The 50,858-nt window shown below is 44.0% G+C and overlaps 1 protein-coding gene across 1 annotated transcript; it reads right to left on the bottom strand.

Annotated features, from left to right (window-relative positions):
• Positions 1 to 1,124: 1,124 nt before the first annotated feature.
• On the bottom strand, positions 1,125 to 29,276 carry PKD2L1 (polycystin 2 like 1, transient receptor potential cation channel). Its single transcript, XM_020994547.2, has 15 exons — positions 28,913 to 29,276; positions 28,256 to 28,369; positions 16,847 to 16,974; positions 16,133 to 16,386; positions 14,451 to 14,675; positions 14,041 to 14,269; positions 9,978 to 10,148; positions 9,440 to 9,621; positions 8,927 to 9,047; positions 7,624 to 7,722; positions 7,302 to 7,423; positions 6,658 to 6,784; positions 6,403 to 6,521; positions 2,166 to 2,289; positions 1,125 to 1,900 (listed from the first exon to the last, which is right to left on the bottom strand). The coding sequence occupies exons 1-15, from the start codon at positions 29,166 to 29,168 to the stop codon at positions 1,733 to 1,735; spliced, it is 2,439 nt and encodes an 812-aa protein (XP_020850206.1). The 5' UTR covers positions 29,169 to 29,276; the 3' UTR covers positions 1,125 to 1,732.
• Positions 29,277 to 50,858: the final 21,582 nt, after the last annotated feature.

Genomic DNA, 50,858 nt, shown 5'->3' with positions numbered 1-50,858 from the left:
ACACACACACCCCTTGTGTTATTGAAACAGACATACGAATCCATCGAGAATGACTACCCATGTATAACCTCTATCAAATTGCTTGCCTTCTCAGTGAGGAGGGAGAATTTGGAACTCCATTTTAAAAATGAATGAAGATCATTTTTACATGTAATTTGGGAAAATAAGATATTTTAAAAAAAGAACGGTGTCTACAAATGGATAACAGGTTCATTTCTTTCTGCCTCGTTTGGTCCATCAGATTCTCAGATTTTCTCATCTGGGGACTCCAATACCCTAAGTCTGGAATCTCATGATGTGAGAATTCTCTCTATGCAGATTGCAGCACATCTCTGCTTGTTCCTGTCATGTCACTCTTGTATATGTTCTCCCATAAACCCACCACAGAGGGACTTCCCAACCTACTGGAGAGCCTTCCTCCCTTCCTTTGAGAGGACACCATTACCAGACTGTCATCTCTTACTTGTATACTTCTATTATGATATTCTTTATACCCTTCTCAATTTTGGAGGGTAACCTATTACAACCTGCTCATACCCACCATGTGTCTCTCCATTTCCCATTGGGCGATCCTCAGTTTCTATTTTTCAAAGACCAGAATGTTCCATGGATCACAGCCATACAGTGACGCTGGGTTGATTGTTAGCGCTAAAACGATGTGCCTTTGTTTCAGAGATAATTGGGGTCACTAAAAGAACTTTGGAATTTTCCAAAGGAAATCCAGCCAGCTCTCCTCCGTTTGTTCAGTTCTGGGCCCAACTCATTGTCAAATGAGTTAGCATATGAGAGCACTTTGCAAACTTTAAAGCACTATAGGAATGCTGGGTATTATTTTTATCTAAGGTGTATAAACTGATAAGGGTCAGCTAGGTGGTACAGTGGATAGAGTGCCAGGCCTAGAGTCAGGAAGACTCATCTTCCTGAGTTCAAATCTGGCCTCAGACACTTACTAGCTGTGTGACCCTGGGCAAGTCACTTACCCCTGTTTGCCTCAGTTTCCTCATTTGTAAAATGAGCTGGAGAAGGAAATGGCAAACTACTCCAGTATCTTGGCCAAGAAAACCCCAACTGAGGTCATGAAGAGTCAGATACAACGGAAACAAGTGAACAACAATAATCCCTATTGTATTATTCTGCCATTGGTGGTGACTGTTGTAGGCCTTTTCTGACAGCCCTCCAACCCTTTCTCTGCTTTCCCCTTCCTCATATCTACCTTGAACCACATCAAAAGACAACATTGAGTGTGAAAATATGTTTAATAGGAATGTATATGTATAGCCTATATCAGATTGTGTGCCATCTTGGGGAGGGAGGGGGAGAAAAATTTGGAAACATGGAAGTGATTGTTGATAAATCAAAATAAATTAATTTAAAAAGAGAGAGAGACAACATTAAGGAAGGAGATTTGTCTTCACTTTATCACATAATTTATTGATTCTTTTCCACTAAACACAATAGAAGACCTTTCCCCAGACATGAACCATGCAGTCAGCTCAGGCCCAGGACCACAGCACAGTCATAAGCTTACATGGGATGGGAAATTATAGTGGGGTGGCACCCACCACATGGTCATACATGGAAACATAGAGACAAGAGTCAGAGCTACACTCAACACAGCTATCCATAGACACAGGAGACTACACACACACAGAGACACAGGCCCAGGGAGAGCTCACGATGGGAAAATTACACTAGAAACAGATAGTGTCTTGAGAGAGGTCTTCTGAGAGGGCTATTTGCAGCGGGTCTGGGGTGGAGACAATTGCTGTGATGGCCCTGTCTCTCCAGCTTTCTCACTATCCTGGGTTCCCCAGGGGCTCAGCCCTGGGGTCAAAGTCAAGGTTGGGGTTAGGGTCAGCACTGGAGGTGACCGTAGCTGCTCCCAGACAGACTGTTCTCCCTGGGGGGGGGGGTGAGGAGAAAAGGTCGTTGTGAGGGTTACCTGGGACAAGAAATTCTGTCCCCACCCATTCCAGAAGCAAGAAACTGCCCTTAGATTAGGAAAATCTAAGCCCCAAGTAACCCCTCTTTGAGATGTGATAAGGGGAGGAAAAGGTTGTGTGGACATACTGACATTGCTGAATGCTATAACCTGGATCCCGGAAGCCCTAGGAAGCAGGTGGTAAAGGGGTATTTTCAGTAAGCTAAAGGGAAAGTTTCCTTACTGTGCCAGAAGGGGAGAGGCGTGGCTCTTTCCTTTCTGGGGCTTTCACCTTTGAACCACCAGCATCCACCTGGGATATGATGTTCTCCAATACGTGTTCAATCTGTTCGACCCGGTTCTTGAGCCTGAGGGTTGGAGAAGATGAACAGACTTATGTGAGTCAGAAGAGACTCAACCATATGCATCAGAATCAGGGGAAAACACTGTGTGCCTGGGAGTGGGGGGAGCAGGAGCTCAGATGTTCATCTGAGGAGTCCTATGAGCCTGTTTAGGGAATGGGGCTGTGTGTTTCTGGTGGGGAGGCAAAGCCTTGCCTGTCAAGGAAAGACAGAAGCTTGTGTGTGTTGAGGGTAGAGGGGGAGATGAAGAGTCATCAGTGTCAGGTTGTGGGGGGAGAGCACTGTGTCTGGGGGTGGAGACTAAGCCCTGACTATCTTTAGGGGAAAAGCTGTTTAGGTGTCTTAGAGAATGAGGAAGGTTGAGGGTGGTTGAGAAGTAGGAACAGAGTTATCTGTGTCTAGGGGTAAGAAAAGCATAGGGGCTGGGAGAGAGGACAGAGTTCTGTTAATGACTTGGAGGGAACAGAGCTATGTATTTGAGATGGGGAAGAGATTTGAGAATGACGGGGGGTATCCCATATCCCTGTGTGTCTGGGGAGGGAGAATAGAGCTGTATCAGGAAAAGATAGTCATTTATGTCGGAGAGACGACAAAGCTGTGCATTTACAGGTAGGATAGTTTTTTGGGGGGACATATTCTTGTGTTGAGGAGGGTATGGATTCTTGTATGTCTGCGGTTGAGGACTTTGGGATTGAAGACAGAGTCCTTTGTGGAATATAGCTGTTTGTGCCTAGGGAGAGAGTGGACAGAGACATATACTTCTAGGAAGGACAGGGCCCTGAGTGTCTGGGGCTAGTGACAGAGCCCTGTGTCTGTGCCATCCCTCTGTACTCTGCCTCGGTCATACTTTATATTGACTATTCTGCGGTCAGTGCTGGGCATCACGCTTAGGAAGGGCATTGAGAGCAGGCCAACTAGAATGGTGAGGAGCCTCAGACACATGCCATGTTGAAGAAGAGATGGCTCCGAGAAGACGTGACAACTAGGTCCAAGCTTTGAAATATGGAAGAAGAATCAGTCACATTCTGGGTGGCCCTGGAGGCCAGAATTTAGAGCCATGTGTAGAAGCTGTGAACAGTTCAGCTGGATGTAAGGGGAAGCCATTTCTTCTCACTCTTAGGGCTATCCAAAAGCGAAACAGGCTGTCTAAAGAGACAGTGGACTCCCCCTTCGTGCAGGTGTTCAAGCCACTCTGAATGGCCATGGGCAGATAGGTCAGGAAGGACCCCGTAAGTGTAGAAGGGAAGAAATTGGGGGGGGGGCACAGAGAAGTGAAAGCGAATCCTGCGCATTTGGGATTTGGATTCCTGTATATTGGATTAATGGTCGTGGGGTGCTTTCTGCACAGGGGCAGAAACCTGCTTATGTCTTGGGGTGTCAGAAGGTCAACAAAGCTGGTTATTTCTGCAGGGAACAGAGTTCAAGAGCTATTGTTTATCCCTATTTTACAGCTGAGGAGACTGAGGCAAATAGAGTTTAAGTGACTCGCTCAGTCACATAGCTAGTAAACATCTGAGGCCAGTCTTCCTGACTCCAGGCTCACCGCTCCATCCACTGAACCACCAGATGCCTCTGAAGATGTGAGGTCTAGAGTTTTGACCAGAGATATAGCACCACCTCACCCCAACCCCCACCCCTGAGCATTTGGTAGAGAGCAGTCACAGGGGGCTGGGGCGGGACTGAACCATTTGTGTTTAGGGAGGACATTCCTGTGTATTGAGGTGAGGGGAAGGGGACAGACTCTAAGTCCTGGGGTGGAAGATGGATCCTGGTGTCTGAGAAGGGGAGAGATCCCGGTATATGTGGGATTTGTACTCCCGGGGATTTACAGATCCCTGAAATCTCATTAGGTTGATTGGAGAACTCATCAAATTGGCCAAGGTGTTCTCTGGTTGCTCTGCTTGCTTACAGTGGGAAAGCAGTAAGGGGAAGGGGACAGAATCTTGGGTAGCTAGAATGAGGAGATGGGGGTGGTTATAGAGTACCCTGTATTCCTAGGGTAGGTTTCTGGATGAATGGGCGAGCAGAAGAGGCAGCAAAGCCTTGCGTAGGCCAGGGAAGGGGGTTAGGCGCAGAACTTTGTGTGTCTGTGGGAGGAGGGGCGTTTGGTGGTCTCTGTGCTTGCTTCAGAGGCCTCTGCGTATGTGACAGGTGGCAAATCCCTTTGTGTCAGGGATGGGACGGGGGTGACAACATAGCCGTGAGGAGGGAGGTTGGGGAGAAGGCAAGGGATAGGGTGGGACAAGTCTGGTGTACCCGGGCTTTATGGAGTAGTGGTTATCTAGAGATGGACCTGTGTTTCTTCAGGGGATGGAGACCTATGGGTCTGGGGGAAAGGAGAGAATCATGGGGCTCTGGGGGCCCAGAGACCTGTGTGTGGTGGATGGGTCAGACCAATGCACGCCAATGGAGGACAGAAATCTTTGTTCTTTCTATTCGGTGTGTCTGGGAAGGGGGTGAGGAGGGCAGGCAGGATGTCTTGGGGCAGGTACAAGGCCTATGTGTAGGTAAGCCAGAGCTGTCTCTGTTTTGGGGTGAAACAAAGGCTGACTGTCAGGAGATGGAGAGCCTGGGTATTTCTGCAGGAGATGGAGCTTTGCATGCTGGACGAAGGGTCTCTAGAGGGAGAATGGCATGTGTGTCTGGAGAGGACAAAACCCCGTTTGTCAGGTTGCAGGGGGAAGGGAGAAGACAAGTCTTCTGGGTCTGGCAATGGTAGAGGGCTGTGTCTGGGAAAAGGAAAAGAGCCCTTGTGTGGTGTGGGGAGCAGGGCTCAGAGTATTTGTGTCTGGAAGGGGCCATAGGACCCTGTAAGTGTAGAAGGGAAGGAACTGGGTGCGGGGGAGGCCCAGAGAAGGAAAACTGAATCCTGTGCATTTGGGAATAGGACCAGAGTAATGTGAGTATGAGAGGGAGGACAACAAAGTTCTGTTTGTTTGGGGTAGAGGGCCATTGGGGGAGGGGCATGGGGGAAGGGGGAGAGAGATGCTGGGGGAGGGAAGGAAAGCAGGGGCCCATCTCTCAGAGAAAGAGGTTGAGTCCAGGGGGCCTGGGAGTGGGTGGGTGGGGGTGGAGCAAAGTCCTGTGTGCTGAGACAGAACTGTGCATGCCCGGAGTGGGAGACAAAGCCCTGCATGTATCTGTGGAGAAACACATGTGAGCAGTGCAGCTGTATGGGTCAGGGCCAAGTGGGGTCATGTATGGGGGATGAGGAAGGATAGCAGGGAGCAGAACAGAGTGGTTAGGAAAAGACCTAAGTCTGAATAACTGGAGGAGAGCCCTGTATGTGGCTATTTTTTTGGGTGGGGGGGGAGGTGGCAGAGGGAATCCTGGCTTTCCCTAGGATGGGTGGAGGAGGGGCAGGAACAGAGACTTGTGTGTTTGGTGGGGGGGGGGACAGGAGGCCACATGTGCCTTATGGGAGAGTTATTTAGAGCCTTGAGTATCTGTGGAGCTGTGTGTGTGCGTGTGTGTGCATACGTGCGTGTGAGTGTGTGAACAAAGCCTTGTGTGTTGGGGGGTAAGAACTGGGGAACAGAGCTCCATCTGTCTTAAAGGAGATGTCCGCAGAATGTGGTGTGCCTATAGAGTAGACAGAACCTTATATATCATCCTCTGTGTGTCTATGTGTGTGTGTTTGGACAAAGCCTTAGGTGTCTGGGGGTAAAAACCCTGTATCTTGGGAACAGAGCTGTATCTGTCTTGAAGGAGACATAGAATGCTGTATGCCTATAGTGTAGAGAACTTTCTATATCATCCTGTATGTGTGTGTGTGTTTTAGGGGGCAGAAAAGGAAGGATGGTGGAGAACAGAAGAAAGCCCAGGAAAGAGGCAGATGGGGGCAGGTACGGTATGTCGGGGGGGGGCAGAGAGGGGAGATAGTGAGGGGGCCATGGTCCCCTGTGTGTCTACAGGCAGGGGGACAATGTCCCGTGTTTTGTGATAAGACCCAGCTGTATGTGACCTGAGGGACAGGGCCCTAAATTTGCCGGAGCAGAGAAATTGACATAACCACCTTGGCCTGAACAGTGACAAGGTTAGGGAAGGTGGCTGAGAACAGGGTTAGGGCTTATCCTTGTGTAGACACATACTTACCCTTGTGCCCCTGGGAGCACATACCTGTGGAATTCCTCTCCAGAGACCCACAGGCTTCCCCTGGCTCTCTCTGAATGCCCTTCATTCTTCGGGCTTCCTCTAAGGGACTGGCCCAAGGTCTGGATCTCAGCACTGAGAGCCACCTGGTAGAGACCACCATGCTTATTGAGTGGTGCCGGGCCGCTGCTTCATTCGCTGTCACTGCTGATCCAAAGAGGCCCCCAGGGACAGCCTCCTAAGGCCCCTCCTTCCTCCCCAGCCCCATCTGCAGGCTCTCACCCGCTTCTCCTCTAGGTCCTGGCGCATTCTATCCTGCTCCTCCTCATCCAGCACACAATTGCCATCTCTGTCAAACCTGGTGAAAGCTGCTGTGACTTCAGTGATTTCATGCTCAGCATGTCCCAGTCTGGGCAGGGAGGGGAGGGGAAGAGAGGGGGAGGGGAGGGGACAGGGGGAGGGGAGGGGAAGGGAGGGGAGATGGAACTGTGAAATCTCTTTGTAATCTATAATCATCTACATAGAGTATCACAGATTTCAAGGACATCCAATCAAACTCTCTCTGGACCAGAGAAGGCCTCAGCAGCTGGCTGGCTTAACATCACACAGCCTGTAAGTGGAAGACTTGGGATTCCCATTCAGGTTGTCCGGTTCCAAATCCAGTGTACTTTCTACTTCTACTGCGCTCCCTCTCTTCACCCCCAGAGAGCCTAATCCAGCCTGAAATGATAGCTGGACTACACTTTCCATGAAGGAGAAGGGAACATGAGCAGTTTAACATAGGAAGAAGAGGGCTACGGGAGTAAAGCCAGGTTTGCATGCATGTATGTGTGCAGGTGTGTGCACGCGTGTGCACGGGGGCAGGGGGCACATTAGAGAAGTGGGTGGTAGACTGGAGGATGGGAATCTGGCTGTTTCTCACTCACTCCCTCAAGGTGTTGGTGAAATCCTCGAACTGCAGCTGCCGCTCCCCGCCCCCGAGAACCCTCTGCACGTCTGAGACCCGCTCCTTCTTCAGGCGCAGCCTCAGCAGAGTCTTGTTGTACCCCTGGTGGGGCAGGAATAGGGCAGGGGGAGAAATAGTGGACCCGCCTTGCTGCCTCCCCGCTGTGGGCCAGAGAGTCTGTGCCGCCCAAGGCAGGGGGATGCTGGGACACTGAGCCTGGAGGTTTGGGGGGCAGGAGGTGGGGGTGACACCCTGGATGGGGTTACCGGGGCCTGACTTGGGCTGGGGTTAGGGTTGGTCACCTGTTTCAGGAGGTCTGAGAGCTGCAACTCATCCTTCTGTCCAGCCAGCTCCTCCTTCACCTCAGAGTATGTGTCATTGATGATGGCCAGGAACATGTTCTGGGAGATGGGAACCAGGAACCTGTGTCCATGCTCTTTGACCTACTGTCTAAAGAGACTTACTGACCCCTGCCTGCTACTTGCACCGGCCCTAACGCAGTGTGGACTCAGCACTGTATTTGAAGCCATAAGACCTGGGTTCAAATCCTGACTCTCCTCCTTCCTACCAGGCTCCAGTTATCTCATTGGTAAAACCAGGGGGTTGGACTAGATGACCTCTCAGAAAGAACAGGAACCAGCCTACACAGAATACTTCATCACAATCACCTGGTGAGGTCAGTCCTACAGATGAGATGATGCCCAATTAATTGAAGAGGAAACTGAGTCTCAGAGAACTTGGGTGACTTGCCCCAAATCATAGAACCATAGAACTAGGGCTGGGAGGGACCTTAGGAGTCATCTTGTCCAACCCCCTCTTTTTACAGGTGAGGAAACAGCCTGAAGTATCATGGCCAAGGTCATGTGGACAGAACTAGCAGATGTGGGATTTGAACTCAGGACCTGAGACTCTAAGTTCAAAATTTCACATTCCTTCCCCTGCCTTCTCCTAACTAATCAGTAGAGGAGACAGCATTTAAACCCAGGTCTCTCCTGATCCAGCGCTCTTTCCATTTTGCCTCCTAACTTTCCAGCTAACAACAATAACAGCTAACATTTACATAGCACTTACTATGTTTCAGGCACTGTGCTAATGCTCTACAAATATTACCTTTTTTGATGCTTACAACAACTCTGGGAGGTAGGGGCTATTATTATCCCCATGCTAGAGATGAGGAAACTGAGGCAAATAGAGGTTAGATGACTTGCCCAGGGCCACACAGCTAATAAGTGTCTGAGGTCAAATTTAAACTCAGGTCTTCCTGACTCCAGGCCCACTGCACCACCAGCTACTCTTTCTAGCTAGCTAGATAAATCCTGTGATCTCACTGGCCTTACTAAGTGCATCGACCCTGTGGATCCTAATGAGTCCTCATACTTCACTGACCCACTAACACCCTGACTGTGCTGACCCATCAATGCCCATCTAAGCCCTGGTCATAGGCTGGTCTGGAGCCCCTCTACCACAATTCTGGAAATAGCCCAGTGGGAGGCTCCCCCACCCCCAAATCCAACTCTGTAGGTACCTTAACCCTAGCCGACGTTTAGCTCCCTCCTCCTCCTTCACCCCCTCCCACTCCTGGCCCAAGTCTCTCCTCAGCCTCACCAGGAGCACAAAGAACACAAAGAAGACGTAGGTGACAAAGTATGCAGGGCCCAGGATTCGGTTGGCCTTGTCAATGGCATTATAGTCAAAGTCTCCAAGGATGATCCGGAACTGAGTGAAGCTGAGAGAGCAGGGCTCAGCCTCACCCAAAGGCCTGAGCTCCCGCCTCCAACCCCCAACCCTCGACCCCAGTTCCCTGCTTCTCACTCAAGAGCTGGGATGCCCCGCTGCATCCCAGCTAGAGGAGGCCAGGACAGGGGAGGGGTGTTAGGGACATGAGCAGACTCTGAAGCACACACGTGTATACTCTCACACACGCACGTACTGCCACGTATGTGCACACCCACTCACTCACAGTGACACATAATGTACCTGCAGAGAGAGCTTCCTAGGAAGCACACATGCCCACACACTCACACACAGGTGCATGCATAGACACACGTGTGCTCAGACATGTCTCCCTGGAGACCCCAGGTGCCCATGAGGCTCAGGGCAGGAGGACAAGCCACTCACATGCACTTGACAAAAGTGCTAAAGTTTTCCACTTGGGTCCCAAAGAGCAGGAAACCCAGCTGGGCATAAGCGAAGAAGACGATGAAGAACATGACTGCAAAGCCTAGAATGTCCTTGGCACAGCGTGCGAGGGTGGACGAGAGCTGAGTCATTGTCTTATTGAAACTGATGTACTTGAATATCTGGGGAAGAAGCCCATGGGGCTTAGATGGAGCAGAGAGGCATGGGGAGATTCTGGGGGTGCTGTGTGAGGGGACTCAGGAGGAGCCTGCATGGTGAGGCCTTGGATAACCTTGCATGAAGGCAGCTGGGCTTCTAATAGGAGCAAGAAGCTAAAGGGGAAATGCATTGGTGGGAGGACCTCTGAGAGGGTGATACTGAGGGAGTGTCTATGGAAAGGGTCTCAAGCACAGGCTTGTGCAGAGGATGATTGGGGGTATCCTGCATGAAGGGCTCCGAAGGGAATGATTTGGGGATAATCATGGCAGGGGGGAGGGGTGTCCCAGGGAACAATTATGGGGTTGGGAGGAGCTCGTACCTTGATCCAAGCAAAGAAAAGGTTGACAGCATTCATATTGTTGTACTGTGTCTGCCAGAAAGCCAGGAACTCAAAGTCGGCATAGTCACTTGGCCGCTGTAGGAGGTGCCCCATAAGGCGATTCACTTCTAGGGTCCGGAACACATGGAAGCCCGCAGCCATAATGGAGAGCTGGGGAAAGAGGAAGGGGGTGGTCAGAAGGTCATAGGAGCAGGAGGGGGCTTGAGAGTCGAATATGAGGGCCCAGTCTCTTTAGATCCTGCTACCACACAAATGGAAACTCACAACCACTCTCTCCCTTCCTAGGCAATGTATAGTCACTGTCAGTGGCCACTAAGCCCTTTTGTAGTCCCTGGTTACTTTGTGTTCTCTAGGTTGTGTATGTCTGTACAGAAGTCTCATGTGCTCAATCATGCTGCAAACTGCCCAAGGCAGATGATGTAAGTGGATTTGGTACTGATGGATATTTGTCACAAGATCAGCAATGGCCACGTCCTTAAAAGCAGCTTCTGAACCCTCTCCTGTGCTCTCAAGTGTGCCTGTGTCAGAGGTCAGGGAACCCTGGCAGTCAGACATCAGGGGACCCTGGCAGTCAGACATCAGGGAACCCTGTCAGTCAGAGGTCAGAGGACCATGGCTGTCAGAGATCAGGGGACTCTTACATCAGTAATGCCAATACCATGAAGTCAATTCTCCGCCTTCTCCTATACCCTGAATAGGATGGAGGGGATAGAAGCCCAAGCTCTGAATGAAAGGGCAGTATAGCTCAGTAGATGCAGCTCTAGTGTTGCTTTGACACCATCTGCCCTGCCTTCCGTGTGGCTCCACCAACACAGGAATCCATGACTGTATCCCTGCTCGTCTCCTGGGGACAGCAGTAAGAAATGTTCACTTTCCTTGAGCAGTATCCACTGGGCTTTGAGATTCAACACAGCACTGGTTCATTGTTGGAAGATGGGCAGCAGCTACACTTGATGGGACCGTGCCCTTGGTGAAGAAAAGAAGCCCTTTGTGGGAAGATTAACAATCTCAAAGCTGAACTCCTGTCCTGGTCGTTTGAGGGGCTACTGCTATGTCAATGTTATACAAACAGCAAGGAAAGGGATCATTTCTTAATTATATGAATGAACTACCAAAGAAAGCCTTTGGGTTAGGAAGAGGCCAAAATAAGAGGTTAAGTTAGGAGCTCTGGGACCGATTGGCAGATAAGCTGGTGGTTCGGGGGGGACATACTTATCTTGGTTGAATGTCTGGAAGACAGGAAGAGAACATGGGCTCAGTACCAAGAGAAAGGAAAGGGAAAAGCTACAGATAGGAAGAGAGCTTCAGCCTGTGCTGACAAGGTCAGCAGGTTTGGGTATATCACAGCCTGGACTTCCAAGTGTAGCACTCTGGATAGCTGTCCTGGCCCAGCCCTGCTGGTAGGCACAGGGCTGGGATCATAAAAGGAAGCCCTTAGAAAGACTGGCGAGAAACTGTTTACATCCCTACATGGGAAGATCATACTTGTAACTCTTGAGAGCTGCATCTTTATTACAACATTTAGAAGAAATATATATAGACAGAGGGTGTGGGTATAAGTTGATTTGATGTGATGATAAAAAAAAAACCTAAGTAAGTGGTCAAAATGGATTATAATGAGAGAAGAGGAAAGGAGGAGGCAGAAAAGGGTAAATTACATCATATGAAGAGGCACAAAAAGCTATTACAGTAGAGGGAGAGTAGGGAGGGAGATGAGCGTTGTTTGAACCTTGCTCTCATCAGATTTGGCTCAAGGAGGGAACAACATAATCAGTTGGGTATAGCAATGTAACTTGGCATGTAGGCAGTAGGAGGGGAAAAGAGAAAAAAAACACGGGGGACATAGAAGGCAAGGAAGAAGTAGTAGGGGAAAAGGGAAAGAAAAGGGAGGCAGCTGATAGAAGGGAGGGCAGACTGAGGGAGGTAGTGGTCAAAAGACTTGCGAGAGTATGAACAAATGGGGAAGGGCCAGCGGCCTTCATTTCCTTGGGTCCGATGCACCAAATTTATCAGAACCTAGGGTTTTGGTGCAGAATCCCTGGCACATGCATGTGGGCAGCACTACCCCTGCCAGGAGTAAAGACCAGGACTTCCCCTAGACTGGACTGGCAGTGGTGAGTTTTCTACCTTGTTCAAAAACTTAACCAGATGGAGACCAATTTCAAGGCCTCTGGGGGGGGGATGGGGTACAGGGAACCTAGGCCTAGAGAAGGTAGGTCCCAAGGTGATTCAGTAGCAATAGCCAACATTTATGGAGCACTTTAAAGGTTATAAAGTACTTTACATACATCATTCCATCTGCCCTATTTGGGCTGCCCTAAATTCCACATTCCACTGGCTGTGAGTAGATGAAACCTGGAGGCCCCAAGTGCAGAGGAGAGAGAAAGTCAGTCAGTAAGCATTTATTAAGCATTTACTATGTGCCAGGCACTGTATTAAGCTCTGGGGAAACAAAGAGAGACAACAGTAGAGTCCTTACCCTCAAGGAGCTCACATCCTGATAAGGGGGAGAAGAAACTATTTGCAGAAAATTACACATACTAAAGATATAGAGACAGATACATAGCAATAGACAGAGATAAAAAAGGTAGAGATAGATAAGAGAGATAGGATAGATAGATAGATAGATAGATAGATAGATAGATAGATAGATAGATAGATAAATAGATAGATAGACAGAGAGATAGACAGACAGGAGAAGGTAGTTTGGGGGACAGCAGTTTCTCCCTGTTGGCAGAACACAGGAGGTACTATAGATAACATTCCATCATCTACTTCTATTCCCTCAATGCCTGGAATGCTCTCCCCCCTCACCTTTACCTCCTGGAAACTCCAGCCCCCTTAAGCACCACCTCCTACAAGAAGTCTTTCCTGATTTACCCACCTATTCCCCACCCACTCAATTGTCTTGGTCATATTTTATACTGGCTTATCTGTAAATACAAACCCCACCTTCTGCAGGAGGGAGGACTTTCCCAGCCCCAGCTACCACTGCATTCCCTCTGAGGTTACCTTCAGATTACACAATATACATCTTGTATATGCCTAATGATTTTCATGTTGTCTCTTCCCCCTTCCCCCCCAATTCCAGTTAGACTGTAAGCTCTCTGAGGGCAGGGAACAGTATTTTTGCCTTTCTTTGTTCTCATAGTGCTTAACACAGTGCTGGTGTGCATTCAGTGTGTATTGACTGACATGTGCTTTTATCCCCAGTAAAATGTAAAGTACTTGAAGGCAGGTCACTTTTTCTTTCTTTCTTTCTTTCTTTCTTTCTTTCTTTCTTTCTTTCTTTCTTTCTTTCTTTCTTTCTTCTTTCTTTCTTTCTTCTTTCTTTCTTTCTTTCTTCTTTCTTTCTTTCTTTCTTTCTTTCTTTCTTTCTTTCTTTCTTTCTTTCTTTCTTTCTTTCTTTCTTTCTTCCTTTCCTTCTTTCCTACTTTCTTTCTTTCTTTCCTTCTTCCTGTATTTGTATCACCAGTGCCTAGCACTGTTCTTGGCACACAATAGGTGATTGGTAAAAATTTGTTAAATTGCTAAATTGAAGAGATTTTTTTTTTAATAGAGCAAAGAGAATGTTGAGTGGCACTCTGAGAGGACAGGAAAAAAAATCTACAGAATGTTCAGAGGATTCTGGACAAGGGAAGCAATGAGGGGGGTCACAGGTTGTATGGAAATGCGGGCCCACAAGAAAAATGCTGACCAGCAAAAATGACTGCCATGTCCAGGATGTCCATAAGGGCAATAGCTGGGAAGTCAGAGGATCTGGGGGAGTGAAAAAAAAGTCCTACTCTGGGCCTCTGGAAAGGCCTCCAAGCACAATCCCACTTCCTACACTATCTGATATGCAATCTTGGCCAAGTCCCTTAGACTTCTTGGGCCTTCATTTCCTCATTTGTAAAGCAAAGGGGTTGGACCAGATGATGGGGAGTCCTCTCCTGCTCTCCACCTGTGGCCTATGACCCTTTTCCATTACCCCCTGCCAGCAGGATGCCCACACTTCTCTCCCCACCCCACCACCAGCATGACACACATGCCCCCTCCTCACCAGGATGACCACCATATCCAGGATGTTCCAAACACTGTTCAGATAATGGAACTTGTGAATCCTCAGCTCCAATGCCTCCTCCACCACATAGTAAAAGATGAAGACGCAGAAGAGAATCTCACATCCCACAATGAAAAAGTCCCAGGAGCTCACATAGCGGATCAGCTTTACTGTGCGGATTTGCCAGGACGGAACAGCCCCTCCTGTGGCTGGGAATTCTACCACCAGCCTAGGGGATGAGATGGGTGAGAAATGGCCCTTTATGACTGGCAGCCCCCAAGAGTAGTGTCAAAGCACAGGGAGAGGGAAAGGCTTCAAGAAGGAGACAGCCTCTGGTAGATAGACAGGCCAAGTTGGGGGAAAGGGCTTCAGGGAGATATAGAATCTCAGGGATGGGGATCTGGGCCCACCTTAGCACACAGAAAAGGTTGATGTTGGCATTATAGACAGAGAAGTCAATGAAGACAACACGGGTGCCCCGGTCCAGCCACAGCCCATCTTTCAGGCCACGTAAGACGTTGGCACTAGCCTCCCGGGGCCCTGGTAGGTCCATGTAATAGCCACCACCGCTGTAGCTCGTAAGCTGGCCCCAGTGAGAGGAGCCCCCCAGTTCATCCTCTGAATGGTATGTCCACCTGTCATGGGTGATAGTAGGTGGGAAAGCCAGTCCTTCCTCATAACAGTGGTTACACCTCCTATTAGTAAATCTCTCCCATCCCCCATTCTTGCATGCACTTCTGCTATTGCTACTTCATCACCCTTCTCAAAGTGAAGAACTTTAGAGGTTATCTAGGCAACCTTCTACCTGGGGTGTAACATCCCTGCCAAGATCCCCCCATTAAATTGATGCTTGAAAACACTCTAGTGATGGGGAAGTAACTACCTATCAAAGCAGCCCATTCCACTTTGGGATAGCTCTAATTGTTAGAAAGCCTTTCAATATGGTGCTTCAACCTACCTTTCGGGAACATCTACCTACATCTCTGTATTGCTCTTTGAAGCCAAGCAAAATAAATCTAATCCCTCTTTCCACTTAGACCTTCAAATATTTAAAGAGAGCTACCATGTTCCTCTCTCCCCACCACCCCATAATCTCCTCTTCTTCAGGCTAAATATCCTCAGTTCCTTCAACCAGTTTTTGTATGGTATAATCTCTGGTCTCATCACTATCTAGGATACCATCCAGTGGATCTGCCCTAGGTTTTTAATGTCCTTCCTAAAATGTGCTGTCCAGAACTTAACATAATACTCAAGATGTGTTCTGACTAAAACAAGAGAGCAAGAAGATAGCAATTTCCCTAGTCCTGGACACTAAGCAGATTAAGGATTTTTAACTGTCATGTCACATTCTTGAACCATATTGAGCTTCAGTCCATTGCAAAAAGGGATTTTTTTTTCACATGAATCCTTGTCAAGAAACACTTCCACCATGCTGGAATTTTGCAGTTGATTTTTTTGATTTTCTAACTTCTTGAGATCTTTTTGAATATGAACTTCTTCATGCATATTAATATGCATCCTGGTTTTGTGTCCCCTGAAAATTATATAAGCATGCCATCTATACCTTTCATCCATTGGCAAAGCTGGTTGGATTTAACAGGACTGAGAAATCTCTATGACGCTCCAGTAGAAACTTTCTTCCAAGTGGATATTGATCCATTAATCATTTTTCTTTAGATCTAATCATTCAACCACTTCCAAATCCATTTAATGCTTTGCTTAAATCTGACATCCCCCAGAGCTCCTGGTCTACTTTGTAAAATGATGATGATGATGATGAAGAAATGACCTATTCTTGATGAAGTAACACCAACCCCATCCCCCCACCTCTATCCCTCTATCCTTTATCTTGTCCCCACTCCCCATGATTTCATCCCCATAACTCCATCCTCTTCCCCCCATCCCCTATTTTCTTCCCCCAAATCAAGGGTCCCCTCATTACTTCTGCTTCTCTAGCTCCATTCCTCTTAAAACTCTCCAAAGCTCAAAAAAAGCAACTTTCTCTTGCCCAGTTCCCATTTCATCTTTCAGTATGCCTGGATTGGATGAAAATCCCCTTTCTATTTGCTCAGGACAAAGGGGTCTCACTCACGCAGTGCCATTGAGGGGTCCAAAAGGGAGCCTCTCTTCCTTGTCTGGGGAGTAGACATCATAACAGCCCAATATGTCCTCTTGGAAATCTTCATGCACAGCACATGAATCATTCCTCACTCTGAGCTGCCGCAGCCTTGGAACACCCAGGAGTAGGTTCTCGTAGTAGATGAATGAGTGCGTGCTCTGGCCCAGGCTCTGGTTGTTATACCACTTGTTCCAATAGAGGCTGTCAAGCAATGGGCCCTGGGCAAACTGAATCAAGGGCAGGCCCAAGATTGGGGGGAATGCCTTGGCCTTGTACTTCCCAATCAAACACCCATTCCCCAGTCTGATGCCCAGAGCAACCTAGAGTAACCCATAGCAGTTAACACCTAAGTATTACAGAATCACAAAATTTCAGAACTGGAAAACCCATCGAATTCAACCCACGCCTGCAAAAAATACCTATTACAATATACCTGACAAGTAGTCACTGAGCCTTTATTTCAAGAACTCCAGTAGGGAAGAGGATGACCACCCAAGCTCATCCCCAGTCTTACCCCTGCCCCCATCAGTCTGACTACTGTGACCCATGGCTATCAAATGATTGAGGAACAGACTTGTCCCTGGCCTGATCCTTCAAACCAACCCCACATGGTTCTTGACCCAATGCCTTGCCTCACCTCCCTCCCCTACTATGGTCTTGGGCCCTTGGGGAAAGGCCCAAACTCACGCTCCAGAAGTCTTTCATGCTGGTGATGGTCTGGAAGGAGACTCCAGTAGCAGATGGGGTTTGTAAGAAGAGTTCTGACATCACTTTGGTGTAGTAATAAGCACTGGAGCTGGTCATTCCATACGTCACTGGAAAGCAACAGGGAAGTTGGTTTCCTGGTCCCAGCCTGGACATTTCCATCTATCCATAAGTGGTGGAAGGGACCAGTGGATAGATTCGGGAGGTCAGGCCTTTCCTTTCAAGGATCCCCTCAAACATCCATCAATAAGTCCTTATGATTTGGTTGTCTTGGAATTTCTTTCTACTCATCCTGGAGCTGTCTCTTTTTTCTAGGCTTTTACCATCTCTTGAGATAATGGTTCTATAAGTTTGCTCCCTTTGGGTAAGAAAGGAGGCTGCCTTATACTTTTCTCAAAATTACTTCTTTTGGGGTCTGGAATTACCCCCTTGTCCTTGGCCAAAATTGGGAGCCTGGGCCAGGGAGCTATGGGGCATTCCAACCCATTCTCCTTCTCTACTACTCAAATCCTCAGGCCAATAAATTTCAGTGACCTTCATCCCCTATGCTGGGCAATCACTGAGAACTTGGAGTCAGGGAGCTACAGTAAACTATAAAGAGTTCAGCTGTAAACTTTGAGAATGACCTGTTTATTGGGTTAAATTATTCTGATTTTTTTATGTGATAGGAAAAAACTTTCTTAGTTTTTTCTATCTCCTTCCTAAGTTTAAGGCGTAGAAGGGGAGACATGTAATTAGATGGGTAGAGCCCCACAAAAGAGCCATGCCAACAAAATGCTTCCTGATTGGCTGAGAATACGCCTGGGATTAGAAGAATTGACCAATGAACTCAATCCAGGGAGCCCAAACGAATGGCACCCCAAAACTGCTTGGAATAGTTTTGAGGAAAAGACATCATTCTTATGGGAGGTCTTGAGGAAGCAAGGTGATAGGGTGAGGAGGAAGAGCCCAGAGAAATTCACAATTCATGCTAAGCCTGGAGAACCTTAGGATCCTGTACACCCCAATAAATTGGGCTAGCATAAAAATCACAGAATCTCAGACTTGTGAGGGACCTCTGATATCTAAGCCAATGAGTTCTTGATCAGGAGTCTTCTCTACAACATCCCTAGCAATATCCCCCATCCAACTTTTGTTCAAAGATAACCAGTTACAAATGGGGAATTCGCTACTTCCTAAGGCAGCTCATTCAACTTCTGGATAGCTCTACTTAGGAGGACATTTTTCCTTATTTGGAGCTGAAGTCTATTTCTCATTACTTCTAGTTCTGCCTTCTGGGGCCAAGCAGAACAAGTAATGTATGGTGGAAAGAACAATGGATTTGGAGTCAACTGGATCTGGGTTCAAATCCTGGCTCTTCTATGTGCTATTTATGTGAACCTGGGCAAATCATTTAACTTCTCTGGATATCAGTTTCCTTATCTATAAAGTAAGGGGTTTGGATGCTATGGCTTCTGTAGGTCACTTTCAGCCTAAATTTATGATCCTATATCTAATTCCTCATACATGTGACAATTCTTCAAACACTTTGGCAACTCTCTTCCCACCCCATCTTCTTTCTTCTAAAAGAAATTCCCAATTCCTTCAACTGATATACACAAGCATCCTTTCCAGAATCCTTTTCATCCTGCCTTCTCTCTTCTGGACATGTTCTAAGCCATCCTAAAATGTCATGTTCCACATTGAACACAATACTCCAGATGTGGCCTGATGAAGGCATAGCGCAATAGGACTAGCTTCTTACTCTGAATATGATATTTCAGGGCCTTACTCAGAGCAATGACTTCAGAAATTTTTGTTGAATCGCATATTAGATTGTTGTAGTTGTCCTGTCATACTGATGGCTCATTTTTTGCTTCTAGTACAATAAAGCCCCTGGATCTTTTCTTTCTTTTTCTTTTTTTGCATGAATCATCATCTAGCTATGCCTCAGTCTTCTATTTCTATAGCTGATTTTTCAAGTAAGACTTTCTATTAGTCCTAATAAAATTTCATCTTAAGATTAATCCCAATGTTCTATCTAGCCTGCTAAGATATTTTTGGAACCCTATTCTGTTGTATGATGTGTGAGTTTGTTCCTTGTTGACCTGTGTCATCCACAGATTTAATAAGCATGCCTACCTTTATATAGTCATTTTTCATAAAATCACAATTTTGACTAGACAAGGATAAGGATAGATTCCTGGGATACTCCACCAGAGATCTCTCTCAAGATTGAAACTGATCATTAATTACTCTTTCGACCAGTCATCCAGCCAGTTCTGAATCCCAACTTAACTGGGATTTAGCCCACAATCTCTCCATCTTGTCCATAAGAACAGTGTGAAAAATTTTGTCAACTGACTATCTGAAATCCAAGCATAATTTATCTACAGATTCTCTAAATGAATCAATCTGGGAACCCTACTCAATAAGAAAGAAAAGAAGGAAGGAAGAAAGGAAGGAAGGAAGGAAGGAAGGAAGGAAAGGAGAGAAGGAAGGAATGAAGGAAAGAAGGAAAGAAAGAAGGAAAGAAGGGAAGGAAAGAATTGCCTTAGTCTACCATCATCTATTCCTGGCCCAAGAGAAAACTACAGTGACGTAAGCGTACCTCCTGCCTCCCCACCCCCACCCCAACACAAACACATGCTGTCTCTAAGTGACATCAGCTTTTCTTTCTAAATGTTTGTCCTGTTAACAATATATTTTAAAATGCATCCAAGGATCAATACCAAGCTCAGTGGCCTGTAGTCGAAAGAATCCACTCGCTTCCTCTTTTTGAAAATCGAGATAACATTTTCCCATATCCTGCTGTGTTGCATGACAGCTCATGGTCTGCAGGATTTTTTTTCAAAGATCCTTGCCAATGTTGCATTAATTATATCAAGTTTTTTTCATTGCTCTGGTATATAGTTTATCAGAGCCTAATGACTTGAATTCATTAAGGGTAGCTAAGTGTTCTCTGACCGGCTTCTCACTTATCTGAGGTTTCAGTTTCCTGTTAATTATTTTTATTCCATCCATTACATTCCCAGAATGGTTCTCCTTGGCAAATAAAAGCAAAATAAAAGTGGGGTAATTTTGTCCTCTTGACATCATCCATTATCATCTGCCTTAATCACTTCTCTGACCTTTTTCTTGTCCCAACATAGCTTATATAAGGAAGATACATCAAGTTTGATTAGGGACTACCTTATCTATATTTTAAAATAATCCCTCTCTTTTTTATAGTCTTTAATGTTTATTACTGATTTTGGTGCCTTCTGAACTTTAGCAGTTCTGACACTATACTAGACTGCTCACTCTTTAAGTATTTATCCTCCATCGACTGCCCTTAATTCCAAATCCTGTACACATTTTTATTAAATAAAAGATGAATTTCTTCTGCATCCACATCCCTCTCTTTAGACAACTCCCCTTCCTCATCAGAATTATTTGTATCATCAGAATTTAATTCTTAAAAGATTCCCAGGCTTCTTATGCCAATTTCTCCCATAGAATTGGAGATCATGGGACCCTACCCATCCTTTCTCTGAATACTTTAAAAATTGTTCCCCCTAAATCCAAGGTTGGAGTGGACTTTTCCCTTCTCAACAATTATGGACTCAAAAACATGGTCACTTCTTCCAAAGATTCTCATCAGCTTTATTTCAGTATCTTATTACTTCTTATTGATAATCATTGATAGCCAGGGAGGCATGATGACCCCAAAACCCCTGTCCTGACATATGAGGAGATCCTAAAAGAAGCCTTCCTTTGTGAACATCAACTAGCCAATGAGTCTGAGTTTTCTGAGATGTAGGTGAATCTTCCTAGAGTCCTTAGCATCCCCATAACCCCACAACAGCATTTGATTGAGTCTGTTTCCCTGACAAGGTCTATATACAAAGGAGAAAAAGAAGGGGAGGGGGCATGCAGGAGTTAATCTTTGAGACAAGACTAAGACCCCAAGCCCTAGGATTGTGAATACAGATGTGAAGTCATGTTGGGAAGAGCTGACTTGCTCCCATGATAAGAATGAAAAACAGAGATGTTATAGATGAACGAGAAACCTAAGAGAGATCAAACCCGTCTGCATTTATATGCCAGTGTGCCAGGGAGAACTTTAGCTGTAAGACTTTGTTGTAGCTCTGAAATGCTTTGGGATCCTTTTTTCTCTTTCTACTCTCCCACTCACACGGTTTATGTGTGTAATCCAAGGTTCAATCATGGGTATTTGCATAAGGCTGTCCCCATCAGTGGGGAGAATGATTACTTGTGATTCCAGGCTCTTTCCCACTCTCCCCTCATACAGGCTAGGAGCAGCTAGTTCACAAGTAATCATTCTCTCCACCAGTGAGGACAGTCTTATGAAAATGACCAGGCTTGAACCTCAAGCTACATATAGTTCTTCTTTGGTACTTAAAACAGGACATCTCTTGAGAACTACTAAGGACCAATAAACTTTTGTTAGGAATAGGAGAGGAGGAGAGGGGAGGGGAGGAGAGGAGGGGAGGGGAGGAGAAGAGAGACTATATTTCTATCCCATAGGTAAATGGGAGGAGACAAACTCTGGTCAGAACCAAGGGTGGTGGCAACTGAGAAAGGAGCAGAGGGGCAAATCCCTGGAGTCCCAGGGAGAGAAGACAATGGATGAGGAGTCTGGTCAAAGTTTGACCTGACTCTGGGAATTTATGCCAGAAGGATGCCAGAAGGGGCATCATTGGGGTAGAGGCTCAGTTTGAATTAATTTTCCTTCATACTCTCCAAAATGAAGACTACTCATCTGCCACTTTCCTGCCCCCTCAAACAGTATAGGATGTGATGTGTATCCACTCACATTCTAACAATCCAGGTCTAGGTCTATTTGAACCCCCCAACATACCTCCACACCTTTTACCATATGGCCATTGTGCCACTCAGAGACCTAAATGCTCACTGTCGAGGCTTGTCATCACTGTCCCCCTGGTCCTAGAATCCCATCATGGAGATCAGCACTAGGAATCACCATAAACTCAATTTTGTTGGCTGGATGAACTATCTGGCCTCTATGACATCATTTTCATTCGTGTCTCTCTCCCCAAATTAAGGTTTGGTAAAGGGAGCCTGAGAAGCATGGCCATGACCACACTGAAAAACCAGGACCCCTGATAAAGGGTGATGACACTCCTCTTGAGCAAGAGAGGAGGTACTGTCAGAATGGTGAGCACCTGAGCCAGCAGAAGTGACCAAAAAGAAGCAATCAGAGAGACAGGAAAAGAACCAGAGGATGTGAAGGGAGCAGTGAGTACCCAGAAGAAGGGGTTGCCAAAGCTTGAGAAAAGGCCCTTAGATTTGTCAATAAAGAAGTCATTGGTAACCTTGGAGTGATGCATTTCAGTTGACTGGTAAAGATGGCAGCAGGGGTGTGCTGGAGCAGGCTCTCAGGCACATCAATTGTTACATTTTCAGTGTGAGCATTTCCACTGCAAATCCAGGCTTCATTTATTATTTTATTGATTCATCTATATTTAAGAGACTGATAGAGGAAATGTTAATGGTGCAAATTAAACTTTTAAATGTGCCCTTCGTACAATTTTTTTCCTCCAGAGCCAATTCTTAAACACCACTAGAGGGAGGTGAGATTGCAGAGCATTGATATCCAAGCTTGGCAAAAAGCAGTGGGAGGGCATAAGTTAATGACAGTACCTATGGTTGCCACCAAAATGTGAGGGAATTCCCACAGGAATTTCTTCTGACTCTCAAGCCAAAGAAATGGTGGAAGATCAAGTGATATAAATAGAGAGTTGGGGAAGGAGACATAATATAATATCGGTAGAGAACTCTCTTCCCAAAGTGTAGATTCTTTAAGATGGAAATAGGGGGGAAGCCTCAGACGTTGGCTGAAAGATGTTCTGGCTTTTCCACTAGGTAGCTCTGTGATGCTATCTCAGTGCTTCCTTCTCTGGGCCCCACTTTGCTCATCTGTAAAATGAATTTATTTCAATTGAATCATGGTTTCTTAAACTATGCTTTGCAAAGCCCTAGGGTATTTCTCTGTGAGATGAATTCTGTGAATGAAGCTTTATGCTAATGATTTTCTTCCCTTCTAAAATGTTAAATGTGAAATATGTATCAAAATTACTTGTTACATGGAGTGATGTAGTATGAAAATAGGTTTAATTTTCCTTATTTTGCTGCAAAGTGAATGAAGAAGAAATACAAGAGGGAAGAACATATTGTGGAAGAGTAAGGAATCTAAGAGAGATCAGGCCTTTTTATGCTCAATAAACAGAATCCTTCAAGGCCAACATTTATCTCTGACTACTCTCTACTCTGGGCAGCTAGGTGGCGCCATGGGTAGAGCACTGGGTTTAGAACCAAACAAACTCATCCTCCTGAGTTCAAATCCGGCTTCAGACAGTTACTGGCTGTGTGACCCCGGGCAAGTCACTTCGCCCTGTTTGCCCCAGTTCCTTATTTGTAACATGAGCTGGGGAAGGAATTGACAAACCACTCCAGCATCTCTGCCAAGAAAACTCCAAATGGGGTCATGGAACAACAGAAACAACTCAAATTTCCTCCTCTGGATCTGACCAAGCCTTTATTTCCTCTCAACTTCCTCCAGAGAGGTAGAAACAAATCAGTCTCCTGCCTGGAGATCCCAATCCCCTCAGAAAACAGAAGACAGAACAAATTTCTCAGACACTAACCCCAGCGGCATCAGAACTGGGGTTGGGGGGGAGGGGTTTAAAAAAAAAAACCTCTCTAGATATAAGATATTTGGGGACTGAATCCCAATTTTACTGCAGTCAAGTTTCCTGAGCTTCTTTATTTAGAAACTTCCTAGCTGTACCACCAAGATAAGTTACCAACTCAAAACAAATCACCAGAGTGTGGGTATTCCTGTCGTTGGCTTTCTTTGGTTCTGCTGGCTGCTTTCAGAGGGAGGCAGGGCAGCATCAGCTAATGAAACACACCCCAGCCATGTGGTCACAGGTGTTTATAAAGTTATATTCATCCATTCTGGTTTATGATTTTGGCTGGAAAAGGCACAGTCTTCACTATGTATGTGCAAAAGGGGACATTTACTTTTCCTATCCTTCATCACTGAGAAGATACAAGGAGGCAGATACAAAGAATAAAGTTCAAATTAAGCCTACAGAAGCGGGACAGCAAGAGAAACAGATCCAGCTAACCAGAAGACAAGGTTCTTCCAGGTCTAAATCCTAAGGTCCAACCCAATGATGAAACACAGCACCAAAGGATTCATGATGAAACATGCCATCTCAAAAAAAGAGATGATGGATTCAGAGCATGGATTGAGACATCAATTTCTGTGTGTGTGTGTGTGTGTGTGTGTGTGTGTGTGTGTGTGTGTGTGTGTAACATGACTCATGCAGGCATGTGATTTGCTTGATTATAAATGTTTGTGATAGGGGTATTGCTTTTCCTTGCTTGCTCAATGGGGAAGGAAAGAGGTAGGAAAGAGAGAGAAGGTGAAAATAAAATGAAATTTAATTTCAAGATTAAAAAATAATAAAACCTATGATCCTATGAAATGCCATCAAACCCAGAACCAGCAGAATAGCTAAAGAGAATCTCTATAAATGAGGAAAACCAGAAGTAGGAAGCCAGGGTTAGGGCCACAGGAAAACTGGACAAATGTATGTGAGGTGAGGTCATCATGGAGACAAGTTGGCAATCAGTGGCATGATAGTTGTACCCAGGCCAACATCTTAACAGAATCACATCACCCAAATTGAGAGATTGGTAATTGAAGAGTGAGTGAGAGGTGGAAAAGGGCCTAGAAGAGGAGAGGATGGGATCAAGGAACTTTGTTGTCTAATAATTCTAAAATCTCATTTTTACCTCTTTTTCTGATGTGAGATTCTTTGAGTCCCCAAAAGGAATCAAAGATAACTCCTTCTAACCAGTGAATGAATGAACAAAAAAGCACACACTTCCTCCATCCAAAGGGCTATGTTTAATCCAGTTTGTACAGGGATGAATAGATAGATAGAGAGCAGCTGGATCTGGAGGCAGGAGCCAGAGACTGGAAGCCCAGCTCCATCATTTGTCAAGTCTGGCAAATCCCTCCACTCCTTCTTGGTCTGTTTCCATAGCAACAGATTAGGAGGCTGGACAAGGTAAACCTGTAAGGTCACTCGGCTCTAAATCTTAGGAAAGAACGTTGACTTGCCACTATTTGGTGTTTAAGGATGAATCACCAAAAGCCCAGAGCACGTCCCTCCGCCCTCCGCTTCTTCTCAACTCCATGGTGACCAGACTTGGCCTTGTGCAGGCCCCGAGCCTTGGCCCCAACACAAAGCCAAGGTTCCCAGGTGCACCTAGAAGATAACAAATACCTATTGTTCCCCCCACAAAGGCCTGTACAATTCCTCCCCCAACAAAAGCTTCCAGCCATCACTCCTGGAACACAAAGAGACGCCCTAATGCAAACACCAGAAAATTAGGTTTGGGTGGGGATAGATGGGGGTAGGAAGGGTGTAGGAGATGCTCCATCTGCCCAGGGAGACCTGGGCCCTGCCTTTGGCAATGACATCACAGAATCTGAGGATTACACAGAATATCAGAGGTCATCCAGCCCAACCTAGAACTAAGTCGAAACTCTCACCCCAACATACCTGACAAAGGGCTGTCTGCCTTTGCTTAGAGACCTCCAGCAAAAAGGTCTGCTCTGGTTTTGGACAACTCATTGTAACAAGCTTCCTTTTGTTAAATGGAAACTCCCATCCCTGCACCTTCCACATATGGTTCCTTCCGCTGCCCTGAGGGGCCAAATCTCATTCTTCTTACTTATGACATCATTCAGCTATTTGACAGTGACTAACCCAGGGCCAGCAAGTTCCAGAGCCAAGATTCAAGCACATCCAGGCCAGGCCATCTATCATAGAGCACGGGATGCCCTCCATGTTCTAGGCTGTACTGCTGGTGGCTTCTTCTCCCACCGCGACCCCATCAGGCAGCAGAATGTTCAAGAGAATCCCTAGGAAATAAATGTAGCTCAGGGACAAACCAAGCCAGCCCCAGGGGAGTCCTCCCTTGTCTCCGATGCTTTCTTTCTACCTGGCTCCATTTTTCTAATGTACCTTGAACACCTTCGACCATGCTGATTCTTCTCTCTGGTGAAGAGTTCAGATCCCCCACTGATAATCGGGCAGCTTGGCAGTACCGTGTTGGACTTGGAATTCGGAAGACTGAGTTCAAATCCTGCCTCTATATGACCCTGGCAAAGTCACCTAATCTCTTTCTCAGCCTCAGTTTCCTCTTCTGTAAAATGTGGATAATAATAGTCCCTACCTCACAGAGTTATTGTGAGGATAAGATGCAATAATATCTGTACACAGCACATTGCCGGTCTTAAAGTCCTTTATAAATGTTAGCCATTATTATGATTACGAGTAGCTTAAATTTGGACCTGTCCTCACTGGTAGTCATGGGGCCTCTTGGCAGTGGGTACCATCTTCCCTGGAACTTCTCCAGTTCCCCCAGGAATGAGCTCCTTTGACTTTTCTTATTTCAAAGCCCCCTCCCAATCTACCCACTAAATTCTTTCCATCAGAGGGAATTCCACCCCTCATGAACTCCATGATGGCTGAGATTCCTATATTCAGTCTCCCTGATAAATCACTCAGTGCATGCCCTTTCAAAATTGTGTCCTGGAAGCTTACAACATCACGTATCTTTATGCAAGAATCACAGACAGCTTCTACCAACAGGAAGCCGTTGTTCAGTCATTTTCAATCTTGTCCAACTCTTTGTGACCCCATTGGGGTTTTCTTGGCAGAGATACTGCAGTGGTTTGCCATTTCCTTCTCCAGCTCATTTTACAGATGAGGAAACTGAGGCAAGCAAGGTTAAGTGACTTGCCCAGGGTCACACAGCTAGGAAGTGTCTGAGGCCAGATTTGAACTCAGGAAGAGAAGTCTTTTTAACTCCAGGCTTCCTTTTAGCACTCTTATCTAGAGAGTCCAAATGATGCTCCCAGAGGGTGTGTGTGGTGTCCACAACGTCCACATTTCTGGAGAGCTATCCACATTGTTCTTTATAGAATTCTGAGAAGCCAGGGCTGAAGAGATTGTAGCTGAGGAGGGAGGGCCAGTGGAAGGCTGGGACAAGACGTGCTCTCCTAGTGACGATTAAGTAAAACAATAGCTCCATCCATCGTTTGCTGAAAGAAGATTGTACATTGAGCGTGTTGTAATTCCTATCTCTTGCTTTTTCACTCCCCGTACTCAAGAGGCCTGTAGCAAACGTTCACCCCCAAGAGTCACAGAGCATGAGTTCCCATGTGAGTGTGATCTCGGGAAACCTGAGGGAAGGTCCCCAGATGGCATGGATTCTTGGTATCAGGCCCTACTCCTTTGTCCCCATAAGAGCTCACCAAGCAGCTGGTCCTCACGATGACTTATACATGCACCTATCATTTTTTAAAATATCATTAAAATGAAACAGCTTTCTAAGACATATATGTACCGCAGAAAGGAACTAAATCTGGAATTATGAATATCTACCCCAAAATGGAAAAGATGGAGAGATGTGGGCTAGATACAGTTGGATGAATAGCTACCAAAAGCCCTGAACCAGAACCACATTTCTTTCCATGTTCTGTTCCTTGATTTCCTGGCCAATTTTTCTCAGATCTTAGGCCTTAGATCACATTTTTCTGGGGTGAGTACTTTGGAATCAAATTCCCTCAAGTCAGCTGACTTTGAGAACTAACTCAGTCATTAACCGGCTGCATGTCCTTGGGTCTCATTTTCCTTGTCTATAAATGGGGTTGAAAGGAGTGAGGTATGCATTATGCCAAATAATATCTAATGCACCTTATTCGGTTAACAGTTTATGATTTCAAGGTGAAATCCTCATGACTATCTTTTTTCCCATCAGGAATTTTCTGCTCTTTAAAGACAAGACCTGGGTGACTGTGGGCAAGTTGTTGTTTCTTCATCTATACATGAGGGAGGGTAGACTCTGTGGCCTCCCAGGTCCCTTCCAGCTCTAGATCAATCAATCAATAAACATTTTTTAAACACCTACTATGTGCCAGGAACTGTACCTAGAAGCCTAGGAGAACCCTTCCTCTTCCCAACAGCATTCTTATACTGCTGCTGGGTAGATGTTTAAACAATATTTCTCTTAACAGTTCCAGAAATCCTGGACTTTCATTTCCTTTATAGGGCTTCTATTCTTTTTTTTTTTTTAGGCAATTGGGGTTTAGTGACTTGCCCAGGGTCACACAGCTAGTAAGTGTCTGAGGCTGGATTTGAACCCAGGGCCTCCTGATTCCAGGCTGATGCTCTATCCGCTGCCCCCAGAATTTCTAGTTACAAGGCTAAGCCTACACCAGTACAACGCAAAGCAGAGAGCATTTGAACTTCAACTTTAAGAGGCTTCATGTCAGATGTTTTACATGTAGCTGTTACTCACACAGGCAGATATCCACTAGAAACACCACATATACCAGCAGCTCCCTCAGGGTGGTCTTGACATAAAGTTCTCTGTTTTCTGCCATGTTCTCTGTTAGTGTTGTACCCCAAAGTCCTGTGGAGCAGGGGGAGGACATACAGACGGGGGCAGAGAAGCCAAATCCAGTGGACATTGACCCATCCATCCTTCCCAGCCTCCTGTGCCCCCTTCCCAAACCTGGCCCTGTCTCTCAGGCTCCCCTCTATACCAACTCAAACCCCATCTTTAAGGGGCCCTGGCTTCCCCTCTAGAATCCCATTCATTAGATTCTCCACTGTTTTCCTGCCTCATTCTCTGATGTCTTGGGGACAATAGCTCAGGCATGGACCCTGATCCTAGTGCCCACAGCCCCACCCCCACATTGGGCTCTCATTCCCTCACACCTCCTGAGCTCATGGTCCTTCATGCACATCTTTCCAATGAAGTCATAGTCCTACTACTCTAAGCTTATAGTTACCTCCCCCCACCTCGTAGTACCCGAGTACAGTAACTCGGCAGCAACCTGCTGGGCTCTTGGCCCCCTCAAACTGACATGCCCCCCCCTCCACCCTTCCCATTTAGTTCCCAGTCCCTCCCTCTCCCCCAGTTAATGGAGGGAGGGGACTTTCCTTCAGCTACCTCGGATGCCACGACAGATGTGGAAACACATGTGGCGACAGCAGTCTGTGCCTGATCCTTGAGGTGCCCTCTTGAGGGGCCCACCTTTGGGCTTCTCTCCAGGCTGGCTTGGTAAAGGACCAGAGATGGTGCAGATCTTCAGAGCTGCAGGTGGTGAGGGGGGCCCACTGTAAGCTGGGTTGTCCCAGGCTCTTGGCCCCAGCCCCTGCAACTCCTGACCTTCGGGGTTACAGCCGGGGCTTCCTCTAGAACGCATGTCTAAAGATGCAAGGGGGTGATTGCCTATTGTCAGAAAGAAGCTTCAAGCTTTCCCTGTTTGCACCCCACCTGCAGCGAGAGAAGAGGAGGAAGGGGCTGGCCTGCCCAGAGCTCAGCTTAGCCCAGCCCAGCCGGGAGCCTGGGCAAAGGGAGGCTGAGCTCACTACCTCTCTGCCTGCTTGAGGATTTAGGAGGAAAGTAAGCTCAGAGACTAAACTAAGAGGCTATGAGGAAGGAGGGATAGAGGGAGAAAAGGGAGGGGGATGTTCATCAATTACACCAGGGGGGCAGTGTCTCAGGCTCATCCCTTAGAATAATTAGAGAAAACTGAAGGGGAGGAGAGGGGTGGGGCTGAGGTGATGGGGAGGAGGAGCTGGGTTGGGGAAAGGGACAAACTGGACCGAGAACTGGGATAATGACTGCTTGGGACTGGGCTAAAGCTGCTGGGGGGGGGGGGTGGAGACTCCCCTGGGAAAGATGATGAAAGGAATGAAAGGACCGCTTGGTTCCAGGGAAGAAAGGTTTGGGGGAGGGGATGCTACAACATAGCTCTGGGCTGAGATATAGTAAAAGCTCCTGAAAGGGCCGACATGGATTTCAGAAGGGGGGGGGCCTAAGAATACACTACTGCTGAGGTTCAGCCAATTATGTGGAAGGAGCCTCTCTCAATGTCTTTTTGGTGGGGAGAGGGCAGAGGACAATCCTCTATACTAGGGCGCAGTGAGCGGAGGAATGGGTGGGGGTAGAAGGTGTAAGTGGGGATATGAGTGAGCCCAAGGCAGCAGTGGGTTTGTCCAAGAGGGCATCAGCTGAGAAGAGGTAAGACAGTCAAGGGGCTTCCTCATCCTGGACTGGGAGAAGCCATCCTACCCCCTTAGTTTCACCCAGAAAAATTGGATTCCTTCCTCTAGATAAACCTAATCAGAAAAGAAGGAGCTGAATCCCTGAGCAGCAGACCTTGGGTGGCCAGTGGGAAACCATGGAGACATTCAGAATCCAGGGAGCCCAGTCCAAACTTCAGATCTAGCTCAGGGTCCTGGTTTATCCTAGGCCTAGAATAAAATGTTCCCATGTGAATGAGGCCAGCCAAAAATTATTCTAAACAAGGATAAACTCCAATTGTGTGAAGGCAGTTGTTTGGGGGTGAGAAAAAGAGAGAACAGGAGGAAAAGACATAGAGTGCAGCAATAGAGCTAGCCATGGAGACAATGCCAGGGATGGGGACAGAAAGCACACGTAAATGAAGATGGAGATGGAGAACAGAGACAGTGTGAGGGTTCTGAAGGCTCAGCATAGGAAACATATCAGCATTTGTGAGCACTAAAGATGATTTGTGTCCAGTAGGGTTGGGTTGGGTTTTTTTGTTTGTTTGTTTTTTCACTTTTGAGATGCTAGGGAAAAAAAACACCTTGATATGTTAGTTCTTTCTATTTCCTCCCCTACTGGAGATGAGAGCACTGAGATGCCTAGGTCAGTAAGGGACCACAGAACTTGAGTAGAGGGCCGCAAGTCTGCCTTTCCCTTAGTGATTGTCTGAGAGGCAGCCTGGGATTGGAAAATAGAAAAATAAACTTGATCCTGTATGTGCAGGTGTGCCAATCCCCAAGTAAGCAGGGGATGCATTCTGATGCCAAGACTCCATTCCTGTCTAGGGTGGTGAATAAGCCAGTGGCATGGGGAGGTGTGGCAAACCCTAGTTAGAACCTAGGACAATACTTAAAGAAGGGATTTAAAAGTTTAGGTGGTACTCAACCTGGGGCCGGACAGCTTACTTTTACTTCTAATGAATAATAACCGATGTTTAGATAGATAGACAGATCAGTAAGTAGGACGGTAGATAGATAGATAGATAGATAGATAGATAGATAGATAGATAGATAGATAGATAGATAGATAGATAGCATTTATAGAGCACCTATTATGTGCCAGGCACTGTGCTAAAGTGCTTTACAATTATCTTATTTGATCTTAACAATAACCCTAGGAGGTAGTTGTTATCATGATCCCCATTTTACAGATGAGGAAACTGAGGCAAACAGAGGTGCAGTTATTCCCCCAAGGTCACAGAGTTTCTCTGAGTGATCTTTCCCGTGTGTTTCATCATTTCCAATCTGATTCCAGCCCACCTTTCAGGTTTATAACACGTGATGTTTTAAAACTGTATGCTCTAACTGAACCAACCTGTTTACTCTTCCTCATATGATGTTCTGCCTCTCATCTTGCCTTTGTAATGGCTGGCTCCGTGCCTGGAATGCACTCCCTTCTTAGTGTTTGGTTTGTTGTTTTTTTTTTTTTAGGCAATTGGGGTTAAGTGACTTGCCCAGGGTCACACAGCTAGTAAGTGTCAAGTGTTTGGTCGTAGGCCGGATTTGAACTCAGGTCCTCCTGACTTCAGGGCCGGTGCTCTATCCACTGCGCCACTTAGCTGCCCCATGAACTCCCTTCTTGCTTCTGCCCCACAGAATCCCTCATTTCCTTCAAAGTTTAGCTCAAACACCATCTTCTACATGATGCCTTTCTGATCCACCCCATCTCCTAGTGACTCCCCTCCACAACCCCGACTTGCATTTACTTTTTATTTATTTTATATTGACTTCTATGTGTACAGGCTCCCCTCCTCCACTATAATGTAAACTCCTTGAGGGCAGGGACTTTCCACTGTCTCTTTGGATACCCAGAGCCTAGTGTAGGGCGTGACACATAACATGAACGCAATAAATGCTCTTGGTGGATTACTTCACCTCATATTTGTTTGCATACACATAATTTTTTTCTCTACTAGACTAAAAGATCATTGCGGGAAGGGACTATTTGTTTCTCACCTATTTATCTCCAACTCTGTACACAAGGCATTTGAGCTGTTGCTTAATAAATGTTTCTTAAATTGTTCTGATTTGACCTTGGCTTCATTCTTTGACCTCCCAGTACCTCTGACACCTCTCTCTGCCCATGCCGAATAACCCTAAGTTATGGCCTTTGATCTAATTGTCAGTCAATGCCCTGTTATGGGTGGCCATAGGGCCCAGCAGGCATCGAGGGGCCAAACCGAGAACAAAGTCACACCAATAGGTTGAAATAGTTCTTCTAAGTCACAGGGAGGACTACAAAATCAGAGCCTATGACCCAACTAGAAGGAAATTTTGGAGTCCAAGTCAATAGCATAATCTCCCATAAGATTCCTCTCTTCACAAACCAGGAAGAACAACAAGGCCCAGGGGTTTTGCGACCAGCTGACCCCTTGGCAGAGATTGTTACATACAGATGAGGAAACTGAGGCCCGGAGAATTTAAATGACTTCCTTCAGCTTCCTTCTCCCTCTACCTCACTGTGGTCACCTTCTCACATGGGCAAATCCCTCCCAGAAGCTCCATTTTGGGGAAGGGCCTCTAGCCAGCCATCCTTTCTCCTCAGGACTTTGCCCCCAAGTGGTTACCTTCCTCTGCCCCTCCCCCACTTTTCAGGTCCCTTTCTATGTTGTCTTCCCGCATTACAGTGTAAGCTACTTGAAGGCAGGGACTATCTTTCTTTTTTTTTGTTTGTTTTGTTTACATTTGTATTCCAAGTGCTTAGAACAGAGATTGGTACATAGTAAGCACTTAATAAATGCTCATTGACTGACTGATTTGCCCAAAGTCACATAGATAGTACTTGGCAGTCACAGCTAGCAGCAATGGATGGAAACTGCCCTACGAGCAGCTCAATGACAGGTCTCCAAAGATAGAAGTTGGCATGTTCCTCCTTGCTCATGGTTTTCAAGGAAAGGTTGGGTGACCTCTTGATAGGGGTATTCTCGAAGGGATTCTTCTTCAAGTCTGGACCAGGTGGCCTCAAGCTCTCTTCCAGCTCTCAGATTCTGTGGTTCTGAGTCCTCTGCATAAGAAGACCACTGAATTTAGAATCAGAAGGCTTGGGTTCGCTCCCCAGCTCTGCTACTTATGTGACCTTGGGACATCACTTAACTGTTCCCTATTTCAGTTTCTTTATCCAAAAAGGGAAGGGACTGGCTTAGATGACCTTCCAACTCCAACATTCAGTGTTACTCTGATCTGTCACTTTCTACTGGCCTTGCTGGGTTCCTGGTCCTGGCCTTTCTGGTCAACCCTATTTTGTTACCAACTAAAACTAGAGATGCTCTCTTAGGCCCTTCCTCAGGGTACCATATACCCACCAAGAAAACACGTATCTATCAGTTTTTGGACACCTCTTCCTTTCTGTCTCCCAGATCCTCCCTAGATCCTAATGTCCCTACTAAAGCTATGGCCCAGCCTGAGTCATTTGATGGGCGTCCAGAGAGTACATCACTTAATCAGCTTGTTGGTGAAGCCTCTGACTTATGTTGTGTGTATTCCCTAAGACAAAAGCAACAGTCTCCAGGATATCAGGCCACAACTGGACCGGCCAATTCTCTGTTAGTGTTCTAAGGGCAGTACTTTTAAATGCTATGGACAAGCTTGCTCTGCTGGAACAAATCCCCTGATCAATTTCCTTTTGCAAATGACACTCCTTTGCTCCATGGTCACTTGAAAACTCCTGATTTTTTTTTTTTGCTTTAAATGCAATCCACACACACATAGATCATGCACAGACTGTCTACTTGAAAAATGCCAGGTACTGTGGCTCTCCCAGCATCTATTATCTTGTCTGGGCACGTGTCAAACAGCAGGCACAGAGTTCAGTGACGTTTTCTACCCCAAGGTGGAGGGGGTTCATTGTCTCTCCAGTCAGGTGCTAAATTACAGATGCAAGCCAGGTTATCTCCAGAAGTCTTTATCATCCAGGAGTTTACCTTATTTCAGAAGCCTGACTCTCTCCACCCCTCCACCAGCCAATGAGAAAAGACCAAATGTAATGGGAGCACCACAAATTCTTTGGGGGAGGGAAAACAAATACACACGTGATTCCCCTCTCGATCTTTTCAGGGTTGATGACTATAGGCAATACAGAGGTTGGTGACTACATCAGGGAAACCTCCCAGGGATATGAACCGAGTGGCCATGCCCTACCCTACCCCCAAGCCCACCCCCAGGAACTCATGTGGGGCTGAGTTACTTTACGAAATAAACAAAACCAAAGTTCTACAGCAGTGGCCAGCCTCCACTATAGGTAGGGGAAGTTCATTCATCCTCCTTAAATCTTCCACTACATACTGTCCCATAGGCCCATAAAGGTGATAAAACACACTGAGATGCTATGACAGAGTCAGCACTGTCCCTTGAAACAGTGCAACCATAGCTCACTGTAAGTCATGGGAAGTTTCCAAATTCCTTATCACTCAATTTCAATATTTTTCTGCTATACCCCTTTCCTTTCCACCATGGGGAAACTGGTCAGGAAGGAAACACGAATTTATTAAGTGTCCACTGTGTACTAGGCACTGTGCTAAGCATTTCACAATTATCAATCCTTCTAACAACCCTGTGAAATAGCTGCTATTATTATCCTCATTTACAGCTGAGGAACCTGGGGCAGAGAGACGTTAAGTCACTTGTTCAGGGTCACACAGTTGGTAAGCATCTGGGGCCAGTTTTGAACTCAGAGCTTCCTGACTCCAGGCCCAATGCTCTGAGCCACCCAGACAACTCTCCAGTCTTTAGTGAATTCCCTCACCAGGACATCCTCAACTCAATGGACTGCATTGTTCTTTTCAAACTCCACCACCAAAAGAAATTTTACTTGGACCTAAAAGTGTGCGGTATAGAAATGTAAATAGTCTTTAAGGCCCTGGATTGCCCACTGCAAATATCCTTTGGTCTTTGGGTGATAGGCAATGGGGAATACTAGCTAAACTCCTAATTTTTCTTTTCTGAAACCCTCTCTATGGCGAACTATGGATTCATATCTGAAATAATTTGCAGAGGAAACCTATGACCTCTTTTCAAAAATATCACATGGTCAAAGGGGCATGGAATCAACCTGGGACATATAACCAGATGGCACATCCTGCAGTGATGGTTTGTAGCCACTAAGATGGTAGCTACAAGGATTGGTCCTAACTTCTTTGTATTGTACAGTGGGGAAGACAGAGATCGTAGACATGAACTTTACACATATAGAAGTTACTTACCCAGACAAGACAAAGGTTTGAACCCTTGGACCAAAGTGCTAGGTGGCTTTCCTCTCTGATATCTCCAAGCTAAGATGTTAATAATCCGATTGGCATTGATTTATTAATCAAATAAAGCTAGATCAAGGATTTTGGGGGGGTTTCCTGCCATTAGGCTAAAGTGAGTTTGTTACCACTCCTTTGTGGGATGAAGTTGGATTGTCTGATCAGCTTTTCTTCTCCATTATTCCTTCCTCTCTCCACTCGTGCACCGAAAAAGTTTTCTGGAAGGCTGTAGTTGGGAGTTGTGACTAGAGGGCAGAAACTTCTTGGTGAGAAGAAAAAAAAAAAGAGTGTCTGGATCCATCTGGTAATGACTCTATTCCAAGGGTGGGAGCCAGAGGAGGTAGTGAGTACCTCTTCCTTTCATTTTCACCACCACTCTCAAAACTCAGATAACACAGACTATACTAATAGAAGTAGTCTAATTCTACCTCACAGGTATCCCTGAGATGCGTTAATGGAAGTTATAGTTGGAATATGTATCACCATCTTAGGAAAAGGTTTGGAGCCATGGATAGGTGGATATGGAAAGTCTGAAGGACACCAAGAGATTTTTCTTGAGATTCTTTGGATCCCACGCTGTGATCCACATTGTCATGAGGTGGTCACCCTCAAACTGACATACCCTCTCCTGATTGTCTTCCCCTTTTCTGCCAACCCAGAGCAACACTCCTTATCTGAAGGAAGAAGTAAAGAAAGAAATTTCTGCTTCTTTCCAGGAATCCTCCCCTCATGTCACCCACTCTCTGCCCAATCCTCTTCATTCCCTTTTCACTCGTTGCCCTTCCAGGCCCTCATTTCTATTTCCCTCTACCCTTCTCAGTCTTCAACTCTATTTCTCTTCTGCCCCTCCTTAGCTATGGTTTTTGCTCTCTTCACCTTCTCTGACTATCCTGTATTCTCCCCCTTTCCCTCCACTGCTCTCTTGATCTATCCCTAGCCCCCTTCTCTTTCTACTGCTTCCTGGACCGCCATAATCTATGTCTGGAAGGACATACCTGATTCAAAAGGAACAATGTAGATTAAAAGGGAGTAATGAAGTGTCTCTGTATATTAAAGAGATACATTCATATGAGGGAATCCAGAAACTTGTAATGGAAAACACAACGGAGAGCATATAAATAAATATCAGTGAAGGAACAAGAGAAATTATGTTGTTGTGGGGATACACTATGGACCACCCAGACAGAAGGAGAAAATGAATGAAGAGTTTGGTAGACAGATACTAAATCTGACACAGAAGCATGCTATTATAGTAATGGAGGCTTCCACACATCTGATTGAGCTCTTTCTCTGCCAAAAATAGAGCAACTAATAATATTTGTAATTGGCCTTAATTTTTATTTCATCCAGCAAAAAGTGGAGGAATAAGTAGAAGAAATTGCTCTTCTAGACATAACTCTAACAAGGAAGTAGAAATGATAGGAACACCACTTAGTCATAGAGTTTTTGACAAAGAAGTGGAGGGAAACCTATCATTGTTGTGTACCCTAGATCTAGGATAGCAAATTTCGAAGGGTTTAGAGAAAGGATAGTTCATATCTATTTTTTTTTTTAGGATGGGCAATGGGGTTAAGTGACTTGCCCAGGATCACACAGCTAGTAAGTGTCATGTGTCTGAGGCTGGATTTGAACTCAGGTCTTCCTGAATCCAAGGCCGGTGCTCTATCCACTGCACCACCTAGCTGCCCCCGTATCTATTTTTTTTTTAAGGTTAATCAGCTCAGGCTCAAACCGGATAGAAATCACACAAGAAAGATCTTCTAAAAATATAAGGAGAAAATATTCCAATGAGGAGGAACAGGAGGAGCTATTTTAAAAGCTTAATCTGGGGGCAGCTAGGTGGCACAGTGGATAGAGCACCGGCCCTGAATTTAGGAGGACCTGAGTTCAAATCTGGCCTCAGACACATAACACTTACTAGCTGTGTGACCCTGGGCAAGTCACTTAACCCCATTGCCTAACCCGAAAAAAAAAAAGATTAACGTGGATGCATAGGAAATTCATAAAAACTAACTCAGATTTTAAAAGGATACATATAAAAAGTGAAAGCAAAGGCAGATGATGAAGAAGAAATGCAAAGGAGTTTCAAGGTGCTGTAAGCACAGTATCAAGAACATTAAAATCCAGAAAGAGATGAAGCTAAAGATGAAGGCCACGGACAACATGCCATTGAGCAGGCAATGTGTCCAATGCCATTGACAACTTGCCTCAACAGCTTGTTAGGGCAAGAAGAGGACCAAAGAAGGGAAAGAGATGGTGGAGTGGCCAATATGATAATAATGGCTGATGGTAAGAAGGTTGCACTGCGCAACTCTTATCTTGTGGCCACACAAGATCCCTCCTAATCAAATAAACAAGGTTAAGAGGAAATGAAAACTCAAAATAAGTTACAACGTGATAAGACAGCATCAAGCTATACGGAGCTCAAGCTCACTTCACTCACTCAAGCCGACAGTCCCAGATTCAGTCAACAGTCAGCCCTAGGCTACTGAAGAAAAGAAAGCTGGCAAGTATGCTACCTGAGCTGTTGTTGGTGATCTCTGAAAAAATCTTAGTAAATAGGAAAGGTGCTGAAGAACTAAGGAAGTCTAAATTTTCAGATTTAGAAGAGAGATAATAGGGTTTACAAGCTATAGACCAGTGAGCTTGACTTTCACTATTGGCGAAATTCTAGAACACATCATTAAAGGGATGAGCACTTATTAAATTCAATAAATATTTATTGAGTGCCTACTAGGGCAAGGCTTTATTTTATGCTTTGATTAAAATATGATAATATTTTATGTTATATTATATATATTTTTGTATTATATAAGGGAACAGGTAGGTTTTTGCAAACCATCTCTACATATCTTTACAGTCATAATATTGATTGAAAGGTGTTGAAAATACAAGACCTCACAATCGTTTGCTGTCTGTTGATTACGAAGTCCTTTAGTTTATATTACAAAATATAACTTTCAAGGCTCTAGTCTCTCATAAAAGATCCCTCAGTAAATGTGAACACAAAAATAACAAATAGCTCAATGATCCTCCAATTTTTAATGTTGAAAGAGAGTCCAAACAGAGAAATATATGCTCAATAAAGGTGTTTACTAGCTGTCATATGAGAAGGGACTTCCTAGAGTCCAAATTGAAGAGAGATTCTTATAGAGTATGAGGTTCTTCAGATGTTCTTTACATACAGATAATATTGTGTCAATTGCAGTGAGAACCCAAAACTACAGGAGCTTCTGACTGAGACCTGTGATTATTCAGGAAAGATTAGCCTAATGATAATCTATAGAGGAAAAACTAAATGGATGAAAAATATCTATTTTCGGGGCCATAATCTACAATTGGAAAGTGAGTCCACTGAGATAACACACCAATGCATATATATTTGGGACAAACATCATTGATGAACTGTGAGTTAAGCATAGCAATTAATAGAAAGAAAGAAGATTGAAAGTTGTTGTTCAGTCATTTTTAAACGTGTTTGACTCTTCATGACCCCATTTGGGGTTTTCTTGTCAAAGATAATGGAGTGGTTTGCCTCTTCCTTCTCCAGCTCATTTTACAGACAAGGAACTGAGGCAAACAGGGTTAAGTGACTTGCCCAGAGTCACACAGCTAGTAAATGTCTGGGACCAGATTTGAACTCAAGAAGATGAGTCTTCTTGATTCCAAGCCCAGTGCTTTATCCACTGTGCTACCTGCACCAGATTGAATAGCAACTGGGAAGCTGAGCCACTATATATTTAATGTTCCCAAGCTGTTATCTGGCACAAAACTCCATTTTATTTTATTTTTTTGCTTTTTGGTGAGGCAGTTGGGGTTAAGTGACTTGCCCAGGGTCATACAGCTAGTAAGTGTTAAGTGTCTGAGGTTGGATTTGAACTCAGGTCCTCCTGACTCCAAGGCCAGAGCTCTATCCACTGTGCCACCTAGCTGCCCCAAAACTCCATTTTTAAAAATAGATTCTCCAGTGATGCTACATGGTTGCAAATGTAATATCACAACCTCTAAACTTATAAATAACCCAAAGGGTAATGGAGAGGGGGGGATGGTGGGCTAATAAGTAAGTCACATCATATACCCAATGATGATGTGTGCATAATAAATGGAGTAAAGAATATTTGAATACTGTGATAGGTCTGTAATTTTGTCAGAGACACAGATCACAATGCATCCATGTCCTCTAATCCTGGGTGACTCTAATCCTTTCTTCCAGTCAATAATGGGTCCTGCCAACATTCTGGAAACCTTCCTCCAGTTCTCATGACACTGAATGAATACCAATATATCATCTAGGCTGTCCATTGGCTAGATTTCACTCTCACCACAAGACCAACCTATCTTATTTTCCCATCATGTATCTGTCTGATGACACTCTTTACACCACTCTCTTATGCAATTCTTGACTAATAGACATTGCAGCCTATTCACACCTACCATGTTCCTTTCCACTGACTTTTCAGTGAACTTCTTGGATCCTTTGTAGACTCTGGATTCTATGGCCTGGAAACATCTAGTATCACCTCAAAAATATAAGAAGTGTTGCTGTAAGGAATTCCTGGTGTGAGAACAGAACTCCCTCTGCCGAAGCAAACTGCCACCCACCTATGACTTAGCAGATCTATCCTAGGGAGTCTCCTGAAGTCTATAGCATTTAAATACCTTACTCAGAGTCACAAAGCTAATACGTGTCAGAGGCAGGATTGGAAAATAGGTCTTTTCTGCCTCTAAGCCTAGCACTATGATTACTCTGCCTATATAATTATAATAATCCTTTCAACTGTCTTTTATTGTAAGAAGGAAGGATTATGACCCTCGTTGTCTGCACTCGGCCCCATCCTAGACCACCACTCTTTAATTCCATCTAGACCCTTTCTGTTACCTCCCACTCACCCCAAGCTATTGGCCACATTATGAAAAGGTCAGTCTTGTCTACCAAATTGCTCAGATTCTTAAAATCTGTCCAATATGGCAGTTTGTTAAAATCTCACCCATCTCAATGGGTGTTCTAATAAACCTTGTCAAAGAAAGAAAGAAAGAAAGAAAGAAAGAAAGAAAGAAAGAAAGAAAGAAAGAAAGAAAGAAAGAAAGAAAGAAAGGAAGGAAGGAAGGAAGGAAGGAAGGAAGGAAGGAAGGAAGGAAGAAAGAAGAAAGAAAGAAAAGAAAGAAAGAAAGAAAGAAAGAAAGAAAGAAAGAAAGAAAGAAAGAAAGAAAGAAAGAAAGAAAGAAAGAAAGAAAGAAAGAAAGAAAATTTAACAACTAGACGGGCAGCTACATGGTGCAGTGGATAGAGCACAGGCCCTGGATTCAGGAGAACCTGAGTTCAAATGTGACCTCAGACCCCTGGGCAAGTCACTTAACCCCATTGCTAAAACAACAAAAACACAAAACAAAACAAAACAAAGAAATGCTAAGTTCTCCTCTTTAGGGTCAAACCAATAACCTTCAAGAGTCCAGAATGGGAGAGCTATGGTTAGACAACTCAACCAGCTTGATATGAATGAATATGCCATGGTAAATGAAGAAAGCTTCAGAATAACACTGATCTAGAAAAGTATCATGGATCTGGCACTGGGGTCTTAGAGGTCATCTAATTCAATCCTTTTATTTTATAGACAAGTAAATTCTAGACCCAGAAAGATAAAGAGACTACAAGTGGTAATAACAGAGCTGTTACATCCTGAAATGACTTTGAGGTCCCTAACATATTTTAGATTCTCCAATTATCAATTGAGGTCCTCTCAGCTGGGATACAGCCCAAGGGATTATGTGTAAGTGTGTAGCAGAATGTCTCTGTAAAGGCCCATGAAAGTAACAAATGGAAACAGACTATCATCTTGGAAATTGTAAGAGTAAGGTAACATTGTGACGGCAGAATTTTTTTTCTAAGTCTGATACAGAAGGTTTGACAAAGGATCTGTAGAGAATGAGAATGTGATGGTCAGTCTTTAGAAGGAGGGTGGAGGGTTGGAAATGGAATCCCCTCGATGGGGAACCCCATACCTCCCCAATAACTGTGGGGTGAGTTTGATACCAAAGGAAGAGGCCAAGGGGCTCTAGATTGATTATAGGAGCTTAATCAATTATTATAATTACTTACAAGCAGGGGCAATCTGGGGCAGCTACCAGACAATACAGTGGATCTCCGAAAAAAAAAAAATCCCATGGTAATTACAGAAATCAGACAAGGGGAGGAGGAGCCACAGGGTGCTTCACTTCAGATTGGTAGATACTTGGGGTCTTTCTGCTTAGTTAATGTTTTGACTAATATTTTAGTTTATACTTACTACTGAACCCAGTTCCTAGACATCCAGAGCTCTTGGGTAAATGCCCCAGGACTCAAGGCTGGATATTGGTCAGGTACTGGTCATCTACCAGTCACAGTATCTAAGTTATGACTCAGTGTCTGAATTATGATTCAGTATCTAAGTTATGATTTTAAACAGGTCGCCGTGGCCAAGCTTCCATCTTTCACAGAATTTAAAATAATGGCTTTTCACTTCTTACTGTGTATTCTGTCTTTTCCCCAACCAGGACCCCACAGAGCCCTAATTCCATCTTTCTTATTTCCTGACACAGAAATATCCCTAAGGCTATTCACAGTGGGATGAAAACATCCCTCAAGAGTGTTCAGTTCCCTATGCTTAGACTCTGTGCTCACCAAGCAGCCCCTGGCTCTGATATATTCTAAGTAGACTCACTAAAGGAGCTAGGGATGCTTAGCCTGTCGAGAAGACGCCAGTCTGGAAGACTCAGGGGGACTTCAAGTATTTAAAGGTCTATCGTGTGGAAGAAAGAAAAACATTGTCCCAATCGGCTCCAAAGAGTAGAACCAGAAAGCTATGTGTAGCAGATAAAAAGAGATGATTTAGGTTTGATGTCAGGAAAAAATTCCTACCTATTAGAGTTTTCTCAAAGTGGAATGGGTTGCTTTTTTTGAGGGGGGAGGTGTCTCATTTTCTTGAAAGTCTTTAAATCAAAGTTGGATGACAACTTATTCCATTAGGGTATGGGTTGGACTCAATGCCCACTGAGTCTCTCAAACTCTGGGTCTCAAATTCTGTGGTTATGTGATTCATCAGGTGGGAGGCTCTTGTACAGACCTTGGACAGCTGTCCTCCAAAGACAGACTGCGTTCTCCCATCTCTCTGCAGACCACAATTTCCTCTTGGCTCCCCATTCACTGCACTCATTAATCACATCAGATGAGGATTTTGACAGCCGCCTGATTCTATATTATATAAAAGTGAGGGAAGGAAAGAGATCCATCAGTAATAACATAGTGGTAAGCAACTGAAGAAGAAATCATGTGTAAGGAAACAAGTGCCTAATCCACCTGAGAAGGGGAACAGATTTATCTTGTTCCCCTAAACTTTACCCTTTTCCATGGTAAGGAGGGACCAGGAGTAAGTCTCAGTTGATTCAATCAGTTTAGTGAAATCTCAGCTAGATGGGGCAGTGGATAGAGTGCTGGGCCTGAAGTCAGAAAGACTCATCTTCCTGAGTTCTAATCTGGCCTCAGACACTTACTATCTATTTGATCCTGGGCAAGCCGCTTAACCCTGTTTGCCTCAGTTTCCTCATCTGTAAAATGATCTGGAGAAGGAAATGGCAAACCATTCCAGTGTCTTTGCCAAGGAAACCCCAAATGGGGTCACGAATAGTTGGACATGACTGAACGACAACTTGTGTGGGATGCCACTCAAATTAAAAAAAAACACACAGAGGTATCCAAGGAGAAACAGAAATTTATTATTATTATATCAAACCTCGATATTTGGGTGTCCCTCCACCAGAATACTCTGATGAAAGGAGACACAGACAGAAGCAAAGGACCTGATTAAATACCCCAATGGGCAAAATCCCCCCTCCCACCAACTGGCCACTATTTGGCTCACAGTCTCAATGTACCATAGAAACTGAAAACAAAACAATGAAGACAATATACATGTCTATATTTCTTAGTTTGCTGAAGTAATACCAAAGAAGCAAGTAAAAATGTGCAGTCAAGCTAAACACTGTACTGTATAGCCAGGTCACCATAACCGAAATATAGCAACAGGTGCATCAACAAAATACAGGGGGGGGCTTCTTCAGGACTTTCAGGCTTGGCAAACTTTAACTACTGGGGGGGGTACTTGGGGTTGAATTCCCGTAAATCAGGTGATTTCTAGTAAATCGAAACTTAGGCCTGTCAGGCTGCTATGCCTGCCTTGAGTCTAATACAATTTCTATTTATTCTTCTAAGAAGTTTTCACAGCACTCTCATCCCACTCAGCCTTATCCCAAACCTTAATTACACTGAGGAGTCTTCACTGGGACATCCCATTCAATCCCTCCTTTTCTCTCATACTTTCTGAAGACTCCTCACAGCTAACCATTAAATCTTAATAACCATCAGGGTGGTCTCAAACTAGCACCTGTTAACCCGAAAGTTTGGTTAAAGAAGGCAAACAAGTTAGGTGATACATGATTATATAGTTTATTCCCTTTCAGCTAGCGAATCATGTTAACATGGAAGCCAGAATGTGATTCTGACTCCGAGATTAAGCAAAATGATAGAGGTTTTATACAGTTTAGAGTGATCAGACTCAGGATGTCTGTGTTACAAAAAAAGGTATAGCCTCCATATGTTTCCTAACATACAGCATTAAAAAAAAGGAAGTTACTTAATTGCATAGATTGTAAATACAATAGGAGAAAGAAAAAGTATATGTGTTTCCTCTACATAACATATGTCTATAGGATACAAAAAGAAGGAAAAGTCTCATTAATCAAGAGAGTGTCTGGTCCCAGATATCCTGGGCTCAGTGATGACGAACAGGAAGAATGTTGGTGAGCTCCACCTGGTCCTGAAATTTGCTGGAAGGGGTGTTTTTAGTTCACTCAGAGAGAAAAAGATTAATTCAGGTTTTGGCCCCTACTGGGGCCCAATTGATCTCAATTGATTATCATTTCCTCCTTTTGGTCAAAGGTAAGCCCAAGGCTTCACCTGTAGACCAAGGGAAAAAAGGAGATAGGCTGGCCGTCCAGCACAGTAGGAGGAGTCAGAGTTACCTTGGATTGTGTTAATCCCTAGGATCTGAGAGGAGGGCAGAGATACATAGATAGAACTTGATTCCTCTCTTGAAGTTGAGGATAGCCCACCAGGGCGGATCCAAATAGTATAATTACACTGAGTCGGATCAAGGTTCCCTACAGGGGTTCCGGAGGAGTGATTAGATAAATAGCAGAAAGCAGCAGGAGGGGCTGTGGAGGCCCAGGCTGCCCTAGAAAAGACAGGGCCCTGAGGGTCATCTAACTCTAAGCGGATTCTAGGGGTTTTTTTCCATTTCCTGAAGTAGGGGGCGCTGAGGAGACGGTCGAATTCTTTGTGTGACTGAGCCTGTTCCACCCTGAGAATCACATCCGGTTTTTCAGAGCTTCCCTTTTCAGAGAATCTTAGGCCCTCAGTGGAGTGAGCCTGGGCTGTCAACTCAGTCGACCCCCAGTCAGAGACAGAGATAGGTTGTACTGAAGTGCGTCCCAGAGGGTCTACGCACTACCAGCAACTGGAGAGGTTAAATAGCCTGACTGCCTCCTGACCCGGCTTCTGCAGGGGAAGAGTGGGAAGGTGAGAGAAGGGGTTGCTCTTCCCCTGTGATTGGACATCCCTAGAGACAGGCAGCCACTGCAAGACAATTGCAAATAAGCAATAGGAACAGGCTGCGAGGGGAGTCAAAGTGGGGAGAGTGAGAGACATAATGGGAATACAGAGATTAAGCAATCTAGGACTACTAAAATATGCGTAACCAGTCTTGGGCATATAAGGGGTTCAGGCGGGGAGGGAGCTTTACTTCGTGCAGGCCTGGTCCAGACTCTTGGGAAAGCTGTCTTCAGCTGATGTCTTTTTTAGGCTCCTTCGTAACCAGAGGGCAAGGTCTCCTATAGATTCAGATGTCCACTCGGGAGTGGGCATCTTCAGATGATCCCAGAGTCCGTATCCAGAAGTTGGCAGCTATGGGAGTAGTCACATAGACCTGATAGAGGCTCGTAGAAGATGTATGAGTTGATAATTGAGAGAAAATAGCATAACGTAAGTCTTTAGTTAAAGGCACATAGAGATGGTTCAGTTTCCCAGCCACACAGGACTAGGTTCAAACAATACAACAAAGTTTTCTCATAATTCACAAAATCACATAATTACATTAGGTTAGGTAACCAAGATAACCAAGAAAACTTAAACATGAATCATACAAAGCAATACAATCATTATTACCAATGTTAACTAACATTAAATTCCTTGCTCACGTACAATAGGTTTAATTCACAGGCAGTTCAAAAAGGGAGTTCTGTTTTCTCTGATTTAGATTTAGAAGTTCCCAGCTAATTTTGACTTAGTATGAATTAGTATAGTCACTTAAATTTGGTTCTTCATTTTTGATATCATCTGCTGCTTCTGTTCTTAACTACATCCTGAACCTGGTATAAGAATTGTTTAAAATGTGAAGATCCAACCATAAAATGAGCTCTCCTGCCTTTTAAAATTATAAGACAGATACCTTAATAAAGGAGAAATAATTTCACTTACTTTTACCACTATCCTATACAATTTTTGCGTAAAAATCCAAATTTGAGATCCTCTTACCTAAACATGCTTAAAGCTTGGATTTCCATGATAGATACATTTTGGAAGCCAATCATATACATCTGTATATAATTCTTAGAGGAATCAGTATAATCCTGTTGCTTTTCTCAAAATTTGCTATCCTATTTAATTAGACACCTATCACATTACATCTTTGTCTTATTATTTTGTCTAAACATTTCCTCCTTAGGAGGAGGATGTTCCCATATTATTATTACTTGGCCATGAATGTAAGTTCAAATTGTAAGCTATTCATACCTGCATCATATTGTGATAACTCGGAGATGTTCCAGAAGGACAAGGTCATATATTATATCAGAAGGAAAGAACTTCCTTAGCTCTATTTGATTCCAGGCATGAATCATATCTGATAGCCAATCATGTAGTCAATGGATGTTAAAAGCAGGGTTTAGGATTAATTAGGTGGGGAATTTTCCTTTTCAGAAAGGAAATAATACAGTTGGGAAATAGAGTCAGGAAGATCCTACCTAGGCTGTGTCCAAGGTCGTCCTCAAAACTCTTCTCAGACACAGACATCCACCTTTATCAGTTCTCAGCCTACAGCACATGCCATCCTACTATTGGCTTCATGACAACTCAGACAATTATCCTGGTAATCCAAGCTCAAAACAATAGTAAATTTCTGTCCCATAAAGTCACATATCATAGATAATAAGAATTTAATCTCACATTTGTAACAGTAAGAGACTGATCACAGAAAAATACTACTGCTCTCATAATTCCTTTAAACAATGGGAACATCTTTAGGTGAGTGTTCAGAAGTTTGTATAAATTTCTGCACATGTTCGAATTCCAGATTGATAATAATATTAGATTTCCCATTAAGTTAACACAAAAGAGCTCATAAATTACTACCCTTCACTAACATAACTGCACTGGAATCTTAATCCTTAAACAAAACAAACAGGTTACTAACTTTAACCTCAGAAGTTGATAGATTTATATCCTTGTTCACAAGCTTGTTTATTCTTCTCTAATTATACTCTGAAAGAATGAGATATTTCAAGATTTGAATCTCATACACATAAGTTCAAACACTAATTTAACTCTTGCTTAGGCCATGAAGTGACTACAGATTCAGATCAAAACAGCAAGATCTCTTCTGCTTTACAGCTCATTACGATAATTTAGCAGTAAGTTATCTTGCAAATGAAAATTTTGTAGGCCTCAAAAAAAAAATCAAACAAGACAGAGCTTCTAAAAGTATTTCCCTTCTTTAAAAACAGTTTAAAATTTGTCCTGATGTTAAGAATAATCACTAAACTTTTATGAAGAATATTTGTTAGAAATTTTTAAAGTGATAAATATCTTTCCTTTCCACCTTAAAGTAAAAATGAACCTTTAACATTGGAATTTATTAAAACTAAGTTGGTGTAAAATGTCCTTAAGTAACATAAATAACTTCCCAAAGTACTATAACAAACTAAATTCCTAGTTGTTACAGAATTCCTAGATATCACAAAGTTCCCTAGTCAAAAAGATATTTGTAATGGAGAAAAAAATTCAGTTTTTATAATGCATAAAGAACATACCCATTTAAATTAGCCTTATCACAATAAAAAATATTATCAAGCCTTTAAAAATTTACTCAGTATTTTTTTTCTTTCCTTTGTCTTTAAATATATCACTGGAAATTAGGAAAAACTATTACATTCTGGAATCTCACAAAGATAGTGAATGTGGTAATCCATAAATCTCCAAATTAACATATCTCAAGGATTCTCATTTACTCAGGAATTTCACAACACAGGAAACTTTTACACAGATTTGATAAGAATTTTAGGTGAAACTTCCTCTTAAAAGCAAATAAAACTTGGAAGTTTATTCTAACCCATTCATTCTCCCCTATTATTATTATTATTTTGGGAGGGGTGACAATTCTTGATCTAACATCTCTGGATTATAAGAGAAATTGCTTTTTTTTTTCAACAGTATAGCTGATACAATTTGTTTACCAGATTAAAACCATATAAAAAAATCTCAGAAATATAACTATACCATAAACAATTATCAGGTATTTAAAACTTGAAACGGAACCAATTAATTACCTGCTTACAACCAAATATACCTCATTAAATGTTAACAGTTTTCAAATTATCCAATTTTATCACATCCTTTTAAAAGACCAAACCATATGTACCATTTCTACCTCACAATGATCTCTCAAATTTTACAATCTAAGAAAGTTTTAGAAATACAATACAATTTAGAAACATACTAACAACACAAACAATAAACTTCAGATGACATCAGTTGCATTTCCAGATTATCACATATAGAAATTATTGATCTTATTACTCATGGTATTTAAAAACCACTTCAAAGTTGTCAGGTATGGAACAATTACATTAAATTAGAAAGATAATAATAATGTTGTCTAACATATGTCATTGTGTTAAGCACTTTGCAATCATTATATCGTTTTGATCCCATAACAACAACCATTATTATTTTTCCTTTTACAAATCAGGAATCAGGGCAAACAGAGATAAAATAACTTGCCATAAATTCTGAAACTGAACAGAGAAGTATGGGGCTTACCAAGAGTAGAAGTTGGCTTCTCACCTCATAATGCTATTGCCAGGCCTTCCAGGGGTTTAGGTGGCTGATGCCAGGGCTTTGCCAGTGGTGATAATTCTTGGTGGCAGGGCATATGGAATCTTATCATAGTTCTGACCTGTCCACTTCTCTCCTCCCCACAGCTTGCATAATTTACTGAGGCTGGTGCCATTTGCAGCTGCTGGGACAGGCTGGGCAGAATGTACTGAACCTGAACGTTAGTCCCAGGTCTTGCCTAGAAGGGTGGGCTGCAAGATGCCCAGAGGCATAGGGCTGATAGCAGACCATCACTGCTAGTCTGTGTTAGCTGCCCCTCTCCTCCTTTTGCCAGATAGGGAAGGCTGATTTAAGTTTTCCCTACAATTCTCCAGCATTCTCTTCTCTTTTTCAGTCCCCTTATTGAGATGCTTATCTCTGAGGGGGGAGTGGGAAATGCTGAGGAATCAGGATTGGAAGGAGGTGTTTTAGCAGAGGATGAGCTCCTGGAATCACCCCCAGTCTCAGAAGTTTTCTCCAACAGTCCCAAAATGAACAGCTTCCCAATTTCTTAATGATTAATCTCAGAACCTTTAGAATCTGCTAAGAAGTCTTTAGCTGTATCTAACTTTTCACTGTAGGTCTAGGCTGGCCAGGCCTGGACCCACAAGAAAGGAGTTTTACAATTTGTTGTTTATTATGACCAACATGATTTCAGGTTATCTTTAGTTAATTGATATCAGTGCTAGCAGTACTTGTGATCACCAGATTGGCAATGGCTTGACAAATAAGAGGCAGCGGTCTTGTTAGCCGGATTTCTAGTTTTAGTTTCTGACTGACCCATAGCCAATTTGCCTAGATCGATCCTTACCAGAGGGGACCTGATACAGTAGCCAGAGTTTCTGAACCTTGACTGGATCCCCGACCCCAGAGCTAACTTAAAGGGAATTTTCTTTCGGACTTCAACCAAACTAGTGGGAGGTCCATGGAAGCTGGGAATAGAAGAAACTTACCCGACCCCGTCAAGGTTAGGACTCCAGGAAATAATGGATCCTGAGGCGCCTGAGCCACTAAAGCGTTGCCAGTCTGGGCTGGAGTTTTTTCCCATTCCTTCAGTTCCAATCCAAAGTCACGGCACCATTACCGTTAACCTGAAAGTTTGGTTAAAGAAGGCAAACAAGTTAGGTGATACGTGATTATATAGTTTATTCCCTTCCATGTTAACATGATTCGCTTAGCTGAAAGGGAATAAACTATATAATTATGTATCACCTAATTTGTTTGCCTTCTTTAACCAAACTTTCAGGTTAATACACCCAACCCTGACCCTTCAGAACCATCAGCTTGATTTCTCCTTTCCCTTCCATCTTAACCAAAGTGGACAAGGAGTCTTACATAAAGGGGAGACACACCAAGAGTATGACAATAATTCCCCTCAAATTTTAAAATCTAAAAATTTTAGAAACACAATACAATTTAACTTTTGTAATACAAACAATAAACTTCAGATAACTCAATTACATTTCCATATTATCAACACCTAGCCTTAGGCTCTTGTTAAATCTGAATTCAAATTCTTCTCAGCTCTTTTACTTCTCTCTCTAAACATTACCCGTTTAAGTAAATGTAGGAATAGTTGATCTAAGCATTGACAAATCAAAGGGGCAGTCCCTTTATACATACAGATACAGAAACCCAAAAGAAAACAATAATGAAAAGGCCCTTTAAGATTCAAAAAAAGTATTTTCTTATACAGCTGTCTGGCAGAGAACATCATCAGTGAAGTCCTCTTGTCCTTGGTATTTGTTCCAGCCATCTCCAGCACAGCTTCTCAGCATCTCCTTCTTGTTGTCTTCTTGTAGGAACCAGCTTTCAGTCCATTCTCCTACAAAAATGATCTTAGCACAATTTTAAATTACCATTTCTAATCCTTATAACCCTGATCATTTTTACAAACTCAAAATTGAAATCATGGCCAATTGTCATATTTAAGAAATTCACATCAGAACCCAGTATCTTATACTTTACATTAATCCATTATTAATTTCCTTACCAGGGGGATGAGATTTCACTAAGGAATTAATAACAGGCTCCAATACACACATATCAATGTTTAACACAGTACATACAAAATCTTAAACTTTTAGTCATGCCTTGTTTCTTTGATGGCATTTACAAAATAAACCACAAGCCATTCTTCTTTTAACATTATTAATTGTAACAAAACTTTAGACCAATGTGATATTATCCAAATAACAAAAATAACATTCTCACAAGCCCCTAAATTATCTCCATACCATTATCAAGAATTAAAGGACCCTAACTCAAAAAGGAACACACACACTAGAACACTAGTCGCAGTTCTATAGTAACCCAAGATGTTCCATTATCTATTATTT

This window comes from Phascolarctos cinereus, unplaced genomic scaffold (genome assembly GCF_003287225.1).
Source record: "Phascolarctos cinereus isolate Bilbo 61053 unplaced genomic scaffold, phaCin_HiC Scaffold_3;HRSCAF=262, whole genome shotgun sequence".
NCBI lineage: Eukaryota > Metazoa > Chordata > Mammalia > Diprotodontia > Phascolarctidae > Phascolarctos > Phascolarctos cinereus.
The sequence above is the reverse complement of the archived record's forward strand: the minus strand, read 5'-3'. Positions and strand labels throughout refer to the sequence as shown.

Bases quoted from the DNA above. Each gene is read 5' to 3' on its own strand.
- PKD2L1 (XM_020994547.2), bottom strand. From the start codon at position 29,168: ATGCGTTCTAGAGGAAGCCCCGGCTGTAACCCCGAAGGTCAGGAGTTG. The intron at 16,387-16,846 runs GTGAGTTTGGGC...CCCTTGATTCAG, and splicing joins GCATGAAAGACTTCTGGAGC to TTTGCCCAGGGCCCATTGCT. The intron at 9,622-9,977 runs GTACGAGCTCCT...CTTCTTCCCCAG, and splicing joins TTTTCTTTGCTTGGATCAAG to ATATTCAAGTACATCAGTTT.